The 60,948-nt window shown below is 48.0% G+C and overlaps 8 protein-coding genes across 13 annotated transcripts in view; 5 read left to right on the top strand and 3 right to left on the bottom strand.

The window, feature by feature from the left end:
* The first annotated feature begins 615 nt into the window (after positions 1-615).
* Positions 616-3,623, top strand: Cops6 (COP9 signalosome subunit 6). 2 transcript variants are annotated; one of them, XM_050129707.1, is made up of 10 exons: positions 616-771; positions 980-1,102; positions 1,294-1,425; positions 1,781-1,869; positions 1,963-2,025; positions 2,391-2,438; positions 2,754-2,868; positions 2,947-3,039; positions 3,135-3,235; positions 3,368-3,623. In XM_050129707.1, exons 1-10 carry the CDS (start codon positions 636-638, stop codon positions 3,506-3,508), a joined length of 1,041 nt encoding a protein of 346 aa, XP_049985664.1. In that variant the 5' UTR covers positions 616-635; the 3' UTR covers positions 3,509-3,623. The 2 variants fall into 2 exon arrangements, with proteins under 2 accessions (XP_049985664.1, XP_049985665.1); XM_050129708.1 differs by lacking the exon at positions 1,294-1,425.
* Positions 3,624-4,364: 741 nt separating this feature from the next.
* Mcm7 (minichromosome maintenance complex component 7) lies at positions 4,365-12,213 on the bottom strand. 3 transcript variants are annotated; one of them, XM_050129700.1, is made up of 15 exons: positions 12,050-12,213; positions 10,672-10,751; positions 9,852-10,016; positions 9,641-9,765; positions 9,388-9,568; positions 9,102-9,239; positions 8,649-8,798; positions 8,349-8,463; positions 8,134-8,265; positions 7,644-7,727; positions 7,142-7,535; positions 6,783-6,866; positions 5,770-5,938; positions 4,904-5,013; positions 4,365-4,723 (listed from the first exon to the last, which is right to left on the bottom strand). In XM_050129700.1, exons 1-15 carry the CDS (start codon positions 12,078-12,080, stop codon positions 4,522-4,524), a joined length of 2,160 nt encoding a protein of 719 aa, XP_049985657.1. In that variant the 5' UTR covers positions 12,081-12,213; the 3' UTR covers positions 4,365-4,521. The 3 variants fall into 3 exon arrangements, with proteins under 3 accessions (XP_049985657.1, XP_049985658.1, XP_049985659.1); XM_050129701.1 differs by lacking the exon at positions 12,050-12,213 and adding an exon at positions 11,086-11,615; XM_050129702.1 differs by lacking the exon at positions 12,050-12,213 and adding an exon at positions 11,209-11,615.
* Positions 12,214-12,371: 158 nt separating this feature from the next.
* Ap4m1 (adaptor related protein complex 4 subunit mu 1) lies at positions 12,372-17,874 on the top strand. The gene is made up of 15 exons (XM_050129706.1): positions 12,372-12,575; positions 12,667-12,755; positions 13,132-13,238; positions 13,318-13,414; positions 14,642-14,752; positions 14,835-14,915; positions 15,557-15,619; positions 15,699-15,765; positions 15,855-15,908; positions 16,015-16,121; positions 16,217-16,311; positions 16,547-16,591; positions 17,276-17,326; positions 17,428-17,539; positions 17,631-17,874. Exons 1-15 carry the CDS (start codon positions 12,518-12,520, stop codon positions 17,853-17,855), a joined length of 1,362 nt encoding a protein of 453 aa, XP_049985663.1. The 5' UTR covers positions 12,372-12,517; the 3' UTR covers positions 17,856-17,874.
* Positions 17,875-18,022: 148 nt separating this feature from the next.
* Positions 18,023-26,893, bottom strand: Taf6 (TATA-box binding protein associated factor 6). 3 transcript variants are annotated; one of them, XM_050129704.1, is made up of 15 exons: positions 26,817-26,893; positions 23,566-23,781; positions 23,248-23,334; positions 22,981-23,134; positions 22,735-22,791; positions 22,505-22,624; positions 21,788-21,933; positions 21,608-21,685; positions 21,409-21,510; positions 21,114-21,296; positions 20,526-20,600; positions 20,299-20,424; positions 19,188-19,361; positions 18,819-19,016; positions 18,023-18,559 (listed from the first exon to the last, which is right to left on the bottom strand). In XM_050129704.1, the coding sequence occupies exons 2-15, from the start codon at positions 23,719-23,721 to the stop codon at positions 18,179-18,181; spliced, it is 2,037 nt and encodes a 678-aa protein (XP_049985661.1). In that variant the 5' UTR covers positions 23,722-23,781; positions 26,817-26,893; the 3' UTR covers positions 18,023-18,178. The 3 variants fall into 3 exon arrangements, with proteins under 3 accessions (XP_049985661.1, XP_049985662.1, XP_049985660.1); XM_050129705.1 differs by having other exon boundaries at positions 26,731-26,859; XM_050129703.1 differs by lacking the exon at positions 26,817-26,893 and adding an exon at positions 26,411-26,712.
* A 275-nt stretch (positions 26,894-27,168) lies between these two features.
* Cnpy4 (canopy FGF signaling regulator 4) lies at positions 27,169-34,036 on the top strand. The gene is made up of 6 exons (XM_050129698.1): positions 27,169-27,396; positions 30,581-30,707; positions 30,800-30,896; positions 31,786-31,908; positions 32,675-32,792; positions 32,876-34,036. The coding sequence occupies exons 1-6, from the start codon at positions 27,261-27,263 to the stop codon at positions 32,995-32,997; spliced, it is 723 nt and encodes a 240-aa protein (XP_049985655.1). The 5' UTR covers positions 27,169-27,260; the 3' UTR covers positions 32,998-34,036.
* Positions 34,037-34,181: 145 nt separating this feature from the next.
* Positions 34,182-35,568, top strand: Mblac1 (metallo-beta-lactamase domain containing 1). The gene has a single exon (XM_050129697.1). The coding sequence runs from the start codon at positions 34,489-34,491 to the stop codon at positions 35,269-35,271; it is 783 nt and encodes a 260-aa protein (XP_049985654.1). The 5' UTR covers positions 34,182-34,488; the 3' UTR covers positions 35,272-35,568.
* An 8,793-nt stretch (positions 35,569-44,361) lies between these two features.
* LOC126492985 (NXPE family member 3-like) overlaps positions 44,362-60,948 on the bottom strand; it is a 31,457-nt gene continuing 14,870 nt past the window's right edge. The window contains exons 3-6 of the mRNA XM_050129696.1: positions 55,508-56,250; positions 54,392-54,474; positions 49,517-49,729; positions 44,362-46,876 (exon numbers count right to left, since the gene is read on the bottom strand). Coding sequence (XP_049985653.1) covers positions 46,344-46,876; positions 49,517-49,729; positions 54,392-54,474; positions 55,508-56,250 — 1,572 coding nt within the window. The 3' untranslated portion in view covers positions 44,362-46,343. The remainder of the gene's footprint in view (positions 46,877-49,516; positions 49,730-54,391; positions 54,475-55,507; positions 56,251-60,948) is intronic.
* The window catches only part of LOC126492989 (endothelial differentiation-related factor 1), a 690-nt gene continuing 115 nt past the window's right edge, over positions 60,374-60,948 (top strand). Inside the window, exon 1 of the mRNA XM_050129699.1 lies at positions 60,374-60,948. This exon is cut by the window's right edge and continues 115 nt beyond it. Coding sequence (XP_049985656.1) covers positions 60,447-60,893 — 447 coding nt within the window. The 5' untranslated portion in view covers positions 60,374-60,446 and the 3' untranslated portion in view covers positions 60,894-60,948.

Raw genomic sequence — 60,948 nt, 5'->3', positions numbered from 1 at the left:
ATCCGCAGTACACACATAAAAGCTAGGCGTGCTGGGTGTAGTGGTGCACACCTTTAATCGCAGCACTAAGGAGGCAGAGACAGGTGGATCTCTGTGAGTTTGAAGTCAGCCAGCTCTAACAGCAAGTTCCCAGGCAGCTGGGATACACAGGGAGATCTTTTTCTCAACAAACAAGCGACCAAGTGCCTGTATACAGATTGTATGCAACGCGAAAACTTTTAGTATCTTGAATAAATTGTCTTCCCCATTCTCCTAACAGCCTTGCTTTCTTTTGGTTGCATTTTTCTCTGTCTCCAGTATGTAAAATGCATCTCTGAACCGTGGAAACTAACAGCCCTACTCTCCAGTGACTTCTGGCTGACCCATGGCTTAGTGATTCAGAATCTCTGGGCTTTGAGCATGAAATACCAGGGCTTGTTGTGCACACCTGTAATCACAGCACTCGGGAGGGATGGCAGGAGGATCAAAGTTTGAAAGTTCAAAGTCATCCTCCGACACTCGACACAGAGTTCAAGGTCACGGTGGGTTACGCGAGAACTAGTAACAGCAACAGAAACAACAGCACAACACGCCTCCAGGGCTATCAAGTACTGGCAGACGCCCCGCCCTTCAGCAGCGTCAAGCACCTACTGAGCATGCGCTGCTCGCCTACAGAAGCCGGGAAGGAAGGGGGCGGGCCGTGGCTGGCGGGCGCGGGGAAAATGGCGGCGGCGGCGGCGGCGGCGGCGAACGGGAGCGGAGGCAGCAGCGGCATGGAGGTGGATGCAGCAGGTAACCGGCTGTGCGGAGCGACTTCTGGAGTCGCCTTTGTGGAGTATCTTTAGTACTTCTTAAACCCGGGAGAAGCGACATCTCTCCCGGGATAGCTTGCGGGCAGGGATGGACGGCCCGGCTCTGCCGGTCCCCTACTCCCGTGTCTAGGAGAGAATGTGTGGGCCTGAGCTTTTCACCCGCTATGTTTTCCATTCACCCTTAACAGTCCCCAGCGTGATGGCCTCCGGAGTGACTGGGAGTGTTTCTGTCGCTCTTCATCCCCTCGTCATCCTCAACATCTCAGACCACTGGATCCGCATGCGCTCCCAGGAGGGGCGGCCTGTGCAGGGTGAGTGTTGCGTGTAAGTTTCAAACCCTCCTCTTGGAGACCTCCTCCAGTCACTTTTCCTCTGCCTCGCCTTTCTTCCAAATTAGTTTCCCCAATCATTGAGTCACACTGACCTCAGAGCCTCGGGTAATGAGGAGAGGTTTGGAATGCCTGTCCCTCACCAATTTTCCGTGTGCCTCTCTCCCGCTCAGTGATTGGGGCTTTGATCGGGAAGCAGGAGGGGCGAAATATCGAAGTGATGAACTCCTTTGAGCTGCTGTCCCACACCGTGGAAGAGAAGATTATCATTGACAAGGAATATTATTACACCAAGGAGGAGCAGTGTGAGAGGGGAATAGAAGTGGGTGGGAACGAGAAGTGGGAAGATTTTTTTTTGTTTGTTTGGTTGTTTGGTTGGTTTGGTTGTAAGATAAGAGGGCTGGGGGTGTGGGTCAGTGGGTAGAGTGCTTGCTCTAAACATGCAGGAAGCCCAGAGTTCAGTCCTCAAGCACCATATAAACCAGGAGATGGAGACAGGAGGATCAGAAGTAAAATGTACCCTTCAGTGAGTAAAGGATGAGGGATGGCAGACTAGAAAGGTGTAGTTACTCTAAACTGAGCCAAAAGAAATACATCAGGTCAACCAAACTAAGGAAGAGCGATTTACAGAAATATTGTTTACTCTGGCCCCTTCTCCAGTTAAACAGGTGTTCAGGGAGCTGGAGTTTCTGGGTTGGTATACCACAGGGGGGCCGCCTGACCCCTCCGACATCCACGTCCATAAGCAGGTATGCAGGCTCAAGTGTGTACATGTTGGGGAAGAGGGCAGAAGATGAGGGGAAGAAAGGTGGACTCTTTCTGGGTCTTGTCTTGTCTTCCAGGTATGCGAGATAATTGAGAGCCCCCTGTTTCTGAAGTTGAACCCCATGACCAAGCACACAGACGTGAGTATTGCTGACTCCGAGTCCCCTTGGTCTTGCTCAGCTACCACTGTGCCTGGTTTTTCTCCCCATGCTCTGGTTCACTCTGTGACATCATCTGTGTTAGCGAATGCTTCACTTGCATCTCCCTGCTGCTAGGTACCCATCAGTTGTAGGGCTTAGTCTCCTAAGGGCCACATTCATATGTAATGTGGGTAAAATCGACTCCAGTAGGTTCTGGGGAAATCAGAGGGGAAATGTGAGCCAACCATTGTGACACACTTGTAATCCATCTGACCACTCGGGAGGTTGAGGCCAGCGTGGCACATGTGTAAGTTCAAGTGCATTTGCTCTTAGTAAGAGTTGTTCTGTCTCCATCTGTTTTACAGCTTCCTGTCAGCGTTTTTGAGTCCGTCATTGATATAATCAATGGAGAGGTAATACCCACCCTGTAATGTTCAAATCCTATTTCCTGCATGTCATACACATGTGTGCAGTCACAGGACAACCCTGGATGTCCGTCCCAGCTTTTTGCCTTGTTTGCCAGCCCTGGGAATTCTGTCTCCACTTCCCATCTTGCTGTAGGAGTGCTGGGAGTCCAGACACCTGCTATCACATCTAGCTTAGTGTGGGTTCTGTGGCTCTAAACACACATCTCAATTTGTGCAGCAAGTGCTCTACCCGCTAAGCCATCTGCCCAGTCCCATTTCCCAATTCTCACTCTCCCTATGCGGGAATCCTTTACTCTGCAGGCCACAATGCTGTTTGCCGAGCTCACTTACACGCTGGCCACTGAGGAAGCTGAACGTATCGGTGTAGACCATGTGGCCCGGATGACAGCAACAGGCAGTGGGGAGAACTCCACGGGTAAGGGAGGTGAATTCTTTGGAAGCGTGGGGAGGTTGTGGTCGCATACCTTCTTTCATTTGCCCCATTCCCCTGCAGTGGCCGAACACCTGATAGCTCAGCATAGCGCCATCAAGATGCTGCACAGCCGCGTGAAGCTCATTTTAGAATACGTCAAGGCCTCTGAAGCAGGTAGGACAGGTGCCTCTCTGTCGCTTTTAACCATTTTCCCTCCCTCCTGGAGAAGTGACAGCATCCACATCAGTGCAGCCTCATTGTACCCTTAGGAGAGGTTCCCTTCAACCATGAGATCCTGCGGGAGGCCTATGCCCTATGCCACTGTCTTCCGGTTCTCAGCACAGACAAGTTCAAGACAGACTTTTATGATGTGAGTGTTAATACCTGTGATGGGGTGGTGGGGCTCACAGCATCACTCTTGCAGGCAGGAGGTGAAACTCAGTTGTCCTTGGCCCTAATGTGAGGGATCCCTGGGGAACTGGTTCTTTCTGTTCCCTCCCAGCAATGCAATGACGTGGGGCTCATGGCCTACCTCGGCACCATCACCAAAACGTGCAACACAATGAACCAGTTTGTGAACAAGTTCAACGTCCTCTACGACCGACAAGGCATCGGCAGGCGAATGCGGGGACTGTTTTTCTGATGAAGGTTCTGGAAGGGATGATGTACAGGGCTCAGATAACTGTTCACTGGGACTGGGCACTACATTCCCCTTAGAGAAACTGTCATTAATAAAAGAGCAGCCCCTTAGCACCCCTTCCATGGCTTTGTCCTACCAGTACCACCCTGGTTTTTCAGCTTGGAATTCTCAAGGCAGCCTTGCTCAGAGGCGAAACCCAATCATCTGCACTTACCCACCTTTTAAGGATTTGAGGTAACCCCTTTTCTAGGTAGGCAATGTGGTAGGACTGCCTGTTTCCAGTTCTGTGATATCAACTTAAATAGGCCGACCCACAGAAATGAGAAATGACTGCTTTCTCAGGCTAGAAAGGGGATACCAAACCTGTCTTTGTAATTATGGATAATGCAAATTCTTGGTCCCGTGGACACCGGAAAGTAGCAAGGGGCAATGATTTCTTTGCATCTCTGCTTTAACATTTCAACCCAGCTATGAGATGTCCACTTTAGTCATTTCTTGTGCCAGGTGCTACTTTTTATGTTCTCCTTCACCTGCCATTCCACCACCCTGAGTTAGGCAGGGATTCAAAACATTTCAAGAGGGCAGGAGAAGGCTCAGAGGCTAAAAGTACTAACTGCTCTTCCAGAGGTCCTGAGTTCAATTCCCAGCAACCACATTTCAAGGAGTGGGCAGTGGGCTCCTGGACCTCATCCTGACACAGATTAGGGGAAGAGAGATCCAAGAGCTCCATGGGCTCCACTTAGCCCGAGTTACTGACTGGGCATGTGGCAGGGCAGCATAGAAACTTGCCTTGGTAGAATAGAATATGTTTAGAAGGGTGTTAGCTCTTTCCTTAATCTTAACAAAACAGAGGCCCAAACATGACCAAAACACTTTATTAACAAACACAATTAAAAAGTGCAGCATGGGAAAATGGGATCTTCCCCTCTGGGGCATCAAGCACACACTCTTGGGGTGGTGGGTGGGCAGCAGGGCCTTAAAAGCTGGCCATCGAAGGTGAGCCTCAAAGGTAGCCATCAGACAAAAGTGATCTTTGTCCGAGAAGTATTGACTTGCCAGACGTTTAGCTCCTCATATTCATCCAGAGCTGCCTGGAATTGGGCTGGTGTGAAACCACGTGATATGCAACGCTGCTCAGCCTCAGAAAACCGGACACTTCGTCCCCCTGAGACCAATTCACGGACTGTGGCAAATATCACATCTGCTGGCCTCTGGGTCCTGAAACATGGATGGGGAAAAAAAAATCAGGGTACAGGGCTGAGCAAACAGAATAGCAATTAGCATCAAACTCTGAGGTCAAATTTCTATGCTTATGAGTGCAGAAGCCACAAAACCAGTGACCAGCTCACTATCAATAAAGTCAAGCGGCCCAGTTTCATTCTACATTAAGACACGCACCTAGCTGTTTGTCCCTTTTCACCCAGAAGGGAGTCCTTTGACATCTCCATCAACCTTATGGCTTCATTTACATCTTCCTTTTCCACGATATCTACCATTCGGAGGCGAGCCTAAGGGGGGAAGGCAGGGAAAAGATTGGGATAGGAGGGGAGGAAAGGGAATAAAGTCAAGAATCTTCCTTGCTCCAGCTTCAAGGTTGGGCAAGCCATGTTTTTGCCTACTAAAAACAAAAATGGGGACTCCTCCCTGCCCCCCACATCTGCAGTGTTGGGCCGGCACTGTCAGACCGAGACAAGTGCAATGCCCAGGGCAGCTTCCAGCAATTGCCCAAGTCTCCGCCTCTCAACACTGGCCAGTCCCGGTGGGTGTTCAGCTGTCCTGTGAGGGAGACCAAACCCTTCTGAACTCCACTAGGTTCCCCATCATGACATGGAGCCTGGGGAGCTCAGCTAGGGTCACTGTCAGAGAGGTTGTGTCCTGGGGGCTCGGGAAGTGCTAGCTCAGCAGTAGGTCAGGTAATTACACTACCTGCACGAACAGCACTTTGGAGCCCCCATGACTAAGATCCAAGAGGGACGGACAGAATGGATATTTCTAAGACCGTATCTAGGACATCAGGAATTCAACAAGTCCTTCTGCCCCTCTTGGATTTAAGTAGCAAGCAGCCTTTCCCTCCATGGGTGCTGTATGTGCCCTGCTGGAGCAGCAAGTACCCACAGTGCGGTAGCACAGAGAGGACCACTATCTGCACTGTCAGCACTTTAGCCCCAGCAGGGCTGGTGGGAGGGAGCAGGCAGCCTGAGGGCCATTAAGGTGAGGTGGCAGGCAAGGGTCAGCCTTCCAGATGATAGGGACACTGCACTCACCAGAGCAGTAGAAAGTCGGAGAATGGCCAGCAGGGTCCGGGCAGAAGTATAGGTGGCATCCTTACTGGCCCGGGCCTCTCGCCGCATCTCCACATAAGCTGCTGTGATGTAGTCAGCCAGAGATTCAGGCACCGTGGGCTGCCTCTCGCGGCACATGGCTATGTAGCGTCTGTGGGAAAGCAGAACACAGGCATGCTTTATAGATTCCCTACTTAATATTCTGTGCAGGAAGTGGACAGCTATTTGCTTGGGCATCACTGAGGGACTTCTCCAAACAGGGCTGCAATTGCTTAAGCAACTTCCAGCTTTTCAGGAAAATGACATTTACAAAAGCAATGAAAAACCACCTGTATTGGTTCTGAACTTCACAAAGGAGAAAAACTTCAGAGACCCGGTGGGAAAAAAACCCCCGAAGATCACTGAGATACTCAGGACCTCTGGAAGAGCAGCCAGTAGGCCCTAAGGTCTTTTTTTTTGGGGGGGGGCGCTCCACCCCCAGATTTTCTGAGTATAGCTCTGGCTCTTAAAACTCACTCTGTAGACCAGGGCCTTGAATTCGGAAATTTGCCTGCCTCTCCCTCCCAGGTTCTGGGATTAAGAGCATGCGCCACGACTGCCCAGCAGATAGTTTTTTTTTTTAAATATGTATTTATTATGTATACAATATTCTGTCTGTGTGCATATCTGCAGGCCAGAAGAGGGCACCAGACCTCTTTACAGATGGTTGTGAGCCACCATGTGGTTGCTGGGAATTGAACTCAGGACCTTTGGAAGAGCAGGCAATGCTCTTAACCACTGAGCGATCTCTTCAGCCCCAGATAGTTCTTTTACGTATAGGGAGGGGTAATTTTTGGAGACATTCCTAAAAGATCTCAGAAGATCCTCCTGTCTCCATGGTAGCTAGGATTATAGTCCTGCTGCTCCATCACCCCAAACCAGAAAAAACTTCTGATGATGCTCTGCCTTGTGTGGCTAGGCTACAAAGTGAGACCTGGATTCACTCCCCACCCTACCTCATAACCTTCATGTCCAAAGGCTCAAACTGGGCAGGGGGCTGCCGGCTGTGCTGGTGAACATAGGTGATATGCTGCGCCAACCTGGAGAGAACAGGCAACATTCTTAAAGAGCTACTACACACCCTGAGGTTCCGGCTCAGGATCCCTTCTTAGCCCCGCCTCTTCACCACAACACGGCAGAGATAGGCCTCCCAGGAGACCCTCATCTCAGCCCCAGCCTTCCATCTCCCTAGGAACTGTGACAAGACATAGTGGCTGATGTGTCCATGCAGACAAGTTGAGCAGCTTTGGGGTTTTACCCCCCCCCCAAACCACTAAAATGGACCGTATTTCTATGGGTGTTGTACTTCATTCACCGGAGGTCATTGTCTCGGTCAGGCCGGTCCTGAATCAGCCAGAGAAGGTCGAATCGGGAAAGCAGAGCAGCTGGAAGCTGTATGTTCTGCTCCAAGCTCCGCCGGGGGTTGTATCGTCCATAGGCAGGATTGGCAGCAGCCAGGATAGAGCATCGGGCATTGAGTGTGGTGAGAATCCCTGCCTTGGCAATGGAGATGGTCTGCTGCTCCATGACCTCATGGATGGCTGTGCGGTCAGCTTCGGCCATTTTGTCAAACTCATCAATGCAGCACACACCTTGGTCAGCCAGCACCAGGGCACCACCCTCTAAGGTGAGTTCCCCACTCACAGAGTCTCTCAGCACAGCTGCTGTGAGCCCCACCCCAGAGGAGCCCCGGCCTGTTGTGTACTGACCTGCAAAGAGAAACAGTAGACCATTAAAGGAAGGAACCACTTTCCCAGGCCTTCCAGAGGCCTTAGTGTTTCAAATAAACACTAAGCCCCATTCCTGCCCATACTCACTTCGGGGGGCGAGACGATCAATATAAGATAGGAGCTGAGATTTGGCCACACCAGGATCTCCCATAAGGCAGATGTGGATGTTTCCTGGAAAATGGGAAGGAAGCCTAAGTGACATGCTCAACCCAAGTCATCTATCTACCTGGCTCCCCTCCCAAACTCCATACTCTTTCTTCTAAGACACAGACAACCATGATGAAGCCAAATCATCCATTTCTTTTTTTTTTTTCCCCGAGACAGGGTTTCTCTGTGGCTTTAGAGCCTGTCCTGAAACTAGCTCTGTAGACCAGGCTGGTCTCGAACTCACAGAGATCCGCCTGCCTCTGCCTTCCTAGTGCTGGGATTAAAGGCGTGCGCCACCATCGCCCGGCCCAAATCATCCATTCTTTACAAAAACTTAGTCATGTGATTCTTTTTCACCTCTTTATAGAACACTTGGTCACGTCATCCCCTTTCACACTTCCAAACAGCCCCAAGTCTCTCTCGTCCTTACCTCTGATCTTCATGCCTTGAGGAGACTGGTCTACCCCACCCACTAGGAGCAGCAGCAGCGCTTTCTTCACGTCTTCATGCCCGTAGATCTCCGGAGCAATAGAAGCAGCCAGCTTTTCATAGAAATCCTCCTCTGCAAAGTTAAGGCACAGCATTTACCCCAGGACAAAAGCTCGGTTAAGTCTCAACTCTCACCTTGACCTTGCAGCCTCTCACCTGCAATCTGCTTTAGTTCCTCCCTGCTCAGCTCTCCGGCCCCAGCTGCATCATCCTCACTCTTTGTCATCTTCACAATCCGGTGGGCTTCCAGAAAGGTCTCTGACAGTAAACCCTGGGCAGAAGAATGAATGGCAGCATGGGAAAGGCTTCTCTTTAAACTGTCATCAGCAGAACCCCTAAGAATTTTTTAACAACCACAAGTTCCACCTTACTGGTTTTACTTTTTGAAGGGTATGAAGAGAGTAAGTGGGTGAATGAGGCAAAAAGGGAACAATTTCCTCATTTCAAAGCTCTCACCTGTGCCATCTGTTGGAATCCTGTACGCAAGATTGGCAAGAAGATACCAGTGACACTGACATGGTCCCCAGGCTGGGCAGTCCTTGTGTTTTCTCCTTGTAAAACCACTGTGATGCTCCGAGGTATGTTTCCCACAGGAACTTGATCACTCTAGGAGATCCGGGGACAGAAACATGAGACAAGGAGAAAGAGAGGCAGACAAGGACCATTTTATGGCAAGACTCAGCTAATCCAACCTAGCAGACTTCAGGAGGGAAACTGAGCTTACCCTCCTCCCAGCGCAACCTGAAAATTTCAATCAAATCATTTCTCGACTTCCTGCCTAAAAGCAAGAGTACAAACTTCTAGTTTAACTTTATTCCCACTATAGATGACTTTTCCTCCCCAGCTCTTCACTTATCTTTCTTCCTGCCACTTATATCTGACTGCAGGGTTCACATCTCCCAAACTCACATGTTCTTGAATCTTCATTTCCTGGAATTTAACAAATTTGGAACCACGAGTCTGCAGGTATAGCCGCCCTCCTGAGCGGTTGGTTTGGCACTCCTGGCTGGGACACATGATCAAGGGCATGAAGGTGGGAGATTGGATCTAGATATGAGAAAGGAAATAGGAAACCAAAAACCCCTTACTATCACCATAGGAATCATTTCTGCTCTGTAATAAGACATTCTGAAGGCACAAGAACCCCTTGAAATATTCTGAGACAGTATTTTCCTATTCCCTACTGTATACATACCGGTTGATAAGTCTCTGCCCCACACTGATCACAAGTGTATGTGGCCACCACCATCCGGGGCTTGACTTCAGAGACACGAGTGACGATCCCACGCACAGTTACCAATTTCCCCACAGAATCAGCTCGTACTTCCCGGATCACTCGAGGCTTGCTGCTACTTGGGCCTTGGAAATACAACTCGCTAAGAGAAGGAAACATTTGTCAGCAAGGTCCTGGAGAACAAGTCCCTGGCCTTACCCACAAAGACACTCACAATCTACGCATGAGTTCAGAAGGATATTGGTTTTGAGGGTTCCGGACTGCTCCAGGGTCTCTGCTACGCTGCTCCATCATCAGCCGGTGCTCAATGTACACATCCAGGACATCTTTACTCACCACCTAAAGAAAGGGAACGTGAGAGGCAGGAGAGAAAAAGAAGAGTACAGGGGAAACCAGGCAGGAGAGCTCAGAAGCCAGCAACCCACCTCCTTCTCCTTGTACTCAGGCAGAAGCTCTTGCACAACATCAGCAAACAGCTTTGAGTAGCGCTTGGCATTCTCGCAAATTGAGTCGACCAACTCAGGGTCATCTTCAGCTACGTCATCTAGGTCCACGTATAATGCCACTTGTTCCCGATGAGCCAGATGAACCTGAGGCAAGGAAGAAACAGTAATCTTTAGGGTCAGGTTTTACCTCACCCACAAAAGCTCATCTAAGTCACTGGCCACCCCCCCAGAGAGGAAAGAAACACAGCAGAGATACTTTTCAGCTCTGAAAAGAATTTCCTCACTCCTAAAAACATTTTTGTTTTTATGAACGTGGTGTCATACCCACGTATGAGGCAAGTACTCTGCTAAACTAGCCACTCGGTCTAACATGGTGGTGTGCCTGTAACCCCAGGACTTGGGATGCACAAGACAGGAGGATCAGGAGCTCAAAGCCAGTCCAGGTCACACAAACAGTATCTCTGAAACCCAATAGCTAGGAATGGAAGAGATGGCTCAACAGGTTAGGTACTCGCTAACCAGCCTGAAGAACTGAGTTTGATCCCAGAAACTACATGGTGGGAAAATGGACCTCCACAAATTGTCAATTAAACCTCCACGCTTGCTATGGCATGTCCATTTAATTCCACACACATTCAAATAAATATAACACCCACACCTAAATAGAAGTAAAAATCCTTCTACAAAACAACCAAACTCAAGCCATTCTCCAACAGCCATACTTGCTGTACCATGGTAGGCCGCCCCTGTAAGTTCTCACATTCCACCCCAACTCCCCATAACCAACCCCGGGACTTACCAACTGGGTCCCATACTTGAACTGCTTCTTTCCAAGTTCATCATCATAATAAAACTCTTGCAGGAACTTCTTAACTTTTTCTGTAAACAAACGTTAGAATCAAAAACAAATCTTCGGGGACAGTGAGTTGTAAAGATCACTGCTGCCAAGCCTCATGATCCAGAGTTCAATCCCCGAGGCCCACCCACAGTTAGAAGAGAACAGACTCCCGCTGCTGTCCAACACCCACGTGTAAGCCGTGATATACTCGTGCAGCATACACGCGCGCTCGCACACACAATAATGTACCAACTATTTCAGACACAATCTTTCTTTTGGGTTCTTCACATTTTTAACGCAAAACTAAGAACCCGGTTTCATTTAAGATGGGAGCTGTAAACTCATCAGTTAAATGAACATTCAAAACAAGCCTACCTAGTTCTCCCCCAAGGAGGCAGTACTCCTTTCACAAGTCTGCTTTTTCCTGGGGAAGAAGATAGGTCCCCGGGCAGTTACAAGAGTCTTCCTCCAACCTTCCCCCAAGAGATTTTCGCTCACTGCCTTAGTTAGTAGTCTGTTTCTTTAATTCTCTCAGCTCGCACACAACCGACTCTCAAGACTCGGCTCTCTTCCATCAGGGCAACTCTTTTTCTTCTGCTCCCGCCAGGACGTCCGCCACTAGGCCTCCTCGGCACCCCACACCCCGCTCCCGCCACTGCTTCCGCTCTTAGTAAACAAAGAAGCACATGGGCCCGGATTCCAGCCGCCTCACAGCCCAGGATTCCTCCGCCCGAGGCGGGTGGCCGCACGGCGATTGGCCAGCACGCCAAAGGGCCACTCGGGTCCACTTCACTGCCATCTCTCGCCGCCGGGCGCTCAGCCTCACAACCCCAGGCACACCCCTACCCACGGCAGCTATCGCTGAGGCCACCGCGCGGAAGGACACTGTTTACACACGACACTCCCTCCGACGGAGCAGCGCCACTTCCGCCCGCCTCTACTTCCGCTTGGAGGGCGGCCTGAAACAACCAATCCCGGCGCGTAGCGGCCTGGCAAGCCCCGCCCCCGAACCCCGGCGCGGCTCGAGTGGGCGCGGGAATTCTCTAGCGCCCCAAAGCGCAGAGGCAGGCCCGGTTTCGCGGGGCCTCAGGCCACGTACGGAAGGTTCCACGTCAACCAGTGTCTCTCTGGAGTGCCCCTCCTCTCCGCGGCCTCCGCTGGGTCCTCCCCATCACCACATCACCTTTTCCAAGCAGGATTGCTCCCGTCCTGACGCCCCCTATACTGTCCCAGGCGCGGTCCGCCTGTCCCCAGAGTCACAGACCCCAGCTCCCCCCAACAGGTGCAGGTAGAGAAGTTTCCCTCGAAGAGCGCCGCTCCCCGCCCTAGAGCATATCACCTTTCTCGATCGCGTAGTCCTTAAGCGCCATCGCTGCCGGGGACCGTGCGACAGGAGCGGGCGAGCTGAGAACACTCACTCCTGGGAAGCAGAGACCGAGCGCGCGGCGCGATGTAGCCCGACCAACCGAAATTGGCGCGAAACGTCGTCACTCACGTGACCCATGCCGCTGAATACCGGCCAATCAGAGGGGTGTCCCCCCAACCGCTGCCGGCACCCAGTTTTAACCAATCACTGTCCGAGAATGTGTTGAGTGACAGACGACAAGAGGGCGGGCCGGAGGAAGATTGCCAGGCCCTGGCGGGTTGGGCCCCGGGTTTCCCGCGGTTCAAAATTACTGCTTGCCAGTGTGGGTTGTGGGAGGAGTGTTTCTTAAAGCGCCAGCCTCCGTGCGTCCTTTTGTTCCGCGACTGCAGGGCGGAGTGGCTTCAACTTTCACCGTCTTCTTGTCTGCCCTCCAGAACGGCCATGATTTCCCAGTTCTTCATTCTGTCCTCCAAGGGGGACCCGCTCATCTACAAAGACTGTATCCTTGACCCGCGAGACAGGGAGGAGTAGCTGGTAGAAATCGAACCCAGAGTCATCCTGTGTCGCCTGCTCCTTAACTACCCTCGCAGTTCGCGGGGACAGTGGTGGTCGTGATGTGGCCGAGCTCTTTTACCGGAAGCTGACGGGACTGCCTGGAGGCGAGTCCCCGGTTGTCATGGTAACCACTTCTGGCGGGCGGGCGAGCAGGGGTTTAGGAGTGTGGAGCGTGGTGGGTGCCTCACCTCTCCCCTTCAAGGGCTGCTCGATAGAAAGCTTCCAGGAAAGGGAGGGGAGGGGTGCGTTTCCCCTGGGAAGAAAAATGTATTGAGTGCTAACAAGACCCCAGAAACGGAGCCTTGCTCCCCCATCTCGCGACTGTCAACAACTCTGCGAGGTAGGTTACACGTTAGGAGGCCAGGTCTTTGAGAGGTCTCAGGGATCGCCCAAAATTGCACTGTCTACATCATTAGTAGAGGCCCTAGAGTGCCATCTCGCGGACCACATTACTGCAATTCTGGTCTTTTAATTCTGGTCTCTTCCCAACTCTGCCTCAGTATCATGACGATCGTCATTTCATTCACATAAGACACAGTGGTCTCTATTTGGTGGCCACAACCTCCGAAAACGTCTCTCCTTTCTGTCTCCTGGAGCTGCTTTCCCGGTGAGTACGGCTGGGCCGGACACCGAAGGCGGGCCTGCGAAGTTTATTCGTTCACACGTTTTCACCTGTGTTTCCTTAGGTTAGCCACTCTCTTGGGTGACTACTGTGGCTCACTCAGTGAGGGAACCATCTCTCGGAATGTGGCTCTTGTCTACGAACTCCTGGATGAAGTGCTGGTAAAGCCCAAAGATTGTCCTCTTTTTCAAACTTTATGTATGTATGTGGTTGCACGTGTGTGGAGTTCAGAGGATAACTTGCTGGAGACAGTTTTCTTCTACTCTCTGAGTCCCTGGGATTGAACTCAGGTTGGCTGGCTTAGTAGCAAGCACCTTTATCCAGTTGAGCCATCTTACGGGGCCCCTCTCTTTCTCTCTCTTTTCTGTTGGACAGTTTGGGTATTGGCCCTTACCTTCTACCTGTTCAAGACAAAGTCCTTTGCTAGTCATCGTGTGCATGCCTTTAATATACTGGCACCCAGCCAGGCAGTGGTGGCGCACGCCTTTAATTCCAGCACTCGGGAGGCAGAGGCAGGCGGATCTCTGTGAATTTGAGACCAGCTTAGTCTACAGAGGGAGTTCCAGGACAGGCTCCAAAGCTATAGAAAAATCTTGTCTTGAAAAACATATATAGGCTGGGCGGTGGTGGTGCAAGCCTTTAATCCCAGCACTCGCGAGGCAGAGGCTGGCAGATCTCTGTGAGTTCAGGGCCAGCCTGGACTACAAGAGCTAGTTCCAGGACAGGAACCAAAAGCTAGGAGAAACCCTGTCTCAAAAATAAAATTATATATATATTATACCAGCATCCAGAAGCAGATGGATTTGATTTTGAGGCAAACATCATCTACATAATGAGTTTGAGGCCAGCCAGGGTTACATAGTGAGATCTCATCTCAAAAAATTGGAAAAAGAAGTCAGGTGTGTGCGGTGGTGCACTGGGAGGCAGAGGCAGGTGAATCTCTGAGTTCAAGGCCAGTCCGTTCTACAGAGTGAGTTCCAAGGCAGCCAGGGCTACACAGAGAAATCCTGTCTGGAAAATTGGGGGGAGCTAGGGAGAGAAGAAAGGGAAAGACAAAAGGAAAAAGGCAAGGTCTCCTTGTTCTGCCATGCACACACTAAACTAGCCTGCAAGCTTTCTGGAGTCTCCTGTCTCCATCCTCATCCCTAATGAGAACACTGGGGTTACAGAGGCTCATTATGTCCAGTGTTTTTTAACTTGAGTTTTGGAGATTGAGTTCAGGTCTTTGCACTTGTTCAGCAAGCCCTTTACCCACTGAACCATCTCCCCAGTCCCAAGGTCTTCCCTGTCTTGTTCCCTGCTACCCTGAAGAAATGTCCTCTCTTCTATCCCAGCGTTTTGTGGTTAGGAGGTTAACTTCACTCCATTTCACTCTTTCTGCCCATTAGGATTATGGCTATGTGCAGACTACATCCACGGAAATGCTGAGGAACTTCATCCAAACTGAAGCTGTGGTCAGCAAGCCCTTCAGTCTCTTTGACCTCAGCAGCGTCGGATTGGTCAGTGGCAGGGAACGAGGGGGGCCGGGGGGGTCGGCTATGAGCGTCAAAGCTGAGGGTTGGTTGCCGTGGATGCTTACAGTTTGGGGCAGAGACACAGCAGAACAGAGTGGCCCCCAGCACTGCTGCCAGTCGTCCAGTCCTGTCCAGTCGCTCTGACCAGGTGAGAGACAGATCAGTGGGGCCACACTGATTTTGTTTTTTTGTCCTAACACCTCAGAGTCCAAGAACTTGCTTATCTTTTCATTCCTTTGACGTGGTATTCCTTCCATTATCCCTGGGCTTCTGTTCCAGGACTCTGCTTCAACTACCCTGTCCCTTCTACTGCCTCTTTTATTTTATGCATGTGTGTATATGTGCGGTGCATGCATTTTGTGGAGGCCAAAGGACCAGGCCTTTGATGTCATCCTCAGGAGCGCCATTCGCCTCCTTTGAGGCAGGATTTTCATTAGCTTGGAGCTTGCTGACTAGGCTGGGCTGGCCGGCCTGTCAGTGAGCCTTGGAGACTGTGTATCTTCACCTCCTAGTGTAGCTATTATAGGTGCACAGCCCTACACTTGACTTTCACAGGGATTTGGAGGATCAGACTCACATGGCAAGCGCTTTACTGACCAAGCCATCTCTGTAGTCCCTGTTCTTTTGTTGAGACATCTGGTAAATCAGGCTCTCGCATTGTAACCCAGGCTGTCCTTGAATTCATGGCAGCCCTCCTACTTTGGCTTCCTAAGCACTGGGATTACAGGCATTGCCTATCCATTTTAGGACAGATTTTTCAGTCTCTACTACTTACTCCCTCTCTTTTAGAGCCAGAAGAATGAAGTGTTTTTAGATGTGGTCGAGAGGCTGTCTGTATTGATTGCATCTAATGTAAGTCTGGGTTTCCACCCCTGGAGTTGAAGGGCCATGATGGTACTCGGAGAAGACTTAACTTCCTTCCCACCCCCAGGGTTCATTGTTGAAGGTGGATGTTCAAGGAGAGATACGGCTCAAGAGCTTCCTTCCGAGCGGCTCTGGTGAGGACCCATGGTTAAGTGTGGTACAGGCTTCCTGGTGATGTCTGTAGTGGTATTTGATTCCCTTTTCTCATGTCCTTTCTTCCCAGAGATGTACATTGGCTTGACAGAAGAATTTTGTGTGGGAAAGTCAGAACTGAGAGGTAAAAAGAGCATGAGTTTTTTTCTCTCCAAAAATATGGAAAAACATTGGAAATGTCTCTTCTCTTCTGAACACAGGTCGGGAGAGCTACCTTCTTTTCTTTGCAGGTTATGGGCCAGGAATTCGAGTTGATGAGGTGTCATTCCATAGCTCTGTCAATCTAGATGAGTTTGAGTCTCATCGGATTCTCCGCCTGCAGCCACCTCAGGGCGAGGTCAGGTTCAGGGTGGCCTGGTGTATTCCACTCAGCAGAGGGGAGGGAGGCGGTGCCAGTGCAGGGCCACGCTGACCTCTCCTCTCTGGCCTCAGCTGACTGTGATGAGATACCAGCTCTCTGACGACCTCCCCTCACCACTTCCCTTTCGGCTCTTTCCCTCTGTACAGTGGGACCGGGGCTCAGGCCGGTGAGACTAGTTCCTGTGTTTTCCAACTCCTCTAAGCCAGGGCTTAATCTGGGGGGTGGCAGTAGAGATGATAGGACACAGGTTGGAAAAATTCTTGGCTAGTGTTATTGGGGTGGCTCTCAGCCCTTATTCTTCTTGGGTTACAACTTACACAGCCTCCCATGGAGGCCCTGGATACGCAGTGATGGAATGCCGATAGGGTACAATGTCAGTAATTGTATGCCAACTTTTCCAGGCTCCAGATTTACCTGAAGTTACGCTGTGACCTACCCCCAAAGAGGTAAGAGTTAAATTGGGCATGGGGGCACACACTTATAATCCCAGCCCTTGGGAGATAGAGACAGAAAGATCAGGAGTTTAAGGCCAAATACAAATACATAAGGAGTTTGGGGCCAAGTTGGGCTCCATAAAGCCCTGTCTCAAAAAACAAGATACAAAAGAGTGGTGTTACTCAAGCCCAGTTCAGCTGTATAGGATAGGAAATAGGGCCAAGGCCCAGTCAGATCTTCCTGCAGATGGACCCACTAAGAGTGTGGTGTGTGTCTGTGATCCCATCAGTTGGGAGGCTGAGGTGGGAGAATCACCAATGTGAAGCCAGTCTGGGCTTTACAGTGAGACTCCATCTCAAAACAAACCAGTGTTTGCATCCACCAACTTTAAATTCCTCTTGAGTCCGAGGTTGTGGCATTTGGGAAAGCGTTAGAGAAGGGACTGCATCTGTGCTGAACTCCTGTTGGGACATTAGGAGGAACAGCAGGAGCTAGGGATGGAGATGGAAAGCCCTGGTCCTCGACACTACACTAAGTACACCAAGTGTAGTGGTGCATACCTGCAATCCTCGCACTGGAGGAAAGAGAATCAGATGTGCAAAGCCATCCTCAACTGCATAAGACTGATTCCAGTACAATACAAACAGGGTAAGACACTGCCATCCTGGGGCTGACTCTTTTTTTCCTCTTTGCAGCCAAGCTCTCAACATTCATCTGCACCTTCCCCTGCCTCGGGGGGTAGTCAGGTCAGCATGCTTGCTGGGAAGATTTCCTGGGTGGAGCCTCTGCTCTACCAAGGAAGTAGCCACTTAGTTCAGCATCTTCCCTGTCCACCCTCCACCTCCAGCCTGTCTCAGGAATTGAGCAGCCCAGATCAAAAGGCAGAACTGGGAGAAGGAGCTCTCCACTGGGACCTGCCCCGGGTACAAGGAGGCTCTCAACTCTCAGGCCTGTTCCAGGTATGCATTTTCCATCCTCATGCACCTCTGGCAATAGCCTAGTCCTGGGACCAGGTAGCTATCTAACCTCACATCTTCTGTTTCCTTACAGATGGACGTCCCTGGCTCACAGGGGCCTCCCAGCCATGGGCCTTCTCCCTCGGCAGCCCCCTTGGGGTTGGGTCCTGCCAGCCTCTCCTTTGAACTCCCTCGGCACACATGCTCTGGCCTCCAGGTTCGCTTCCTTAGGCTGTCCTTTAGCACCTGTGGTAGTGCCAACCCTCACAAGTGGGTACGACACCTGAGCCACAGCAATGCCTATGTAATTCGGATTTGAAGCTCCCCAAACAAGGATATGGACAGCAAAGTCAGCAGCGGGCAGCTGAACAGGAAGAGGACATTTGCTTTCTTGTGTCTTTGGATCTGGAGAGAAGAATCCCAAGACCAGGAAGGTTCCACGGGCTCACCCTTTCTGTTGTATGTGACGCACAGAGGCTCACAAACTTACAAATCCAGCTTTTATTCTGAGGAACTTACTGTACAGTATCTAAAAAGAAAGTCACTGGGGGAAACAGCCTACTACTCCCTCCTCCCTCACGCATTCTTTGTGCGTGTAGGACTCCAGAGAAGAGGAGGTCAGCAGATATGACGTTATCGTTATCACAGAGCAGGTTGAGGGGAGCCAGGTCCAGTAGGCTGGGAGCCATTAGCCTTTGGAGTCCCTGGAGCTGGAGGAGGGCTGTCTCCAGCGTCCTGCTTCCCCCCACAGAGGGCACTGCCCCCAAGTGGGGATGGTGAGGAAGATGGAGGAGGGACTGGAGAAGGGTGCGAAGGGGGGCCTCCTTTGCCTTCCCCTGTCGGGGGAAGGGAGACCACGATGTATTTCTGAACACTGCCAGGACCAGCAGGGGCTGTGCTTGGGGGTGCAGTGGTGGCAGTGGAGACCAGCTTGACGATGGGCTGCACGCTGGGGACTGTGGTGGTGACAGGAGAGGTAGTGGTAGAGCCTGAGCCAGGAGCTGAGGTGCTGAGGGACAGGACCTGGGGTAGAAAGGAAGGCAAGGTGATTGTAGCGATTGTGTGCTGTCTACCTCACACCTGGAAGGCCTTGGTCATGCTGTTCTTGCTTCCCTCTGCTCCCAATGAAGGATCAAGATCCAGGAGAGTGCTGCTAGCTTGAACCCTCTAAGATCCTGACCAGACTCCCTCCTACCTTCTGAGTTTGGGCCTGGAAGGATTAGGCCTCCACTTGGGAGGCTTCCCCAGGTGCCCCTCACATCCTTCACCCGGCCCCACATACCTGCTGGGTCGATGAGGCACTGGAAGATGAGGACATGACAATAAACTTGGTTGGAGGAGGAGAAGGCTGAGGAGGGGCAGCAGCTCTGGCAGACACCAGTGTCTGGACAGGCAAGGCAATGGAGCCAGGGACCTTCAATAAGCCAGGGGTACGAGGGCCTGGCTGAGGGGCCTGTGAGAGGGTCAGCGTGGGCCGAGGCTATGAAGAGAAACAGGAAGAAAACGTCAACATTGAAGGCAGACCTGGGTTGTGCTTGCTCTCAGTTCTTCACTGGGGGTGGGAGTAGGGTCAAGCTCTCTGGACTTGGCTGTGGCAAGTCCTGTCCCAAACCTGCACAATCCTGTGCAGCCTCCTCCCTCAGCAGCTGACCTGGGTGATGGTGAGTGTGGTCCTGTTGACTTGCTGGGCTTGTAGAGCAGCCTGGGCCCTGGCCTTCACCACATGGGAGCAGAGAAGGGGCCCAAGGGACCCGAATTCTCCCCGGTAGGCATCCTGATTGTCAGGTGGAGGGCGCAGCTTCGCCAGTACTGGGGCACAGTGTTTCTGCAGAGACGGCAAAGTGAGGCTGGTACTCTGAAGCAAATGTACTCACCCACCGCTACAGTTAGAGGCCACAGTGAACTGAGCTGGGTGTGGTGGTTCCTGCCTGTAGGCCCAGCATTCATGCTGAAGCAGGAGGATCACTGAGTTTTAGGCTAGCCAGAGCTACAAAGAGAATTTCAGGCTAACCTGGGCAGATGGAATGTCTCAAAGTTGTGTGTTGGGGGAGGGGGGCAAGGAGACTATAGCTCAGTGGTAGAGCATTGTGAAAAGAGGCATGTGACCCTAGGTACAATTCTCAGCAGCACACACAACACACAAAGAAAATGGGGGACTGGAGGTGGGGTTCAGAGGTTTAGAACACTTGCTCTCTTCCAGAGGTTGGTTGCTCACAACCACCTGGAACTCAAGGCATTTTGTTGCCCTCCTTTGGCTTTTGTGGGTACCTGTACACATGGTGTACATTCATAAAATAAAAAGGAGTGATTTCAGTGGGTGTGGTGGTGCACTCCAGTAATCTCAGCAATCAAGAAAGCAGAGGCAACAGGATTGTCACAGGGCCAGCATAGTCTACCTCATAAGTTCCAGGCTAGCCAACACAAGAAAGACTCCATCTATTGGCATCAACAAAAAACTAAAGACTCTCCTGCATAGGGATCAGCTGGTAGGAAGAGGATTTGCTGTATCTAGTGATGACCTACATGGGGTGCTCATGAGCCTTTTGTAGGGCGAGACAGCAGGATGAGGACAGTGTGGTCCAGAAGTTAGGAACTTCTTAAGGCCTCTGTTTCTATTTGTGTCTAGCTTTTCATGTGCACCACGCCTCTGAAGAGTAAAAGAGTTAAGATGTGCCTCGTGCTTGCTAAACACTGTAGCTGTGTTTGTGGGAGCTGGGAGTGGGACTGCTGGGAAAGGGGAGGGCATGGCGGGGGTTCGTCACCAGGAGAAGGCTCTGCACATGGTCTGCTCCAATACGGTCAATGTTGCTCAGCACAGGCCCATCCAGGACACTGCGGATCCGTTCCCCTTCCTGTTGCAGCCTTGGCAGAATCAGTGTCTTAATCACCTTGTGGGAAGGAAGGGGAGAAGCCAGACTAGAAGGTCACCAGGGGGCTCTCCCACTCCATGTAACCGCCCCTCTCCTAGCTCTTCGCCCTGGGTACTAACATCATGCCCCAGCTCTGCCAGGCCTGCAATGGAGCCATATCGAGTTGTCCACGGGGTCTTCTCATCTACCCAGCTCTGTAGAGAAAGAAGAAAACTCCAGATGAGAAGATTTAAGAAGACTGCTAAACCAGGCCTGGTGGTACATGCCTGAATCCTGGCAATAGGAGGTACAGACAGGAAGATGGGAAGTTCAAAGCTGCCAGGCAGTGGTGGCACACACCTTTAATCCCAGCACTTGGGAGGCAGAGGCAGAGGCAGGCGGATCTCTGAGTTGGATTACAGAGGAACCCAATTTCAAACAACAAAATTCGAAGCCATCCTCAGTTATACAGAGTTTAAGGCATGCCTGGGATACATGACAACCCGTTTCAAAAAAGAAAAGGCTAATTGCTAAGGACTAACATCACCTATCAGCACTTATAAAGCAGTAAGACATAGATAGAGGCTCAAGTCCCTTGGGCCCAATCGCCCTGGCTTCAGTTTCTGCCCCATGTTCTGGGTATCTTTCCACTGCCAGATACTTGAAGTTCTTTCTTTCCTGGGGATAATCTGCATTATCTGAGCATCTGATAGATTTTTGGCACTCACCTTGGTAAAGGTCTTGGTGATCCGAGACTGGATGTTGTTGGTGGTTGTGCTGAAATGCTTACAGATTTGGGCCACTAGACGGGCAGCAAAATCCCGGAGTGCCCAGTGATTGTCCACATCCGGTCGCAGGCACAGCTGTCTACTCACAATGCAGGTCATTACTGCTGGAATCAGCTCATGCACCTGATTGAGACCAGGCAACGTCAGCCAGTTTTGATACCTGACCTCCTGTGGAGCAGTCCGCAGAAGGGGCCTCTGGCCTTGGAAAAGACAGGAGGTAGGCAAGACCACTCACATATTTCTCTAGATACAGCGTGGGGTTGTCCATCAGGGCCTTCACCATGCGCATCAGGTAGATGAGCAAGGCCAGGTTATTCTGAACCACATTCACACGGACCTAGTAGAGGCAAAAGTGGTGGTGGCGGGGGCACAGAGAGACCACTTAGACAGACTCCCCCTGCCACCCCCTTTCTGGCCTTTTCCATTTCTCTCACCCCCTCAGAGATGAAAGTACTGAACCGTGGTAGCATCTGATAGAGCCCTGGATCCGTGGCAATGCTCTGCAGAGCTTCCTGTTGGAGGGGCAATGAGTCAGGCGAGACGGTTTACTGTAGGAAAACTACGAGTACTCCAGGATTCTCCCTCTGTGAAGGCAGGCCAGAGGGCAGGCTTACCGCTCTCTTGGCCTCACAGGATCCCACACAGGCTTCAGTGATTTCCTTGTAATACAGTTGCTGTTCCACAGACAGCTCATGGATGCTGCGGGGTTTCAGGCGGAAAGGGGCTCCCTCCAGCAAGGGAGGTGCTTTCTTCTCTTTTCCTGTGTGAATTGGGGAGACAGGCTTAAAAAAAGAAAGCTCAGGCTGGAGAGTTAGCTCAGTCAGTAAAGTGCTTGCCTTATAAGCACAAGAACCTGAGTTCGATGCCCAGAACCCATTAAAAAAAAAATAAAAAAGGCTGGCCATGGTAGTGTATGCTTGTAATCCCAGCCCTAGGGAGGTGGAGACAGGAGGATCCCTGGGACTTGCTGGCTAGTCAGCCTAGCATAACTAAAGACTTCCAGGACACTGAGACCCAGTCTCAAAAACAAACAAACAAAAAACCCAAGGTAGGCAGCACATGAGGACTGACAGCTAAGATGGTCCCCTGGTTGGTAACACACATACCTAATGCCTGACACAGGAACACACACACATACACATGTATACACACATGTACCAAAAAAGTAAGCTCCAGAAGAGGCTTCTGTACAGGACAAACCCTCACTGTAACATGTAGCCCTTCTCTAGGTTTCTAGGCCTTTCTGGGATTCATTCATCCGTGACCTCACCCCCTTCACTAAGGACCATCTGGTTCTGGGGTATAGAAAGAGGCCTGGCCTGAATCCTGACCTTTGCCATCAGCTGCAGCTGCCCCTTGACCTTTGCCTTTCAGGGGTCCATCTTCTTCTTGGCCTGGCTTTGCTGACTTCAAGGGTTCTGTGGCCTCAGCCTTCTGCTGTTCTTTGGGTGCTGGTGGGAAGGTGGTCACAGGAGTGATGAAAAGGTAGGAGGAGCCCCCATAGGACCAAGGATGAGGGAGGAGAGTAAGAAGGCTTGGTGCTGGGCACGGAAAATGTTACCTGGGGGTGGATTCTCTGGTATAGCTGGCTGGCAGCCTTCAATGCTCAGCCAGTGGGCTGTAAGGAAGATGTGGAGCTGAGTTACAGGGCACGGACACTGGGAAGTCACCCCATACGACGGAAGGTGTGTGTTCCCTCCTGGTCCCCTTCTTGCCATTCACCAGGATCTCACACTGGATGTTTGTTCCTCCCAGTCACATGCTTCCTTCCCTCCTCCCTGCGCACCCAGCTCTACCCTCCCTCCACCTTTGAGGCAGACATCCAGAGGCACCCGAGGCAGAGGGGTGTTGATGATATCGCTCAGGTCGACTTCCTTCTCCTCATAGAAGTAGAGCTCCCGGCCCCCACCAGAGGCAAAACGGAAAGGGATGAATTCCTGAGCATGGAAGCCATACAGTGGCTATATTGGAGAGACAGAGAAGGACATGAGAAATAGCCAAGGGAGGCATGGCTACATGTGCATTGTCTCCCCACTCTGAAGCCTCCTGTCCCCTGTGAGTCCCTCCAAATCACCTCCACATTCTTTAACTTCAATGCATAGTCAATGTCACTGGTAGTGAGCTTCTGTCGCTTCCCCATGTGCATGAACTTCAAAGCATCCTAGGGGTTGGGAAGAGAAGAGATGTTAATCTAAGACTCTCGGGAATATAGCTCAGTGAGTAAAACACAGGGACCTGAGTTCAATGCCCAGCATCACATAAACGACATGGTGGCACAGCCTGCAATCCCAGCAGTGGGAGGAAGAGGCAGGAGGATCAGAACTTCAAGGTTAGCCTCAGTAACTAGTAAGCTGAATCTTTAACACAGAGCAAGGCTGGGCAGAAGGATTACCTGAGCAATCTCCTTGATGCGGTAGCTGACTTCATCCGTCAGCAGTTGGCAAGTCTCTTCCTGAATCTGGGCAATGCCCATGGATTCTGCCACCACCTTCATCGACTCAGAGGGCAACACAGTATTGCTGAGTTTCAGCTTCTTCTCTTCGGCCATGCTGGAATTCCAACTCCTGTCCCTGGAAGGATGCCACCCCAGGGTGGAGAGGTGGAGCCACTGGTAATGGGATGGGGCAAGATAAAAAGAAAAACAATTTAAAACCTAAACCTTCCTACTTGCTTCAACTTCAGCTCATCTTCAAAACATTGCTATCACCTAACAACTTGGCTTGTCCTTTTATTATTAATCATTTATTTGGCCACAAGGGCTATGTAGCCCAGACACTTCCAATTCTAGCTTTGTGCTTCTGCCTTTCTTTTCTCTTTCTTCTCTCTCTCTCTTCGAGACAGGGCTTCTCTATTTAACAGTCCTGGAACTTGCTTTGTAGACCAGGCTGGCTTTGAACTCAAGGGATCGACCTGCCTCTGCCTCCTGAGTGCTGGGATTAAAAGTGTGTGCTACATCCAGCTTCCACTTCTGCTTTTCAAGCACTACTATGACTAGTGACAATTTGGTTTGTTTTGTCTTACTTTTAGGGATAGAATTTCTGTATCTTAGCCTAATCTCAATCTCTGCAACAAAAGATAGACTTGAGCCTGGATTCTTCCACCTTTACCCTCCTAATGCTGGGGCTATAGACATGCACCTTTATACCCCGTTTGTGTGGTGCTGGGGATGGGACCCAGGGCTTTGTGTCTGCTAGGCAAATACTCTCAGCAACTGAGCTACATCTCCACACTAGTATTTTCTTTTCTTTCTCTGAGGCAGGGTTTCTCTGTGTAGCCCTAGCTGACCTGAAACTTGCTCTGTGCCTCCTGGGTGCTGGGATTAAAGATATGGGCCATCACTACCTGGCTTTTTTTTTTTTTTCTTTTAAGTAGGGCCTCTTGTAGCCCAGGATGGCTTCCTACTCCAAGGCTGAAATTGAACTCGATAGGCTATCTACACCTTCCAAGTGCAGGGACTATAGGCATGTGTTATACACCCAGCACACCTCATTCTCATCTGGACCCTTGAATCCAATCCACCAGGTCAGGGCTGGAGGATGTGGCTCAGTGGTAGAGTACTTGGCATGCACAAGGACCTGGGTTTGATTCCCAGCACTGTTTCAAAATGAACCAGGCAGCCCAGCCAAACCCTTTTTGGCCCAGGTGACCATCACCTATCACCTGCTGAACTCTAAAAGTCCCTAGACAAGGTGTTCCTGTTTCTATCTGAGCCTCCCTGCATTTACTCCTTAAAACCAAAGTGCTGCTGTCGAAATATAGTCTAGTTTACCATTTCTTTGCTGTAATTGTTGCCTCTTTGCCATAAAACCCTCCACAAACCCTCCCTTCAAAATGTCTTCTGTCGCTGGGTGGTGTGGTGGCGCACGCCTTTTAATCCTGGCACTCGGGAGGCAGAAGCAGGCGGATCTCTGTGAGTTCGAGCAAGCCTGGTCTACAAGAACTAGTTCTAGGACAGGCTCCAAAGCTACAGAGAAACCAAAACAAAACAAAAACCAAAAACACCATCTTTTAATTTATACTATGATAGAAAAAAGGAAAACCAGCCGGGCGGTGGTGGTGCATGCCTTTAATCCCAGTACTCATGAGGCAGAGGCAGGTAGATCTCTGTGAGTTCAAACCAGCTTGGCCTACAAGAGCTAGTTCCAGGACAGGTTCCAAAGGTACAAAGAAACCCTGTCTCAAAAAAAAAAAAAAAAAAAAAAAAAAACCCAACAAAAAAAAAAAAAAACCAAAATGTGTTCTGGCCAGGTGTTGGACTGCCCTGAGTATCATACCAGGATATGCTTCAGAGTGAGACCCTACATAGTGTACACTTGTAATCCCAGCATTCTGAAGGGAGACAGGAAGTTTGAGGCTAGCCTGGGCCATGCAGTAAATTCCTGTCTAAAGTGTTTTTTTTTTTTCTTTTCAATTTTCTTCCTCTCATCATATCTCTGATTATCTATCCTTCCTTCTTCCACTGATTCTGTCATACCATTCTCCTTGCTGTGCTTTACATCTGACAGACATGCACTTGGTTTTATAGCTTTTGCTGATGTCTTTACAAATGAGTTTGGCTACATGACCCCACCCCTTTAGGGACAGGGTCTCATGTAGCCCCGATTGGCCTACAAATTCACTACGGAGACAACACTGATCTTAACTCTCCCTATCTATCTATCTATCTATCTATCTATCTATCTATCTATCTATCTATCTCTATATATAAAATCTAGGCCCTTCTACATGTTAAACAACCCCTCTAAATTGGGTCTCAGTAAGTTACTGAGGCTTGTCTGGAACTCTCTCTGTAGTCTTGAAATTGAGATTCTTCTGCCTTTTACAGCTGTGCAGCATCACGCCCAGCTATTATTTCTTCTAGTTTATCATCCTGACCTCACCAGTGGACAGGAATGTCTGTTATGTTTACTGACCTATTTGGTACCTGGAACATGGTTAAAATAAATAGATTTTAAGTCTTAAAGGTGTAAGTGTTCTCTAAATACTTGGTATAACAATTTCCAAAATGAAAAAGACACAGACTCAAGCTTAGAGTTTACTCTGTGGCCAAAGGAAAGGCGCTTGCCTGACACTGGACATGAGGGAGAGCAACCTCAGGAGTGTTCAGAACTGAGCGCTAGGAGACGGGGGAAAAGAGGCCAAAGGGCACTGGTTCTTTTCAAGCCATCCCATGTCTTCTCAGACTTTTGTTAACTCTTGTCTACAGGGAATACAATTACTCAGCACATACTCTGTACCTGGTGTCTGTATACAAGAAGTAGTCGTGTCCCAGTCCCCTGCGGTACCCTCTGCCACTAGGGTTCATAAAACACTCTAACAGCCTCAGGAGCGTCTCAGATCAGTGGAAGCGACAGGAAGACTTCTCAGAGGGCGGATAATTTGAGCTAGATCTGTGCACCATTTTCCTCAGAAGAGAACTGATTCGAAGACTTCCCCCCGGCAGCGCTACAGGAGGTTCACAATCCACTACATCTCCCCAACATCCTTCCAGTGCAAACACGCACAGAGTCCCCACGAGCACGGACACACAACCAACCGGCCTCTTCCCAGTTCTCACATGGGCCCTTTCAAAGGGTCTCCTCACGGATACACCTCAGACCTTCCCCCGCCAGCCAAGCACTGGGAGCAGTAAAAGCCTCTCACCGCTGCCAAAGCGCCGCTCACCCGGCGCTCGGCGCCATCTTGGCCCCGCCCCCTGGCAGGAGTAGGTCCTGGCAGAAGCCAAGAGTTTATCGCTGCACTTCCGTACGTCAAAAATAGATCATGTCGTCTCACAGTCTTAAATTATAAAAAATTTACATTCTACGTAGATGTGTAAAGATGATATTATTATAGTCTAATTACTTAAATCTGTGTCTTCAATACACAGCTGCCAGGACCTGCAGGAGGCGCCACAAAATTGAGGCGGGGAAGTCCTGAGCCCTGACGCTCCACCCACTTTCGGGCTAGCTCTGAGCATGCGCTGACCGTTCCACGGTGGATTTTTTTTTTTTTTTTTTTAAAGAAAGCTTGTGGCCCGCTGCGACTAAATTTAAAGGGCCCGCTCCCTCCCAGAAGTTAGTCTGAAGGGACACGGTGGTTGTGTGTATGTGTGGACAGCGTTTTGTCATGGGACCTGTGCGGTTGGAAATACTGCTTTTCATCCTGGTAGCGTACAGTGCGTGGACTGAGACGACGGAAAAAGAGGACGATGATACAGAACGTTTGCCCAGCAAATGCGAAGGTATAGAAAGAAGCTGTTCTTATTTGCATCTGTCTGTCCCACCTCCTGCCTCTCTAACTCTAGGCTGGATCAAATGGACTAAGATAGATGGGTTACTCGACCCTCTTGATAGAAGTTCTTTTGGAGCTTGATAACTCTTGAATGGGAACAAGGGATGCGGGGGGGGGGGGGGAATCAGGGTTCTGGTGACACTACATTTCCCAGGCGGCATCCAAAAGGAGCCAGGTTTTCCTTGCAGGCTCGGGCCCAAATGGATTGTGGGAATTGTAGTTCCAGAACCTGTAGCGCGGATCCTACCGAGCATCTTCCTCGGTGCGTTTCCCCACTTTGTTAGCCAGACCTAAATCTGGACATCCTGCATGGGTGGGGTGTAAGGTTCATACCTTCTAGACATCCTGTGCCTCGCCCAGGCAGAGACGCTAGCAAATTACAGGCTTGACGACAGGGGTTTAACAGTGAGTAAGTCAGTGGCTGACGCTCATAAACAAAAGATGGAGACACCACACCACTTAGAAGTTCCCCATCGGTGTGAGGCTTTGCAGTTGGGGTGTACTGAAGGGATTGTACAGCAAGCAGCATGGTCTCTGGCTGTGTTAGTCAGGAGCCAAGTCACTGAATACCCTGTAGTTCCCTAGTTTGTTTTCTCCCCGACTTTACCTTCTTTTCTTGGACTCTTTTTCTCTTCACCTTACAGCCAACTGCATTTTATCATTGTTACTCATTATTTGATCCTAATCTTTCATTTCTTTTTGCATCTGTGCACCACTCTTCTCCTGGGACTGTTTTTTTTTTCTTTTCTTTTCTTTTCTTTTCTTTTCTTTTCTTTTCTTTTCTTCTTTTTTGGTTTTTCATAACAGAGCTTCTCTATGTAGCCCTGGCTACCTTAGGACTTTCTCTCTAGACGAGGCTGGCCTCAAACTCAGAGATCCGCCTGCTCTGCTTTCCAAGTGCTGGGATTAAAGGCGTGTGCTACCATGTCCTGCTCTCCTAAGACTTATTTTTTTTTTTTTTTTTTTTTTTTTGAGATAGGGTTTCTCTGTGTAGTTCTCGAACTTGCTCTGTAGACCTGGCTGGCCCCGAACTCAGAGATCCGCCTGCTTCTGCCTCCTGAGTGCTGGGATTAAAGGCGTGCGCCACTACCCCCCGGCTCTCCTAGGACTCCTTAATCTTCCTAAATACAGGCATAATGTTGGCCTCTTGCTTTATCACTTCTGTTCAGACAAAGACCCCGTGTGTGTGGCTGGGTGATATACAAGTAGAGGTCAGAGGACAACCTCAGGTGTCATTCCTTCACGAGAGACGTCTACCTTTTGTTTGAGACAGGTTCTCTCATTCCCCTGGAATTTAGGTACAGAAGTCAGATGTCTTCTCAGAACACTGGGATTACAAGTGCCACCTTGCCCAACTTTTTCTGTAGGTTCTGAGGATCTGAACTCAGGTCCTCAAGCTTGTAAGCACTTTACTTGCTGAATGGTTTCCCAGACCCTAAGCCAACCTTCTTCTGGGGTAGGGGGCAGGGTCTGTAAATGTCTTGTATTTGTAAATGTCAAACATCCGCACATTTTCTTTTCTTTTTCTTTTGTTTTTGTTTTATCACTATGGGGTTTCTCTGTAGCTTTGGAGCCTGTCCTGGAACTAGCTCTTGTAGACCAGGCTGGCCTTGAACTCACAGAGATGTGCCTGCCTCTGCTTCCCGAGTGCTGGAATTAAAGGCGTGCACCACCACTGCTTGACCCATCCTTACTTTCATACTTCATTCCCATTCTAAAATTGACTATGCTCCAGACACACCCAACTTCTCACCGTCAATGACTATGCCTTGTCTTTCCCTTCGCTGTTTCCCCCCTCTTCTGTGTTCTTTCTTTCTTTCTTTCTTTCTTTCTTTCTTTCTTTCTTCCTTCCTTCCTTCCTTCCTTCCTTCCTTCCTTCCTTCCTTTTTTTTTTAAAATTTTTTGAGACAGGGTTTCTCCTTAGCTTTTTTGTTCTGGCCACGAACTCACAGAGATCCGCCTGCCTCTGCCTCCCGAGTGCTGGGATTAAAGGCGTGCACCACCACCGCCCGGCTCCTTCCTTCATTTTTTTTAAAGTTTTTCAAGATAGGGTTTCTCTAACAGTCCTGGCTATCCTGGAACTCCCTTTGTAGACTAGGCTGGCCTCAAACTCACAGAGATCTGCCTGCCTCTGCTTCCTGAGTGCTGGGAATAAATTCGTGCGCCCCACCCCACTCTTCCGTGTTTGCTAAGCTCCTCTCCATTCTAGTGGAGTTTAAGGTCTCCTTTGGACTCCTTCCTTGCTGTCACCTGCTGTGTTGTGTCCTAGGGAAAAGGGAGTGCCTGTGTGTCTCAGGTTGTAGCAGGGTAAACACTATTGTTATTTACCCATGTAGTTTGTCACTTCTAGAGGAGACTCTTACTTTTGAGAACCCAGTCTACTGTGCCAGATAAGGTACTGAGGAAGACAACAGTGGAAAAGATATGTCTATCCTTACTGGAATTATAGTAGAGGAGGTGGCCTTGGATGAATTCTGCATTTTTCCATTTCCTGTGAGATTAAGTCTCTTTTTGTTTGTTTGTTTGGTGTACGTGTGTGGGTAAACATGTGCAGTGTGTGCGGGTCAGAGAATAACAGGGAGGAGTCGGGTCTCACCTTCCACCATGTGGGTCCTCTAGGTTTGGCAGCGGGTTCCTTTACCTGTCGAGCCATCTTACCAGTTCTGGAAACAGGTTTCTTGATTGTAACCCTGGAGCACTACCACTGTATCATCGTTGTTTATGTGACAGTCCCAGACTATACTGGAAGTTTCGTGGACACGTCGTGATGGGGTTTATGCTATCTGCACTCTAGTATACATAGAAAAGTAGCTCAATGAGTAAGGTCAGAGCGACACCACGTACTTACACAGTGCTCACTGTATGCCGAACACGACTCTAAGGGTTTTCCATATGCTGATGGACCTAAATTTTCATCACATGGTTATAAGGGGCACAGTCTCACCCACGCGTTAGAGGTGAAGAAACTGAGACGCAGCAAGTGTCACACAGCTACTGAGATTGAGTCAGTATCGTCTTCTGGTCTTCCTGACTCCAGCATGTTTGCTTATGTGCTCTGCTGCCTTGGAGCATGGGCGGAACGACGCTGGTGGGGTCACACGTCTTCATCCCCTTGGGTCTCTCCTTACTACCAGTGTGTAAACTGCTGAGCATGGAGCTTCAGGAAGAGCTGAGTCGCACCGGTCGATCTCGAGAAGTGCTGGAGCTGGGGCAGGTGCTAGACACGGGCAAGAGGAAGAGACACGTACCCTACAGCCTTTCGTGAGTCTCTGTGCTAACCCACATCTAACCAACCTCAGAGGAGCTGCCAGGCTCCTGACACGTCACGGAGTCGTATTTCCTTGTTCCCACAGCGAGACAAGATTGGAAGAGGCTTTGGAGAATTTATGTGAGCGGATCCTGGACTACAGTGTTCACGCGGAGCGCAAGGGTTCCTTGAGATATGCCAAGGTCAGGCGTTTCCTAGGAACGGCCCTGCTACTTTTTGTTTCTTTCCCCCAAGGCTTTGCATGTGCCCTTGTGTGTTCATGTATGTGCACGCGGGCATGTAGAGAGGCCCGAGGACAGCTTTGGGCATTTTTCCCTCGGAGCCATCCACCTTGTTTTGTTTTTCCGCAATTATTTCATGTGTGAAATGTGTCCCAACACACTACTCAGGTCAGAGGACAGCTTGTGGGAGTTGGGTCTCTCCACCATGTGGGTCCTGTGGATAGAATTCAGGTCACTGGGCTTGGTGGGAGACACCTTTACCCACAAAGACATCTTGCCATACCCAACTTGTTTGTTGTTTTTTTTTTTTTTTTTACCGAGACAGGGCTTCTCTGTGTAACAGCCTTGGCTGTCTTGGAACTTGCTCCTTAGACCAGGCTGGCCTTGAACTCACAGGGATCCAGCTGCCACTGCCTCTTGAGTGCTGGGATTAAAGGCTTGTGCCACCACACCCAGTTCCTACCTTGGTTTTTGAGACAGGGTCTCCCTGGCTTACTGACTTTCTAAATAGGCTAGGCTGGCTAGTCAGAGAACCCCAAGAATCCACCTGTTTGTTGTTCTCCACTGGTGCAATTGTAAGCCTGTGCTGCCATGCCTTTTTTTTTTTTTTAAATATGGATTCTGGGGATTGAACTCAGGTCCTCAGGCATTTTACGAACTGAGCTCTCTTCGCCAGCCCAGGACCCTGTTTCTCAGACACAAAGACCTATATCATCGAAGATCTTCGAGGAATGATTGGCAATCAGACTCCCTCACAGAACACACTATGGAGACTCCCGCAGTTGATAGGGCTGATGTGGGGAAAATGGAGAAGGTGGGTGGGACTGATACCAAATTTTCCATCCCGCAGGGTCAGAGTCAGACCATGGCCACACTGAAAGGCCTGGTACAGAAGGGAGTGAAAGTGGATCTGGGGATCCCTCTGGAGCTGTGGGACGAGCCCAGTGTGGAGGTCACATTCCTCAAGAAGCAGGTAGGATGGGGGGCTGCTCTGTCCAGAGGTGAGAGGAGCTACATCCTGGAACTCAGTGCAGGGGATGTCTGCCTTTGAGCAGGGAGGAGACAAAGAGTGAAGGCAGTGCCATTTATTGAGAAGTTATATTGCGGGGCTGGAGAGATGGCTCAGTGGTTAAGAGCATTGCCTACTCTTCCAAAGGTCCTGAGTTCAATTCCCAGCAACCACATGGTGGCTCACAACCATCTGAAATGCGATCTGATGCCCTCTTCTGGCCTGCAGGCAGATACACAGACAGAATATTGTACACATAATAAATAAAAAAAAATATTTTAAAAAAAGTTATATTGCAAGGCTGATAATATCTCTCACTGCGTACTGGGTGCCTACTATGTTCTGGGTTCTGGGCCACACACTGCTGCCTTGTGTTACTCCCATATCCCAGGTGTGATTACCAGTTCCTACTTTACAGGCTAGAATTGGAGACATACTGAGTTTCTGAGACAGGATTGCACGTAGTCCAGGCTGGCCTGAAAACTCGCTATGTAGTTGAGGATGAACTTAAATATATGACCCTTCTGCCTTCACCTCCTCACTGGGACTACACACATGGCCACCTAGCTGCGTAGATATACTGTGTATCAGAGAGTAATAGATCCTGGCAAGTGCTGAATGAAGAGAATCACACATCTAGTAACACAGTCCATGGAGAAGGAAGACCGGGAATGAAGAGCAGAGTCTTCCAAAGCCCATCTGAGCAGACCCTCTTCCCGCTCTTCCCCAGTGCGAGACTATGCTGGAGGAATTTGAAGATGTTGTAGGAGACTGGTATTTCCACCATCAGGAGCAGCCCCTGCAGCATTTTCTCTGCGAAGGTCATGTGCTTCCAGCCTCTGAGACTGGTAAGTGTAGAGGTTGGGCCTCTCCTCTCCTGCTTCCCGCACCCCAGCATTACTACTGAATTGTCTGCTCCCATTCCACCTAGCTTGTCTACAGGAAACCTGGACTGGAAAGGAGATCAGTGATGGGCAGGAGGAGGAAGAGGAGGAGGAAGAAGAGATCACCAAGGCTTCAGGCAATTCCAAGCATGACCCAGAGGACCTTTGAACCCCCAGGAGGGGTCACGGGGAGTGTTCTAAACTCACTCTCCCTTCCCCACGCCAAGACTTGTAACCGTCCTTTCCCTACGATCTCAGGCATGATCCTGGGGACCCAGAACGGCAACATGAGAGGAGAAAAACGTGCAAAGAAGCTGGGGCAAGTTTTGCCTTCAGGGATGAGCCACATGCCCGCCACGTAATTGACCAAATGCATGTGGTGATGGTGTTGAAGCTTTCTCTGTATTTTTCGGTCCTCACCTGCACCAATTGGTCAGTGATGGTATGAGCTGTGGGAAAGTCTCTTTGCTTTTTGGAGGGGGTCTATTTTGACCTGTTCAAGAGGCCAGACGAGGGCTACAGATGTAGCTCAGTTGGTAGAATGTCTACCTAGTGATGGACAAGGATGTGAATTGGATCACAGAAAACCTGATGGTGGCAAACCCCTATAATCTCAGCACTTGAGAATTGGAGGCAAGAATATCAGGAGTTCAAAGCCATCATCCAGCTACATGGTAGTTTCAAGACCAACCAGAGAACTACTTAAGTCCCTTTCTCAAAATAAGCCAAAAAGGGACGCTCACCAGCCTATATACACAGCCTGCAAACATGAGACTGTACACCATCAGTCTCTGAACAGGGCAGTGGAAGCAATGCCGATAGGTTAGGTGGATAGAGGTGTGATCTATTTCATATTTTATAGGTACCATATTTTCTATATCGCGATTAAATCTTTTCCGTATGACTTGACTGAGCCCCATTTCAAACATGCACACATTATCCGAGTACCCAAACAGTGGAGTCTTTGGCCTGCTGTCTATCAGCAGCTAATGGTGCTGATAATTTCGCGCCCCAAAGATACTGGCAGGGGTTGGGGAAGCAACCGAACCAGAGTAGAGGTACACGTTTATAAGCCTAGCACTTGGGAGGCGGAAGCGAAAGGATCAAGAGCTTAAGGTCTTCCTCAGCTACATAACAAGTTCAGGACCATCCTGGGCTACATGAGACCCTGTATCAGAAAATAATAATAATAAAAAAAACCCCAAAAACTCGAAGTTCGTGCAACACATGGTGTAAACTGTACAGAGATTAGAGTTAAGCAACGTGGCTAGCGCTTCAGCTGCCAAAATTTGTACGGGAGCCTGTGAAGAGCAAAATTCCTCCCGTTTTCCCGACTTTTGAATTTTCCCAGAGTAAAAAAGCCTTAAGAACAGCGATAGTTTGTTCCAAATTAGTCAACGGCTAGAGGCGAAGGAGAAAAAGGTATCCTTAAAATGTTGATGGGTGAAGAGCCACCGACTTACAAGCCTAATGGGACCCTGGCCAAGAAGTCTAGGAAGGCGAGGTCGCGTGGAAAGGCGGGTTGGGCGATACCATCTTAGGCGAGGGGTGGAGGGCGATACCACTTTAAGTACTGGGGGGTGGCAACGAGTCGAGAAGGAAAGCGTGGCAGGGCTTGCCGGAAGAATTGGGTTGTACTGGGCAGTCGTCCGTGTCTGCCATGAGCGGTCCAGTGCGAACTGAGCCTCTGCACGGTGAGACCCCTCTGCTGGCGACCAGCGACTCCCACTCGGTGATGGTTCTGCAGCGCGGCTTTGCGGAGCCGCAGGGGACGGGCGACGCGGTCCGTGCTGATGGCACTGTGACCCTCGTCCTGCCCCGGGCCTGGGCTTCGGGTTCCAGCCGCCCAATGGCCCCGTCCGCAGACGGCGGCACGAAGACTGCCCTGGAGGAGGCGGTGCGTGGCCCCATTCTCGTGGACACCGGGGGCCCCTGGGCTCGGGAGGCGCTGCTGGAAGCCCTCGCTAGGCATGGCGTGGCCCCCGGAGACGTGACTCTGGTGGTGGGAACCCACGGGCACTCAGATCACATCGGGAACCTAGGGCTGTTTCTCCAGGCGGCTCTGTTAGTGTCCCATGACTTCTGCCTTCCCGGGGGCCTCTATCTGCCTCATGGGCTGTGTGAAACGCAGCCCTTGATACTAGGCTCCGGATTGCAGGTGTGGGCCACGCCGGGCCACGGAGGACAGCGCGATGTGAGCGTCGTAGTGGAGGGCACCAGCCTGGGCACCGTGGTGGTGGCTGGCGATGTGTTCGAGCGCCTTGGGGACGAGGACTCTTGGCAGGCCCTGAGCGAAGACCCAGTAGCTCAGCAACGGAGCCGGGAGAGGATCCTGGGTGTGGCTGATGTGGTGGTGCCTGGTCACGGAGCCCCCTTTCGGGTGGTCAGGGAAGCAGTGAAGAGAACGGAGGATTTGGTTTGTGAAGATAAGGAAGCTACTTAACTAGACTCCCTCCCATCAAGAAAGTCCTTCCAGCGAGGAACTGGAGTCCAGGAAGCCGAAAGGACACAGGCAGAGCAAGCAAGGCTTGTCACGTTCAGCCTTTGCAGGAGGCAGCTTCCAAACAAGACGGAATGACTGACATCAACCACCTTTATCACTGTCTACAACCTAAGGAGGACGAAGGACTAGGTCAGCCCTGCATCCTCTGTGAGCTTCTGTAAAACACAGGAAAAAATTTTTTTCTTTTCTTTTTTTCAGAGAAAATATTTTTTTTAATTAAAATATTGATTTGGGGTGTGTGTGTGTGTCCGTGAAGAACTGAAAGCAACTTGGAGGAGTTGGTTCTCTCCACCCTGTGGGTCCTCAGGATTAAGTTCAGGTCGTCAGACTTGACGGCAGGCACCTTTACCCACTGAGCCATCTTGATGAATATTCTTGTTAAGATCTGCCAAAAAACAAAAACCCAAAACTAGGCGACACACTGCCCTGATGTAAATGCAAAATACTGATAACAATGATCATTGGGGGACTATAACCAGAAGCTGCAAGAGAGGAACATTGTGGACAATGGCTTGTCTCCCAGGATGCTTGCTGGTGAGAAAGTGCCAGATACAGAGATGAGATGACCCCTTAGTCACCTGACACACACACACACACTCTCTTAAGAGTCTCCTGTACTCCAGTCTGATTCCTGATTCTCTTACCTCCACCTCCCAAGTACTGGGATTACAGAATTACAGGCATGTGCGGTGCCACCTGGCCTTCACATGATGTTCGTTTATTCATGTATTCATTGAATTCACCCGGTGGACAATTATTCAACACCTGTAATGTCTCAAGCATTGATGTAGGTCATGTGATACCACTACAGTGAGCACGTGGTGGATCGCTGCCTCACACAGAAGTCATATGTTCCATTCAGAAGACAGATGAGTAAACATAATAATAGTAGCAACCAAATAATTATGGGTTGAGGACAGGCTAGAGAGCAGGGCTGGGGGAGACTGCCTGATGTTGAAAAGCCTCTGAACGATGTTGCTTCTTTGTTTATTTTTACATTCATTTATTTATTTTAGAGGGTGTATGTGCAAAAATTTGAGCTATACATAGCTTATCCATGGATGTCAGGACAAGTTGCAGGAGTTGGATCTCTCCTTCCACCATGAAGGTTCTGAGGGTCAAACTTAGGCCATCAGGCTTAGCAGTAAGCACCTTTATCAGCTGAGCCATTTCTGTGGCCCCTGGGTTTTGTTTTTGTTTAGGGTCTTTTGTGACTCAGGCTGGCCTTGAACTTGGTATAGTTGAGGAAGGCGTCCTCTTGCCTCTATCTCCACCTCCGCCTCTATCTCCACCTCCGAAGTGCAAATGAGTACACTCGCAGGAAGCACAGGTGAGCACTCGCAGGAAGCACAGGTGAGTACTACCAAACATAACTTTTGTTTTTGAGACTGCCTTGCTCTGTAGCCCAGGCTCACCTAGAATTTACTATGTAACCCCAGATGGCCTCAAAATTGTCAATCCTCTTGTCTCATCTTCCTGGTTGCTTTGATTTCAGGGGTGAGGCACCAACCACATCCAGCTCGTGAGAAGGAGTTTGACTAAAGAACTGAGTGGGGAGAAAGCTGCCTCCCTGAGGATCTGAGAGAAAGGTGTCCGTGGCAGCAGTACAGTAGATGTAATTCTCTGAGCCACAACAGTTTGACCGATTTGAGCAGCAAGAAGACCTGTGAGGCCTTGGGAAGTAACTTAATACAGTGCTTGTCCAGCATGCACGAAGTACTGAGTGTATGACATACACCTATAACCCCAGTACTTGGGAAGTGGAGGCAGGGGGATTAAAAGTTTAAGGTTATCCTCAGTTACAGAGAAAGTTGGAAGCAGGTTGGGCTACATGAGACCTACTCACAAAAATAAAAAGGAAGACTCATGGGGCTGGCCTGCAAAGGGACAGGAAAGTGTTAAGGAATGAGGGTTCACATCGGCAAGCCTGAGTATCGGGAGCTATTGAATACCAGCCTCAGCACTCCCTCAGAGTTCAGAACAGGACTTCTAGGGCAAAGGAAAACTGGCTTACGAACTGGATCCGAGGGGTAGGACAAACTGACTGACTTAGGCACATTTTTTCCTGCATTTTTTTTTTTATTCCTTGGGGGAAGATGAAAGAAGGGAGAAGAAAAAGCAGAAGGCAGAAGGGATAATCTCTATAAAACTTTTGGCTTATATAGGCATACAGACAAGTTAGCAGTTCCATAGGTGGTAACAATAGTATCAAGCATGCATTTTCTTTTTCTTTCTTTTTTTTTTTTTCCTTTTGGCATAGTCAAGTAATATTAAGCATGCATTTTCAGAGTCACAAAACCATTGGATCTGGCAAGGAGACACCTTATGTTTCAGAGGGGGCGTGGCTGGCGGCTGGGAACACAGCATTGGTAGCTATACTGGCCTGTGGGCATGATTTGCATGAGAGTCTAGCTGGTTGAGTTAAAAGGAAAAAAAGAAATCTCTTCTGGGGACCCAGTTTTTGACTCCAGCAGGGTGCCCAGGTGAGAATTTTTCTCTCTGAAGCTAGTTTTAGTGACTTAGCCTTTTCCCTGTATAAACAGTTAATTTCCTGGGCTATGAATTTATGTTAGTTGAAATTAAGGTGAAGGGTAAATTCAGAATATTAGTAACTTGTTTAGAGCAAGGGCCAGTAGATTACACCTTCCTGAGTCTGCTGTTAGAACAGATATATTATAACCTCCTGTAATATGAGGCTCCTTTCTTATCAGTGACTACTGTCAGTAAACATAGTGTGGGGGACTATTTTTTATGTAGATTTTGGCTATAAAAACAAAGGCTTGACTGAGCAAATCCTTTTCACACCATGGCTTCATGTTCTGAGGGCAGGTATCCCAGTTACCCTACAGGAAAAGTTAGGTTTATACACTGCTGGTAATATTCTTTTTTTAAAAATGCTGCAAGATCCCTGCAGCAGTAGGCAGCAGAAATGCTGTAGGTCCCAAATGGTGTTAGCCAGCCATGTGGTGGCAGGCAGCGGGCTCTGGGAGCAGCCAGTCCCAGGCAGAGTCAGCTGCTGGTCCCTGAGCAGTGGCTGGTCCCAGGCAGGGAGACACATGGCAGGCAGGCAGGAGACAGAGACATGGATTAGACACGACATGAAGAGTGAAGTTGAATATTTATTTAGGGGGTTATGAAGGTGAAAGGGAGAAGGGGGCGGAGAGAGAGAGAAGAGAAAGCGACAGAGAAGGGGGGAGGTGGAGAAGTGGGGAGAGAGGCAGAAGCGAAGCTACTTCTCCAGGAGGAAGATGGAAAAGAGCAAGCTCAGGCGGGAAGCTGAAGATCAGCCTGCCGCAGCCGATGGGGGAAGGAGTGGGCGTGGCTTGTCTCTTAAAGAGACAGAAAACCATAACAGCTGGGATAGTATAGAAGGGGGAAATGCCATGATTTCACAAGATTTCTACAGAATTGACAGTGGCTTATCCAAAGGACAAGTGTTCCCGTAGCTCTGCAAAAATGGCTTAGTCTAAGTGCATGTGTATGTGTGTGTACACTTCCCGTGGATAGTCCAACCCACCTGTCAGCTGTACATTTACTTGTGGACTCACCACACCTGGGAATCATTGTAACGTGGAAGCCACTGGCTTAGAAACAGGCTAGAACAACTTGTTTTCAAATAATCATTCTTTCAGGGCTCTGTGACTCACTTCTCTAATCCCAACACTCAGGAAGTAGGGGCAGGGGGGGATCAAGAGTTCAAGGCCATCCTCAAGCTGCACAGTGAGTTTGAGGCCAGCCTGGACTAGGTCTCAAACTAATAAGTAAAACACAAATAACCACTTGATCTGAGTGGAGGAGGTCTTAGTGTGGAGCAAGAACAGGATTGGATAGATTAGTAGGAAGTGTTAGAGCAGTGTTTCTCAACCTCTGGGTCTCGACCTCTTTTCTTGGGGGAGGGGTGAGGTTGAATGACTTTTTCACAGGGAATGCCCTAGGCTATCAGTAAACACATATTTACATTACGATTCATAACACTAGCAAAATTAGAGTTATACAATTGCATCAAAAGTAATTCTGTGGTTGGGGAGGGGTATCCACAACACGAGGAACTGTATTAAAGAGTCTCAGCATTAGGAAGGTTGAGAACCACAGTCCTAGAGTGAGAGAACTTATAGGTACCTGCCCTTATTCCAGTGTTATTGTGGCTGTGAGTGTAATGGTTTGTCCTGTCCCTTTAAGAGACAAGCCCCACCCACTCCCTCCCTGGTCAGCCGAGGCAAGCAGATTTTCCTTCTGCTTCCAGCCTGAGTCCCTCTCTGGAAGAGGCAGCTTCTGCCTCTCTCCCTTCCCCCCAATTCTCCCCCTTCCCCCCAATTCCTTTCTCTCTCTCTCTCTCTCTCTCTCTCTCTCTCTCTCTCTCTCTCTCTGTTTTTCTTTCTCTCTCTGCCTCTCTTCTTCTCCCTTCTCCCCTTTCCCTTTTCCCTGCATAACCCACTAAATAAATATCCAACCTCACTCTGCATGGCGCACATCTAACCAGTCTCTGTCTTTCACCCACCATGTGGCTCCCTGCCTGGGACTTGCTGCCCCTTGTGGCCTGAAGGCCTCTTGGGGAATGGTGTCATTTTACTTTTACCATAACATTTGGTGCTCATGACTCAGCCAGGCTCTCTCCACGTTCCCTTCAGCCTGCTCATGGGCTGGCTGAGAACATGTGGAACCCTGGGCTCGGGAACCAGGTTTTTTTTTTTTTTAACAACAGCTCTGCGCAGATACAGCCTGAATGCGGACCTCTATGCACACCAGCAGCTTCAGTGGTGAGTTTTCCCCTTCTAGCCTCCAACCACAGCCTTCATGGCTATGGTTAACCCTTCACTGACACTCATCTCTGGTTGCTTCCCATAGCTAAAAATGTGATTGGACCACTCAGGGTTGGTCCTCCCGCACTAGCACTGTATACACTGTGTGGTGCATTTAGTTTGGGGTCTGGGGTCCCTCGGATTTTTCTTTTTCTTTTTTTTTTTTTTTTTTTTTTTTTTTTTTTTTTTTTTGGTTTTTCGAGACAGGGTTTCTCTGTAGCTTTGGTGCCTGTCCAGAACTAGCTCTTGTAGACCTGGCTGGCCTCGAACTCCCAGAGATCCGCCTGCCTCTGCCTCCCGAGTGCTGGGATTAAAGGCGTGCGCCACCACCGCCCGGCCTCTTTATTATTTTTTTGGAACACTTGTAAGTGGTCCCTGCTGTGAGAGATCACTTGGAGCAGCCTCTAGCCTCTGGCTTCTGAGTCACCCAGACTTGAGCCAGTCAGGCTTTAACACCCTGCCTGTAAAGAGGAGATGTCCTTCTGTAGGCCCTGCGGTGTTTGTTCTCTGTTTTCACGTTTTCAGCTATGGTATATGTAATGTTAAGTTGGGAGTGTCACCCTAGCCCCTGGCATCCATCCCAGCCCCATGGCCTGGGAGTTGTGTTGGTCTGGACTCCAAATTTCAGAATGCCAGGTTCTGACCCCTCCCGGGGAAGGGTCAGGACCACTCCCACAAGGTATTTAAGTGGGTGCCCAGAGGAAGAACACATGGTCCTGGGTTTTGCATGTGCTCCCCTGTTTTCTGTCTCCCCTGCCATGGTCTTGGTCACCCGGGAGTGCTCTATTTAAGAAAACATGAGCATTTATTTTGGTTTGATTTGACCTGATTGGATTTCTTTGTGCCAACGGAGCAGCTCATCTTAGGATTTTTCCTAATATATGGAAGTCCCATCAAGATTCCCTTCCCACGCTCCACCAGGCACATTGTCTTCACTTGATAAGTTCCCCTTTTTAAACTGCATGTGGGCAGGGTTTTGGGGTAACCCATTTGCTTTTCAGGCTTTTGTTGAAGTCTTGGTCATGCCAAAAGCCTGATCCCTGTGGTGAAAGCCAGAGCCTTTCGCTGAGATGGGATTTGGTTGCAGGGAGGCGTCTCTCACTCATTTCCCATGCACCACTGTATTTGATTCAAGGACTCTGTTTAATGGATGCATTGCAATGGGCTCGAGTCATTTACACATGCATTGAAAATGGGTTTCTTGCAATTCCAAGCTGATTTCAAAGTGGCCCTTAAGCAGCCATTTACAAAAATCCTTTTAAATTGGGACTGTCTAACTTAAAGCCCACATTTTTCTAAATGTGTGCTCTTGTCCCCCCACTTCCACCTCTCTCTCTTTGCTGACTCATCGTCAGCACTTTTCCACCCCCCCTTCCTCCCCTCTGTAGCCTCTGGAGTGCTCCACCGCTGCATACCAGAAAGTACAGCTGTTTCAGAGATCTAAAGCCTACAGGGCTCCAATGCCCTTAGGATCCACTTTAAACAGGTCAGATACACCCCTCTCAATTCCCTGGTTCTAAATTTTTTTCCTAAACTTAACTTTGTCTTCTATTCTGCCAGTACCTTAAACAGGTATAAGAGACACCAGACATTTTCATACCACAAACACTGGACAGGAGCAAAGAGACCAGCTTTGCCAGGATGTGACCAGTACCTAGCTTTCTCAAGTTCCCCCCACACAGACAACACCCACAAATAAGCAGGAAGCATTCTTGGGAATCTGCCATCCCAATTCCTTTAGCCTGTTGTGCCTAATCTCCTACCTTTTTTATTATAAAAAGAAATGGGAATGTAATGGTCTGTCCTGTCCCTTTAACAGACAAGTCCCACCCCCTCCCTCCCCCATCCACTGAGGCAAGCAGATCTTCCTTCTGCTTCCAGCCTGAGTCCCTTCCTTTCCATCTCTCCCCACTTTTCCCCTTCCCTTCTCTCTCTGTTTTTCTTTCTCTCTCTGCTCTTCTACCTTCTCTGCTTCTCCCCTTTCCCCTTTCCCTCTATAACCCACTAAGTAAATATCCAACCTCACTCTGCATGGCATGCCTATCTGTCTCTGTAACATACTTTTTGACTTAAATTTTGAAGTCAAGGCATTTTCAAAATATTTATGTTGGATTAATCCAGAAGCATTTATAATCAAATATCTTTTAGCAGCTTTTGCTCCTTCCTCAGCCATCAAACAATTCAAAGACAACACAATAACATAAAGTATCCAGACTCTCTGTATATTTTTCATCTTTATGTGTCTTTATTTTAAACTCTATTTTTTTCTTTTTCTTTTTAATTTTTGGCTTTTTGATACAGGATTTCTCCGTGTGTATCTTTGGCTGTTCTGGAACTCATTCTATAGATCAGGTTGTCCCTGAACTCACAGAGATTTGTTACTTTGGAGAAGAGGTTTAGCTTTTGTTTCCACAGGAAATGAGAAGCTGTGGATTTATTCTGGGCTAAGAAAAATCAGGTTTGACCAAGGAAGACCCCCTAAAAGAATCTCCAATAGGAGCAGATGGTCCAGATGATCTAACATTTCAGAGGATCTCTGTTGGAGTTTCCTCTGAGTTCTGCATCCAGAACAGTTTCAAGACTGTTGGCTGAGATGATCAAGCCTCACATAATATTCCATTCAGGACTTAACCATAATTCAAAATTTTCTTTAGGTCCACATAAGATTATTAACACCCCCAATCAGCAGGAAGTTGCTTAGAAAACTATGCTCACAGTCCCAAAAAATGGTTTATGGATGCTTGCCTTTGTTTAGAATGTTGGTTACAAATTGTTATGGATAATGGTCAGGAGAAAAGCTAACCAAAGGAGATTTGATTCAGAGTTCTTTTTTTTTTTAAAGGGGGAAATGCTGTGGGACAATGGTTTGTACCCTGTCAATTGTATTTTAATAAAACACTGATTGGCCAGTAGCCAGGCAGGAAGTATAGGCAAGGCATTGAGAACAGGAGAATTCTGGAGAGAGGAGAGGTTCATTCTGCAGTTGTCACCAAGATGCAAAGGATTCAAGATGTGACTGCCTCGCCAAAAAAGTTACCAAGCCACATGACATGGCTAACACAGACAAGAATAATGAATGGGTTAATGCTAAGTGTAGAATTAATTAATAAGAAGCCTGAGCTACTAGGGCAACCAGTTAATGATTAATGTAGACCTATAAACGACTGTGGGACCTGGTGGGATGTCAACATCAGTCTTAAATAATTCTGCCCCTACCCGTGGTTAAGTCAATGGAGACCCTAGAGGGGGAGTGAGAATGGAAAGGGACAAGAGACACAAGAGATGGAGACAAGACAGAATTCTGATTAAGTCCTGTTTATTTAAGGGAATAAGCAAGGTAAATATAGGGTAGGAAAATGAGAAAGTTCTTTATGTGTATATGGGTAACTAGGCAACTTTCTAGGCAACCTAACCATGGTCTGATGGTCAGGCAGAAAGTCCCTAACTGCAACATGCAGAAAAGTCAGAATGTTCAGAACACAGGAACAATGGAGCAATAACTCCTTGCAGAGTTAGTGTCTGACAGATCAGAACAGCAGGAGAAGCCAAGTGCAACAGGGTGGGTGAAACTGATCCAGGGAGCAGTAAGTCTCCCACAGGTAGGTAGGGAGCAGTAAGTCTCCTACAAAAGTTGTTTTGGACTTTCTCTTTATGACTGAAATTTCAGCTTTTCTTTTTATACACACAGTAAAAAGTATGTCGTTTAATCTTGGAAAGGTGTGTGGGAATGATTTATCTCTCAGCTATGTTCAAGGACACAATGTTTTTATTCTGCCAATTACTCTCTCTTTGTTCTGAAGGATGTGGCATTTTCACTTTTAGGATATTTCCTTTGCTGTCTCAAAGTGAAGGGGTCAGCTCATCTGTAGACAAGGTGGACACTTCTCAGTAAACATGACTGGATCTGTAAAGGGGTAGGGGCAAATTTGCTACTACTCTGATATTTGAACACTTGATCCCCAGTGGATGGCACTGTTTTGGGGGAATGTTACAGACCCTTTAGAATAGTGGTTTTCAACCTTCCTGATGCTGTGACCCTTCAGTACAGTTCCTCATGTTGTGGTGACCTCAACCATAAAATTATTTTCGTGGCTATTTCGTAGTTGTAATTTTGTTACTGTTAGGAATTTTAATGTAACTATCTAATATTTCCGATGATTTTATGTGACCCCTGTGAAAGGGTCATTCAAACCCCCAAAGGGGTCATGACCCACAAGTTGAGAACCACTGCTTTAGGAGGTGCTGCCTTGCTGGAGGAAGTATATTATTAGGGGAGGAGTTAGGGGGGTTATAGCTTCACCCCGTTTCTAATTATGTCTCTACTTCCTAATGTAATTTCTCCGCTTCCTGCTTCTGCTTCCATGCCTGCAGCTTGCTCCACTATTTAGATTCTCCCTCTCCCACTTGGACTCTTTTTCCCTGAGATGCTTTCATCACAGCAAAAGGGAAGAAGCTGACACACTAGTGGACCCGCGCTGATGGAGCAGCTAGAGCTGTGAACCACCGAGTCCATCACTCCTGCGCCAAACGGTTACTCTTTTCCTCTAAACCTGTAGTTTGTTGAGGGCTAGTTAGATTAGTGCATGCTAGCAGGGTCCTGGGTTTCTGTTATCATTGTCTGGACCTAAGCTAAGGCACTTTGGAAATGGACCATTCTTCTTTCTAACATACACAAGTGTCCACAATGGAGCCACACTAGAGTCCAGGAAATTTTCTCATTTTATCTTTTGTGTGGCTTTGCTTATCTTCCTAACTTTAGACATTGAAACTCTAACCACTGACAGGACTGTGTTTGGAAATCCTGACTTGGAGAGGGTATCACAGAGGTCTGCCTGCCTCTGCCTCCTGAGTACTGGAATTAAAGGTGTGAGCCACTGTGGCCTGGCGATTTAACTTAAATCTTAAGTAAAGTTAAATGAGATGTTTTGTTTTATTTTTCTTCTTTCTAATGTGGTCTTGAGTTCTTTCCAGAGAGTCATTAGTACTTTAACCCTGCTTTGATGCAGCTCCTATGTATTACATACCCATTATACTCTAGTGAGGGGCTGGGGTGTGGCTCAGTGGTATCTATCAGTGTCTACCATGTCCAGGCCCTGGGATCCATGCCCAGAGATACAAAATTAAGAAGCAGACAAATGCACGAGTGAGTCCGACAAAAGTGGAAACATCCGGGTAAGACTGTTAGTCTCCTTCTCACGTTCGCATCCTGACTGTGTATACACAGTTCTCCAAGACATTGTCATCAGGAGAAACTCAGTACAAGGTACAAGGGATCCCTTTCTGTTATTTCTCAACAATTGCAAAATCTGGGCTGGAGAGGTGGCTCAGTGGTTAAGAGCACTGGCTGCTCTTCCAGAGGTCCTGAGTTCAATTCCCGGCAACCACATGGTGGCTCACAATCATCTGTAATGAGGTCTGGTACCCTTTTCTGGCCTGCAGACATACACACAGACAGAATCTTGTATCCATAATAAATAAATATAAAAAAAAAAAAACGAGCCATCTCTATAACCCTAACACTTGCCTTAAAAAAAATGAGTGGGGCCGGGTGGTGGTGGCGCACGCCTTTAATCCCAGCACTCGGGAGGCAGAGGCAGGCGGATCTCTGGGAGTTCGAGGCCAGCCTGGTCTACAGAGCTAGTTCCAGGACAGGCTCCAAAACCACAGAGAAACCCTGTCTCGAAAAAAACCAAAAAAAAAAAAAAAGAGTGGGTAAGGATGCAAACATGAGGGCCTGAGTGTAAAAACCCAACACTACATAAAAAAAAACTGATATGAACTTTGTGCTGTAAGCCCAGGGCTGTGGGTGACAGACACAAAAGGATCCATGAGGCTTCTGCCTGCCAGCCTAGCTCCAGGTCCAATGAGAGACCCTCTCTCGAGGGAATTAGGTAGACAGTGATAGAACAGGACACTCTAAGATCTCCTCTGGCCTCTGTGTACACATGGGAGAGGGCACCTATATGCACATGTGTGCATACACCAAACACAACCTTTCACGTTCAAAAAAAGACACTATGTAAAATATCATCTCATTTATATAAAATTAGACTTATCCGTGTGGTCCATAGAAAGATGTATAAAATATGGTGACCCGAGTGTTACAGTGGGTGAGCCAGGGGTAGCCTCAGCTACCCATCATTTGCTGTCCATCTTTTTGATGGCCCCCACTCAGGCTCTGCCTCCATTCATTCTCAGGTCCCCCAGGAGCACTCAGGTGGGACAGATGAAGGACAGGAATAATTCCACTTCATTGCGGACAATAAGCCTCTTTGGGTGGATGTTGTCCGGTACAGCCAAGCTGGAGGTCATTTCCCATGCATCCACAAAGGCCACTTGGAGACCATCAAAGGCAGCTCGGAGGAACCTGTTCACCTGGATTGTGAGCCAGTCACTGCCATACACGGATTTGTAGCCAGTATTGGCCAGTTTGATAACCACCAGAGTACTGGGTTCCCTGTCCAGCAGGGCTTTCACAGCTTCCCGAATCCCTGCCAGTCTTCGAGCAAAGATGGATGGAGGGAAGGTGGTGAAGTGGGCTCCCATACCGAGCACCACCACTGTGTAGGGACCCCCGGCCAGGCCATGCAGAACTCTGGCCACAGAGTGCAAGGAGGCCACTGGAGTGCGATGAGAGCGCAGGGGCCAGCTGTGGGCCCTCCAGTGCAATACTGTCCCCCGAGTTGTGTCCACAGCCATCAGGGGACCTGCCTGATATTGGACATGTAGATCAACTGGCTTCAGAGCTGTCGGGAGGAGGAGAAAGAAAATATTAACATAGGGGATCAGGAAGGTGTCTCAGATGACAGCCCTGGTGCCTTGAGTTTGAACCCCTAAGATTCATAGGGTGGGAGGAGGGAAACAGCTCTTGTACATTGTCCTAGGATCCCCTCACACACATGGTAGCAATGATTGTTCATATAGACGCCAAATAAACAAGTGTTATGAAAATTTAATAGCTGAATTGTCAATTATCTTCTTGTACAAGTATACATTCCTACTTTTGGGGGTGGGGAACAAGGTCTCACTGTGTAGCCCTGGCTGGCCCAAAACTCTCTATGCAGACCAGGTTGACCTTGAGGTCACAAGTCTGCTCGTATCTGTTTCCAGATTGGGAACATTAAAGGTGTGCAACACTACAGTGTGTGTGTGTATATGTGTGTGTGTATATATATGTTTGTGTGTGTATATATATATGTGTGTGTATATATGCGTGTATATATATGTGTATATATATGTGTGTATATATATGTGTGTGTATATATATGTGTGTGTATATATATGTGTGTATATATATGTGTGTATATATACGTGTATGTGTGTGCATATATATGTGTGTATATATGTGTGTGTAATATATATTACATGTACATGTCTCAAAAACATGTTTAATATACATATTACACATATGTAGAAACACAAGTCCTCTGCAAGCACTCATCCCTGAGCCATGTTCAAGCCCTTAATTCTATAAAATTTTGGCTCTGTTACATACTTTTCTTCTTTTTTCTTTCTTCTTTGTTCCCTTGTTGTAGGAGAGGGGGCTATCTCATAGCCCAGGCTGATTGATGGTGACCTTGGACTCTTGATGGACCTGTCCCCACGTGCAGAGATTACAGTCAGGCCCTACCAAGTCCCATGTTGCCACCTGTTTTTCCACCTCTCCTTCCCTCCCATCCTTTCCTTTCCCTGCCCTTTTCTCCTCCCCTTACCTCTTTTCCCCACTTCCATTGTGTTGCTGTGTGAAGATATGTGGTTATGACATATGTGTGTGAGTGTGCACAGAGTGTACCATGGAGTGCACATGCACATGGAGTCAACTTTTGAGAGTCAGCTCTTCTTGCACCACGAAGGTTCTAGGATTTGAATTCAGATCACCAGGCTTGCATAGCAAATGCCTTACCCTGCTGAGATGTTTTTCTGGCCTCCGCCCATTTTTCTTTACCATCTTTACCTGCAAGGAATTCAGCCACTTCCTTCTCTTGGGTTTTTGTTGAAGAGTTACTGACTCCTGCGTCTCATTCCATACTTCAAGAGGAACATTATCTAATGTTTCTCTGTTGCCTTAAAAAGGAGCGTGGATAAAAGAAGCCTACTGTCTCTACCCAATTTGCTCTCGACTTCCTGAATTTCCCCTGCATCCCAATCAACTAATACCTTGATAATGACCTCCAGATGTTTTTGTTCTCATTGCTTGTTTTTGTTTTGAGTCAAGGGCTCATGTAGCCCAGGCTGGCCTCAGCCTTTCTAGAAAGCCAAGGAAGACCCTGAACTCCTTATCCTTCTGCTTCTACCTGAGTGTACTACTAAACCTAGTTTTTTTCTCTCTTCTTTACTTTCTTTATTTTTATTTTTTAGAAGGATCTCACTGTATTGCTCTGTGCTGTCCCTTTAAGAGACAAGCCATGCCCATTCCCTCCCCCAATCCACCGTCAAGGCAAGCTGATCTTCGGCATCCAGCCTAAGTCCCTTCCTTTCTGTCTCTCTCTTGAAGAGGCAGCTTCTGTCTCACCCTTCTCTCCTTCCCCCTCTCTGTTTATCACTCTCTGCTCTTCCCCCTTCTCCACTTCCCTTCCATAACCCACTAAGTAAATATCCAACTTTCATTCTGCATGGCTTTACTATCTGGCTCAGTCTCTCACTTGCCATGTGGCTTCCTGCCTGGGACCTGGCTGCCTTCGTGGCCTACCATGGTCTCAGGACCCACTGCCGACTGCCTGCTGCCACGCGGGGACCTGCGGCATGGTCTCATGGTCCACAGTCCACTGCCCACTGCCGCCACTTGGGAACCTGCAACATTTTACTTAAACCATTACATTCACGGTGTGTCCATGGCTGTCCTGCAGCTCACTAAGGTGGCTAATTCCAAGTTACTTAAGTTGTGGACACATTTGGTAATGTGCTTGCAGTGCAAACATGAGGACCTGAGTTGGAGCCCCCAGAGCCTAAGTGTGGGGGGCTGGAGAGATGGCTCAGTGGTTAAAAGCATTTGCCTGCTCTTCCAAAGGTCCTGAGTTCAATCCCTGGCAACCACATGGTGGCTCACAACCATCTGTAATGAGGTCTGGTGCCCTCTTCTGTCCTGAAGGCATACACACAAACAGAATATTGTATACATACTAAATAAATATTTAAAAAAATAAAAAATAAAAAGCTAGGTGTGGTCATATATGCTTGGAATCCTAGTGCTGGACAGTGGGGATGGGTTCTCAGGTGTCCTAATTTGCTTTTTGTCAACTTAGTACAACCTACAGTTATCTGGAAAGAGAATTTGTAATTGAGAAAATGCCTCCATTGAGGCATGGGAGTCTCCTTCAATGTAAGTGTTGCCTGACTTTCCCATCATGAGTCCTCACAGGCCCTCCTCTGACCCCATGGCCACTCACAGGGCACTGTGTCTCGCAGATACTCCCACCACTGCCGAAGGGTGGAATCCCCCATCATGTAGACGATGCGGCCAGCCAGGCAGTTCAGGATGCTGTTCACAGTGGGGAAGGAGCGGCTAGAACAGAACGTTGAGTGCCATCTGTCTTGGTAGTAGAAGCCAGAGGGTTTTGGAGACAGGTGGCCAGGGCGGCATGGGGGCCGAGAGGGCAGGGCTATATAGGAGGGAGAAAAGCAGAGCAGAGTAACTTAGCAAAATATGGACATCTTATAAAATGTCAATATTCTTAATATTTTTGTAAATGAATCTTTATTTACACTTGTTTATTTGTGTGTGGATGTGTGCATGCCAAATCACACATGTGGTACTTAAAGGACAGCATTTGGGAGTCAGTTATTTACCTTTACCTGTATATCCCAAGGTTTGAACTCAGGTCATCAGCCTTGCCTACAAGCCCCTTTGCGCAGTGAGCCATTCCTATGCTCCAGTCAGGCATTCTTCTATATACCATATATGTAGCATATCAATGCCCTCTTACAGACCCTGTGAAGTGTGTATGTGTGTGTGTATGTGTGCACATGAGTGTTTGAAATAGTCTTATGTAGCTCATGGTAGCCATAAACTTCCCATGAAGCTGAGAATGGTCTTGACTTCCTAATCCTCTTGCCTTCACCCCTAGAGTGCTGGGACTACAGGTGTGTTTGTTCACAATCGCGATGTGGCACTCTCTGTAGCATGTAGCAGGCTTTTTCTTTTGGGCCATCAATCAACTCCCAAATCATAACACAGAAACTAACTATTAGTTAGGAATGCTAGCACGTACCTTATGCTTCTCCCATTAGCTCTTATAACTTGTTTCTCTTCATAGGCTTTGCCTCAGGGCTTTTTAACCTTTCTTTAGTTTTGCCTTTTCTTTCTTTTTTTTTTTTCAACTCAGTTTTTTTCTGTAGTTGTAGTTTTATAACCTGTCCTAGAACTTGCTCAGTAGACCAGGATGGCCTTGAACTCACAGAGATCTGCCTGCTTCTGCCTTCTGAGTGCTGGGATTAAAGGAGTGCACCACCACCCAGAGGTTTTTTTTTACCTATCTACCTCCCTTCCTTCCTTCCTTCCTTCCTTCCTTCCTTACTTCCTTCCTTCCTCCCTCCCTCCCTCCCTCCCTCCCCCCCTCCCTCCCTCCCTCCCTCCCTCCCTTCCTTCCTCTGTGTATACCTTACTTTCCTACCATCTCTATGACTGGCTGGTGGCTGCCTGACTTCTGGCCATGGGCATGCCCCTCTCTCCCTTGTTCACGTCTCTTTCCTTTCTTGTTCTCTGGAGCCTAGAGTTCGCCTCTTACTTATTCTCTCTGCCCTCCATCTTTTCTCTGCCTAGGTTATTGGCTGGTTAGCTTTTATTTATTGACCAATAAGGCACCTTAGGCAGGCAAGGTGAAACGGCCACACATCTTTTCTGTGAGAGCACGGAAATGGGAGCCTATTTCCAAGCTGACCAAAGGTTAGAGAGTTGGAACTTACCTCTAGGCCTTCAAGGTTATTGTGCTTCTACCTCAAAGGTTCTCTAGATTTAGACCAGAGAGTTCTGCTTTCTCAAGGTTATTGTCAACAGGTGTAGCTAATAGCCAGTCTTGTATTTCAAGAATAGAGAAGTAAATATCTTTCTACCTTAAAGAAAAGTCTATGGATCCAACTAAGTTCCAGTTCCCTTAAGGAGATAACTTTGGATTCCACCCAGGGAGTGTTTTGCCTACAGAATGTTTTGGTCTAGGGTGCGAGGGTGACTTGTTTTGTTCTAGCAACAAAATGTTTAACTATGGATGTAGCCTGCGACCTTCAACTGGTCTGTTCATTTCCCTGTATGATGTTAATACAGTTTTTTTTGTCTTATTCCTACCTTTGGGGTCAGGGGTATTTTAAGCAATTAAAAATTAAATGCAGGGGGGCTGGAGAGATGGCTCAGCGGTTAAGAGCACTGACTGCTCTTCCCGAGGACCCGGGTTCAAATCCCAGCACCCACATGGCAGCTCACAACTGTCTGAAAATCCAGTTCCAGGGCATCTGACACCTTCATACCAATGCACATAAAATAAAGCTAAATAAACCATAAAAAAATTTTAAAAAATTAAATGCAGGTGAATTCCAGTACTCACTGGAACTCCCTTCTGATATTATTCTATGTTTCTCTGTTTTATTATTTTCATTGGTGTCTTCATATTCTTTACAATATTTTCTAAATCCCCACACCTCTACCCTGGCAAGAGGTATTTTTGTTGAGGCTGGTCTCCAACACTTTCATAATTAGACAAATGCAGCATAAACAAATGTAATACATCTTTATATCGTTAACAAAGGCAGCAGAAACAAGTGCAACACCTTTACACAATTAAAGCAATATTCCACAGCATGAACAAATGTAACACATCTTTATATCGTTAACAAAGGCAGCAGAAACAAATGTAACACACTTTTACACAATTAAAGCAATATTCCACAGCATAAACAAATGTAACACGTCTTTACATAGTTAAATATTTCACAACTGTCTGTATCCATGTATAGATGGTGACACTGAGATCCTAGAACGTTAAGTGATTATGGTGATCAAGAACAAGGATGATGGGCCAAAACAGTAGGGATGACATTTTGTATCCTGTCCAAGTTAGGCAAATATTCTCCCATTAAGTTTATCTCCAGTCCATCAAGATTTGTTTTTTGAAGTTCAGTGACAGAGATAGCATTTGAAGCCAGAAAGTATGCTGTTATAGCCCTAGTACTAAACACTACTACACTTCCCTGGCAGGAAAGTCCTAAAGTACCAATCTAAGGTGTAATGGTCTGTCCTGTGTCTTTAAGAGACAAGCCATGCCCCCACCCATCTGTTGAGGCAGGCAGATCTTCCTTCCTGCTTGCAGCCTGAATTCTGAATTCCTTCCTTTTCATCTCCCTCTCAAAGAGGCAGCTCCTCTCTCTCTCTCTCTCTCTCTCTCTCTCTCTCTCTCTGACTCTATGTTCTTCTCTCCTCTCTGTTCCCTCCATAACCCACTAAATAAATATCCAACCTTACTTTGCATGGTGTGCCTATCCGACTATTTCTCACCCGCCATGTGGTTCCCTGCCCAGGACCAGCCACCTTCCAAGACCTGTGGCATGGTTTCATGGCATGCCCATCTGTCTGCCTGCACTTTAGAGACCTGTGACATGGTCTCATGGCCTGCTGCAGCCACTGGGGATCTGCAGAATTTTACTAATCCATTACATAAGGGCTGCAGAGCTGGCTCAGTGGGTGATGTACAGGCATGTGCAAGGGTAAAGACCTAAGTTTGACTCCTAGAACACATGTAAACACTGGGTGTGGTGTGCCTGGAACCCAAGCACCTGGGGAGGTGGAGACAGCAGATCCCAGGGGCCTACTGCCCAGTCAGTCTAGCTGAAACAGCAAACCCCAGGCTCGGTGAGAGACTTTGTTTGAAAAAATAAAAAGAGCCTTTATTTATGTGACCCTTTGTTTACTGTTCTAGAACATTGACCAGCTATCTAGGTCCTTCCTACATACACCTGGAACCCTTCCTCCAGCCTGGCACTGATGGCTGACAATCAGCACCTTCCCTGGCACGAGTGGTCGCCCACACCTGGGAACAACTCAAGTATCTCCCTCAGTGACCATCCATTTTGGGCTTAGAGGGTACTGGGAGTGGGATAGATCTCTGCCTCAGACACTTCAAGCGACTGGACACAGGCATCCCAAAGCTGCATGGCTGGCCACTTGTGACCTTGTGCCTGAGGCTCTAGACCTACCCCTGCCTCCTCTAGGGACACTGTATCTGGTATACTCCAGCCAAGAGCATAAACAACTGATATGTTTCACCCTGTGCCCAAATGTTCTTTAGTGGTTGAGCAGAATTTTTACATAGATTTCATTCTGATTGTGTGTGTGTTCATGTGAATTTTTTTCGAGACAGGGTTTCTCAGTAACTAATAAGCCAGTACTGGAACTCACTGTGTAGTTCAGGCTGGCCTCGAACTCACAGAGATCCCCCTGCCTCTGCCTCCAGAGTGGTGGGATTAAAGGTGTGCACCACAACCGCCGGCTTCATGTGGACTCTTAAGGACCATTCTGACTGGAGCTCTTTGTGCTGCTGGGAGGACCCTGCAGATCTTCCTTGTTTAGCATGCAGTCTCACCTTTGGGTTGGGCATATGATGGATCCAGGGGTTCCTTACTTCTTTGAGGGAAAAAGCCTTCAGTTTTTTTCATTATGAGGGGGTACCAAGAAAGAGACTGTGTCCCTTTGAATACCATGGGTTCCTGGTCATTAAAGGCCTCTAGGTAGTCACTGTGCAAACATCGCATTTGGAACCTCTATGAGCAATAATATGTGTACATGGGTCCTGCCTGACTCCCTTGCTCTCTGGATGTGGCTTGAAAGAGCAGAATTAGCTCCTCCACCTACTTGAGTTCTGCATACTCATGGACTGGCAGAACACCACATTCATGCTCTGATTACTGCTGATTAACAAAATACTGAAAAACCCAGAAAAGAAAGGAAACAGAAACAACAACAACAAAAGCCTACAGTGATGTGGTCCAGCACGTAAAGGCACCTGCTTTCAAGGTCTCATGACCTGAGTTCAAACCCTGAGACTACAGATACACACGAGAGTACATAAAACAAGGAAATGAAACTCAATACCACTTAAAGTCAAATAAAAGAAAATAGAAAGTAATTGGGGCAAGCGGTCTGATGAAAGCCTGGCCTCATACACTTCTGCACAGCAAGTGTGCGCACACACACACACACTCCAAATCTAAACAAAAGCCACAACCCATCTCAGCTGATGACCTTCCCATACCCACCCCCATATTCCAGCCTCACTTACCCACATCACTCATGTTCCCAATGGCTGCTGGTGTCACCAGGATGGGAGATATGCCTGAAGGGAGTGGCTGGTCAGTCACACTCCTAAAGAAACACTGAGCATGAACTTTGACGGAGGTTGGCCGGGTGAAAATTTGATTTGCAAAGAACGACTGATTATCTCTCCTCTGCCTAATCCCAGGGCACTACACTAAAGGGAGCACTGATGGGCGACTGTAATAGTTAGGAGGAACACACACGCAAGAGAACAGACATCAGGTCACTAATAGTCAAGATAACAAAGGGGTTATGTAGTTCTTTTTTGTAGTAAATGGACCACCACAGGAAATGAAAACTACAATTTTCCTGGTGTTAGAGTCTAGAAAGAACAATAATTTTTTTGCTGATGTTACACAAACACTCAATTACTCAATTAATTTTAGCCCAGCCCCTCCCCACCACTGTTTTTTTGACACAGGGTGTAATGCCCAGCGTCCCAGGCTGGACTTGTATTCACTATGCAGCCAAGGATGACCTTGAGCTCTTGAGTTTTCTGCCTCCCTTACAAGGTCATCCTCTATCAAACATAGGAATTTTTTTTAAAAAAGATTTATTTATTTATTATGTATACAATGTTCTGCCTGCACATATGTTTGCAGGCCAGAAGAGGGCACTAGATCTCGTTACAGATGGTTGTGGTTGCTGGGAATTGAACTCAGGACCTCTGGAAGAATAGCCAATGCTCTTAACCTCTGAGCCATCTCTCCAGCCCCTCAAACATAGGAATTTAAATTCAACCTGGGCTGCAGGAATCTCTAAAACACTGCTGATGCTTCAGCAGGGAAAGGTTCTTGTTGTCAAGCATGATAACTGAGTTTGATAAATGGCCCCACACAGTGGAAGAACTGACTTCCTCAAGTATGCACTCTATGGCAGATACATGAATTGCCCACTCGTGTATGCACACACACAAACACACAAATATAAACAAAAGAAAAGAAGGAAGGAAAAAATAAGGAAGGAAGGAAGGAAGGAAGGAAGGAAGGAAGGAAGGAAGGAAGGAAGAGAAGACACAGAGGGAGAGAGGGAGAGGGAGAGAATGTAGGCCTGGGACGCATTCAGCATCTAGATGTCTTACCCAGCCATCAGTTCTTCATCATGCCGTGTGGTCACCTTCAGGTAACTCCCACTGGAGTGACCGACTAAAGCGTCGCAGGGCAGAGTAGAGGGTTGAGCACAGAACCAGAGCTCCCCAGAGACCACATCCCTGTACTGGCAGGTGGGTCCTTGGGCTCCGGTTGACTGGGGGTCCACATTGCAGATCACAGTCTCTTGAGTGCCATTCCTGCCTCGAAAATACCCCCTAAAGTCAACGGTGGCCCGTTTTCCTTTCCAGACTCTCTGTAGGACCCCGACTACCTCACTGGAGTGGATCAGCCTCACTTGCACCTGGGCTGGTCCAGCCCAGAGCAGGGGGAAGGACAAGAGGTATGTGCCATTCTCCAGATCCTTCACCTCCCCTGGGACTCCTGCCTTCAACTCCTGCCCCAACAGCTGTGCCCGGAACAGATCTCCACCATGAGTCTTGGGCCTACCCTTGTGGTCCCTAGCCACAAGAATGGCCTCTAGATTACTTCCCAGAGTATAGTTGGCCTGAGCAGGACCCTTTAAGTGGTAAGTTGAGGTTCTGGGGCTGGTGGAAGCCAAAAAGTCATCCTTGTCGCTACCAGTTGGAGGCCAGTACAGAAGGCTGGTCAGGTTGGTGAGTTCTTGAGGGAGAGAGTTCCAGTTGTTGGGCTCAGAGACATGTTTAGAGGCACGATGAGGTGGTGGGATCCAACGGTTCATGGGCTCAGGCCAAGATATCATGAGATAGAACACCTGTGGGAAACGAAAGAGGACTATGGATCTGGAATCACCGGAGACTTGGCACAGACTGCCCCTGGAGAGGTAACCATCTGGGTTCTCATTTGGAGGGCTCTGCTCTCTAGGTCCTTGCCCTGGGAGGAATATTCCATTGCCCCACCCCACCCACCAAGCCCCAGAGACCCTGAGCAACCTCCACACACTCACCACCATTCTCCACCACATCTGTGGCCACTGGAGCCTTGGGCCAGACTGTCCCTGGAGAGGAGCCCCAGAGCCTATCAGCACCCACTAGAGGCACTGATCCGCCTACAACCGGAGGAAGAGCAACCACCTAAGCCACAGGCCCTACCTTTATCAATTGGAGGAAGAAGGATCCCCTGAAGCATAGGCTTCACCTGCACCCACTGGAGGAAAGGATGGGCAGAAGTCTGTTTCAGAACACATCCAACAATATAAAGATGAATATGGTACCACCAAAACCTAGGGGTCTTACAACAAGAAGACCTGAACATCATAACCCAGAAGAAGCAGAAGAAAATGACCTTCAATATAATTTTATAAAGATGATAGAGATCCTTAAAGAGGATTGAAAAATTCCCTTAAAGAAATGGATGAAGAGACAAACAAAAATTGGAAGAAATCACTAAGTCTTCTAAATAAACCCAAGAAAGAACAATCAAAGAGGTGAGGCAAACATTTCAAACAGATCAAGACATGAAAACTGAATAGAGGCAATAAAAAAACCCACAAACGGAGGGAATTCTGGAAATGAAAAATCTGGGTAAGTGAATGGGAACTACAGATGCAAGCATAATCAACAGAATACAAGAGATCAAGAGATGGAAGACAGAATCTCTGGTGTTGAAGATACTATAGAGGAAATAGATGTATTAGTCAAAGAAAACATTAAGTCCAACAAATCCTTAAGACAAAACATCCAGGAAATCTGGGACACCATGAAAAGACCAAACCTAAGAATAATAGGGATAGAAGAAGGGGAAAAACTCCAGATCAAAGGCACAGAAAGTGGATTCAGCAAAATCATAGAAGAAAACTTTCCCAACCTAAGGAAGGAGATGCCTATGAAGGTACGAAGAAGTTTACAGAACACCAAGTAGACTGGACCAAGAAAGAAAGTCCCCTAGACATATAATAATCAAAAAACTAAACATACAGAATAAAGAAAGAATATTAAGAGCTGTAAAGGAAAAAGGAGAGCTGGGTGGTAGTGGCACATGCCTTTAATCCCAGCACTTGGGAGGCAGAGGCAGGCGGATCTCTGTGAGTTCGAGACCAGCCTGGTCTACAAGAGCTAGTTCCAGGACAGGCTCCAAAACCAGAGAAACCCTGTCTCGAAAAACCAAAAGAAAAAAAAAAGGAAAAAGGAGAAGTAACATATAAAGGCAGATTCATCAGAATTACACTTGACTACTCAATGGAAACTTTGAGAACTAGAAGGCCCTGGTCAAATATGCTGCAGAAACTAAGAGATCAGGGATGTAAGCACAGACTATTATATACAGCAAAGCTTTCAATAACCATAGATGGAGAAAACAAGTTATCCCATGACAAAACCAAATTTAATCTTTACTTATATACAAATCCAGCATTACAGAAAGTACTAGAAGGAAAACTCCAACCCAACGAAGTTAGTTACACTCACAAAAACACAGGCAACAAGTACCCTCACACCTCACACTAACAAACCTCAAAGAAGGGAAACACACGAACACTACCATTGAAAAATGACAGGAAAACAATCACTGGCCATTAACAGCTCTTAATATCAATGGACTCAATTCACCTATAAAAAAACGCAGGGTAACAGAATAGATACAAAAACAGGACCCATCCCTCTGTTGCATACAAGAAATGGACCTCAAACTCAAAGACAAACAGTATCTCAGAGTAAAGGGTTGGGAAAAGATTTCCCATATCTCAGAGTAAAGGGTTGGGAAAAGATTTTCCAATCAAATGAATCTAAGAGACAAGAGGATGTAGCTATTCTAATATCTAACAAAATAGACTTTACACTAAAGTCAATCAAAAGAAACCCCAGAGGACACTTCATACTCATCACAGGAAAAATCCATCAAGACGAAGTCTCAATTTTGAACATCTATGCCCCAAATACAAGAGCATCTACATATGTAAAAGAAACATTACTAAAGCTTAAATTGCACATCAAACCACACACACTAACAGTAGGAGACTTCAACACCCCACTCTCCCAAATGGACAGGTCTGCCAGACAGAAACTTAACAGAAAAAATAAGAGAACTAACAGATGTCCTGACTCAAATGGACTTAACAGACATCTACAGAACATTCCATCTAAACACAAAATAATATATCTTCTCTGCTCCTCATGGAACCTTTTCTAAAACTGACCACATGCTTGGTCACAAAGCAAACTTCAACAGATACAAAAAAAAATGGCATAACCTCCTGTATCTTATCAGATCACTGTGGCTTAAAGATAGAATTCAACAACACTAATTGCAGAAAACCTACAAACTTAAGGAAATTGAACAGTGCTCAACTGAATCACTCCTGGGCCAAGGAAGAAATAAAAGAGAAATTAAAGACGTCCTAGAATTCAATGAAAACGAATATACTCCGATGGGACACTTTGAAAGCAGTGTTGAGGATAGTTCATAGCACTGAGTGCCTACATAAAGAACACAGAGAAATCTCACACAAGCAGCATAACAACTCTAGAACTGCTAGAGTTCTGAGAACTCTAGAACAAAAAGAAGCAAACTCACCCAGGAGAAGTCAACAGCAAGTTGACAGCCAACATTAGATTAAATGGAGAGAAACCCAAATTGATTCCACTAAAATCAAGAACAAGACAATGTCCACTCTCTCCCTACCTATTCAACATAGTACTTGAAATTCTAGCTAGAGCAATAAGACAACAAAAGGAAATCAAAAGATTCTTTTTTTTTTTTTTTGAGACAGGGTTTCTCTGTAGCTTTGGAGCCTGTCCTGGAACTAGCTCTTGTAGACCAGGCTGGCCTCGAACTCACAGAGATCCGCCTGCCTCTGCCTCCCGAGTGCTGGGATTAAAGACATGCGCCACCACCGCCCGGCAATCAAAGGGATTCAAATTGGAAAGTAAGATGTCAAACTTTTGCTATTTGTAGATGATATGATAATATCCATAAGTGACCCCAAAAATTTGATGAGGGAACTCCTACAGCTGATAAGCAGTTTCAGTAATATGGCATGAATCAACTAAAAAAATCAGTTGTCCTCCTATATACAAATGATAAAGAAGCTGTACTGTGGAAAATGGTCTTGTACCCTGTAAAGATTTGTCACTTGTATTGGCTTAATAAAACTATGATTGGCCAGTAGCCAGGCAGAAAGTATAGGTGGGGTTACCAGAATAGGAGAATTCTGGGAAGAGGAAAGGCTCAGTCTGCAGTTGTCACCCAGACACTGAGGAAGCAAGATGAGGATGCCTCACTGATAAAAGGTACCAAGCCACATGGCTAACACAGATAAGAATTATGGATAAATGTAAGATATAAGAGTTAATTAATAAGAATCCTGAGCCAATAGGCCAACCAGTTTATCATTAATGTAAGCCTCTGTGTGTTTCTTTGGGACTGAAAAGCTGTGAGGCTAGGCGGGACAGAAACCTCTGTCAACAGAGCAGAGAAAAAATTCAGAGAAACACCACTATTTACAATAGCCACAAATAACATAAAATATCTTGGGGTAACACTAACCAAAGAAGTGAAAAACTTTTATGACAAGAACTTTAAGTCTTTGAAGAAAGAAACTGTGAAAGATACCAGAAAATGGAAAGATCTCCCATGCTCTTGGATAGGTAGGATCAAAATAGTAAAAATGGCAATCTTACCAAAAGCAATCCACATAGTGAATGTAATCCCCATCAAAAACCCAGCACAATTCTTCACAGACCTTGAAAAAACAATGCTCAACTTCATATGCAAAAACAAAACAAAACAAAACAAAAAACAGAAAAGCCAAAACAATCCTCTACAATAAATGAACTTCTGGAAACATCACCATCCCTGACATCAAGATCTACTATAGACTGCGCGGTGGTGGTGTATACCTTTAATATCAGCACTTGGCAGGCAGAGGCAGGTAGATCTCTGTGAGTTCAAGACCAGCCTGGGAGCAGCTGCCAGAGCCAGAGCCGCCGGACGGACCGCCGCCCCCGCCGCGCCATGGCCGAGAGCGACTGGGACACCGTGACGGTGCTGCGCAAGAAGGGCCCCACGGCCGCACAGGCCAAGTCGAAGCAGGCCATCTTAGCAGCTCAGAGACGAGGAGAAGATGTGGAGACATCCAAGAAATGGGCTGCTGGCCAGAACAAGCAGCATTCCATCACTAAGAACACGGCCAAGCTAGACCGGGAGACAGAGGAGCTGCATCACGACAGGGTGACCCTGGAGGTGGGCAAAGTGATTCAGCGGGGCCGGCAGAGCAAGGGCCTGACGCAGAAGGACCTGGCCACGAAAATCAATGAAAAGCCGCAAGTCATCGCAGACTATGAAAGTGGACGGGCCATTCCGAATAACCAGGTTTTGGGCAAAATTGAGAGAGCCATCGGCCTCAAGCTCCGGGGGAAGGACATCGGGAAGCCTATCGAGAAGGGGCTGAAGGCGAAATGAACACAAAGCCTCGAAGCCAGTGGTTCCGGCTGAGCTCTTCTGGCTGGTCCCCCAG

The sequence above is a fragment of the Alexandromys fortis genome, unplaced genomic scaffold, assembly GCF_014885135.2.
Source record: "Alexandromys fortis isolate MF-2015 unplaced genomic scaffold, M_Fortis_MF-2015_v1.1 scaffold_306, whole genome shotgun sequence".
Taxonomy (NCBI): Eukaryota; Metazoa; Chordata; class Mammalia; order Rodentia; family Cricetidae; genus Alexandromys; species Alexandromys fortis.
This window is presented reverse-complemented; position numbering and strand designations above follow the sequence as displayed.

Bases quoted from the DNA above. Each gene is read 5' to 3' on its own strand.
- Cops6 (XM_050129707.1), top strand. From the start codon at position 636: ATGCGCTGCTCGCCTACAGAAGCCGGGAAGGAAGGGGGCGGGCCGTGG. The intron at 2,026-2,390 runs GTGAGTATTGCT...TCTGTTTTACAG, and splicing joins CCATGACCAAGCACACAGAC to CTTCCTGTCAGCGTTTTTGA. The intron at 2,869-2,946 runs GTAAGGGAGGTG...ATTCCCCTGCAG, and splicing joins CAGTGGGGAGAACTCCACGG to TGGCCGAACACCTGATAGCT.
- Mcm7 (XM_050129700.1), bottom strand. From the start codon at position 12,080: ATGGCGCTTAAGGACTACGCGATCGAGAAAG. The intron at 8,799-9,101 runs GTGAGTTTGGGA...CGGATCTCCTAG, and splicing joins AAATGAAGATTCAAGAACAT to AGTGATCAAGTTCCTGTGGG. The intron at 5,014-5,769 runs GTGAGTGCAGTG...TTCCCCCCTTAG, and splicing joins TCCGACTTTCTACTGCTCTG to GCTCGCCTCCGAATGGTAGA.
- Ap4m1 (XM_050129706.1), top strand. From the start codon at position 12,518: ATGATTTCCCAGTTCTTCATTCTGTCCTCCAAGGGGGACCCGCTCATC. The intron at 16,592-17,275 runs GTAAGAGTTAAA...TCCTCTTTGCAG, and splicing joins TGTGACCTACCCCCAAAGAG to CCAAGCTCTCAACATTCATC. The intron at 17,540-17,630 runs GTATGCATTTTC...GTTTCCTTACAG, and splicing joins AACTCTCAGGCCTGTTCCAG to ATGGACGTCCCTGGCTCACA.
- Taf6 (XM_050129704.1), bottom strand. From the start codon at position 23,721: ATGGCCGAAGAGAAGAAGCTGAAACTCAGCAATACTGTGTTGCCCTCT. The intron at 20,601-21,113 runs GTGAGTGCCAAA...CTTTCTCTACAG, and splicing joins TCACCAAGACCTTTACCAAG to AGCTGGGTAGATGAGAAGAC. The intron at 19,362-20,298 runs GTGACGAACCCC...CCGTCTCTGCAG, and splicing joins ATGTGCAGAGCCTTCTCCTG to AAACACTGTGCCCCAGTACT.
- Cnpy4 (XM_050129698.1), top strand. From the start codon at position 27,261: ATGTGTGGACAGCGTTTTGTCATGGGACCTGTGCGGTTGGAAATACTG. The intron at 27,397-30,580 runs GTATAGAAAGAA...CCTTACTACCAG, and splicing joins TTTGCCCAGCAAATGCGAAG to TGTGTAAACTGCTGAGCATG. The intron at 30,897-31,785 runs GTCAGGCGTTTC...TCCATCCCGCAG, and splicing joins GTTCCTTGAGATATGCCAAG to GGTCAGAGTCAGACCATGGC.
- Mblac1 (XM_050129697.1), top strand. From the start codon at position 34,489: ATGAGCGGTCCAGTGCGAACTGAGCCTCTGCACGGTGAGACCCCTCTG.